Source organism: Zootoca vivipara, chromosome 2 (assembly GCF_963506605.1).
Source record: "Zootoca vivipara chromosome 2, rZooViv1.1, whole genome shotgun sequence".
Lineage (NCBI taxonomy): Eukaryota > Metazoa > Chordata > Lepidosauria > Squamata > Lacertidae > Zootoca > Zootoca vivipara.
The window spans coordinates 71,003,024-71,069,896 of NC_083277.1; the positions used below are offsets into that span (position 1 = coordinate 71,003,024).

Sequence of the window (66,873 nt, forward strand, 5' to 3'; positions counted from 1 at the left end):
TAACTTTCTAAAGCTGAGAGCTAATAAAGCTTTACTGAATAAAACTTTATGAGGCCAACCTTGAAAGAGATTTTCTGCTCCTATTGATACCAGTCACAACTTATGCCACAGTTGTTGGCATATTGCAGCGGTATTTCTAAAATGAGATTATTATGAGCTATACCTACCCGGCCCCATAAAATCTATCTTCTGCTGTGAATATGGGCCACTGGTGTATTTTGTCATGAATGAAACTTGCACTTTAAATTTAAAAAACATTCTGGTTCATTTTTGTAAGGGGAAATGTTTCTCTCCATTTTTCAGGGAACAAATCTCTCCACCATCAGCTTTTAAAAATATGATTGAGGCTGAGGGGAGAGAGTATTAGCATGTACATTTATTTCTTCACTCTTTTACCCTTGTGGGAAAACTGTTAGGCTTTCTGCAATGCATAGTTGCAGGTTTGTTTTTAAACAAACAAACAAACAAACAAACAAACAAACGGTTTAAACTTGGTTGAGACATTATTACCTTAATAATTATCTCAGGAAAGCAGCAGCAAGATTCAATTGGCAGTAGTCCAACAGTAGAAAGAAGAAAGTTCACATATTTCAAAAGTTTCTGAAACTTTAACATGAGAAACCTTCAGTGGGATTCAGGTTTACATATTTTAGCTGGCAATGTTATTTTCATACTGTACAAGCAGGAGCTCTATTCAGCTGTTGATGAATTTTGAAATCTGATTTTGATTTAAAAAACCACACCTTTTTATTTCCTAAATTGATCATTCACAATGATGTTTGTTTGAAGTGAATGTGTGGTTGAGGCTGCAGTCCTGCACTTAACTGGGAGTAAGATCCAGTAACACACACTGATAAGACATAGGTTGGATTACAATGTAAGGCTGAAATCCTATACACACATACTTAGGAGTAATCCCCGCTGGATGTGATGGGACTTACATACACACACGATTGCGCTGTTCTTCCAATTTAGTGCGCAAAGGATTGCAGCCTCACCCCAGGTTTTGTAACAGAACTGAGTCACTCTCCTAGACTTCCAATGGATAGGCTGGGAATTGCTGGGATGGATTTGCATATGTCCACATGGAGCAATGCAAGGAGAGAAGCTAGGGATGGGAAGGCATATTTTATTATTTTTATAAATGGAAGAATCGGAGGGAGGTTTATTTCAAGCCTGTAGTTGTTGAGTGCTAATAGAGGTGTCAATGCAGGAATTTTTTTTTCTAATGACATGGGGAAATGGGGAGAATTTTTCATTCATCTCCTGCTTAGCACATACAGATGTGTTCATAATTATCCCTTGCCTGGGGGCAGCAGGCACAGGTGGGTTCCAAAAGGGCTTGTACGCCTGCCAGATAGCAGAGCCTGAAAGAATGATATGTAGACAATCGGAATGCCATTTAGTGAGCAAAGCACAATAAAACTCCGGAGCTCTCTTCCTGTCTCCGAAACCCATAAATTATGAAAATCGCACCTGCCTCGGGCCACGTAGATATTGTTTTATTAAAGTGGGAGAATAAGAAACTACTGGGGGGGGGGAGAAAGTGGGAAAGAGGGGGCAAAGTGGCCTAGGGCTTCTCCTCCGGCCCCTGTCACAAAGTTGTTGGCTTATATTAATCCCATTTGTCATTCTTCCTGATGAGTTTGGTGTGAGGGCATGGCCTACGGTTTCGATATGGTAACGTGGGGTGGGGGTGTTAGGGAGAAAGTTGGGAAGCTGGGAAGGCTGCAGAGGGGGGTGGGAATCACCTCAGAATATACCCAGACAGTCCAGATGTTTGAGATTTTTGGGTGCCCTGCTTGGTTCCTTCACTACAAGAGAGCATCAGTTGTTCCTGCAAATAAGTTTGAATTTAGTGGATGCCTCTAGCGTTATTAACATTTCTCGTTTAAGACGGCCAATTATAGCATAGCACTGGACGCGGTGGTGTTGAATGCTTTGGTTCCAAGCAGCATTCAGCTGCAAGGCTTGGTAGTTTGCCTTTCTGCTTAACTGGCCTGACTGGGTTGCTTGCTGTGTGAGGCTAACATGCAGTTCAGAGCTCTCTGAGAAAAGTGATTTCTAAAATACTGTAGCATAAGTGTAATGGATAGATTGTTGGACTAGACAGGGGTCAGCAAACGTTTTCAGCAGGGGGCTGGTCCACTGTCCCTCATACCTTGGGGGGGCACTATATATATATTTTGGGGTGACCTTGGTCCAGTCACCATCTCTCAGCCAAACCTACCTCACAGTGTTATTGTGAGGCTGAAATGGAAAGAGGGTGAAACATGTATACCACCATGAGCTCCTTGGATGAATAGTGGAATATAAATGTAATAATAAAAAAGAATTAAAAAGTAACACATCTTGTTCTTCCGGAGTTTGGGTTTTTTGTTTTGTTTTCAAACAGCAAAGATAAACTCATAAGAGTATTTTCCAAAAGGTCTTTTTTCCTGCTGGCTTCTGTAATGTTTCTAATGATTTGTCCTTAGGACTCCTTTCCTCCTGTTCTTTAGCTTCTGACATTTTGTCTTACTATTTTCTCCAGAAAGGATGGTGAGAATTAGATTCGGTTCAAAGGGTACCTGCCCCCTGTGCATACTAGTTATTTTCTCCTCCACCCCATTTGATGTAACCCTGTTGTGCTTGCTTGGAACATTCCTCTTTCGTTCACTTCAGAGGGATGCAAATGGCTCCCAAGGTGATTTCCCAGAAGCTTCTCTCAACATCCAGTAAGGCAGAAAAAACTTGGGCAGGTTTAAATGGAAGAGGATGTCCATCTCAGTTGATTGGAGAGATGTTGAGACCCATTTTAAAAACCTCGTTGGAAATGTTTTACTCACAAAACATCCTGACCACTATCTTCAGGGATCAGTGGACGCGGCCGCTGAGCAGTTACATCAGTCTCTGAGGAAGCCGTTCACAAATATTTAATGCTCTCAAATGGGAAGGTTGCACTAGATTTAGTTTAAATCTTCCACATTCTTTAGTATTTTGGGTGGTGTGTGTAGTAGGGGCAGCATGCAAGAGTAATGTGTTTTGGCTATTAAAACAAGGCCTCATGGGACTATTGACCAACTTCAGTTTACCAGGTGGAAATGGTGGTGGCCATTTTTAAAATAAAAAAGCTGGAGTTTGGAAATTGGTGCCTCAACACGGCCATAAGAGAGAACACGGCCATTCATTTAATTGATCCAGAAAATGAGAGTTATTTCAGAAGGGTTTCTCCATAGCTGTCAAGTTCTCCCTTTTTTTAAAGGGAAATTCCCTTATGCTGAATAGGGTTCCTCGCGAGAAAAGGGAAAACTTGACAGCTATGGGTTTTCTCTGCCTCTCTCCCCACATTCTCAATTATTATTACCTTAAAAAAATTTTTTTGACATGTATTAGAGGGCATAACGAAAGAGTTTTGGAAACATTATTTAGATTACATATACGGGCACATGTACTTTGGGTAAAAAAGCACAGAAGTGATGGTATGCCAAGTCCCACCTCTTACAGGGGAATAATACAGACATCATAATGTTTATTACCAATGCCAACAAACTTGTGAGGTGGCTGATTTTGTTGAAAAGCACTGGCCACAGTACTCAAATTGCAACAGTAGTACAACTACTTTTGCAAAGGAAAGAAACACCTTCCATGGGCCCAAGCAGCTCTTCGAAAAAAGTGTTTTAACCAAATGCAGGGTAGAGTTCAGGTTACCGGTCATTGATTTACTGTAAGCAGCCTCTTCTGATGCAATATACTTGCTTACCTACTCCTTTTTGCATTATAGGGTGGATTCAATTCAATTGTTCCACTAGCAGAAACCAGCACGATGGGTCCCTCTAGCCCAGGCATCCTCAAATTTGGCCCTCCAGATGTTTCCCATCATCCCTGACCACTGGTCCTGTTAGCTAGGAATCATGGGAGTTGTAGGCCAAAACATCTGGAGGGCCGCAGTTTGGGGATGCCTGCTCTAGCCCAATGGAGCTTTCCCTTCTCCCCCCCTGCCCCCCCCAATTTGCTTGGAAGTATCAGGGGGAAAACCCCAGAATCAGCACACAGGTGCGCTGATGTAACAATCTCTTTTGTATGATACTGAATTTCAGCCATCATAATTTATCTCATCTATGTGAATATATACAAATATAGTATGGCTTGTCTGGTAGGGAATGCTGAACTGAAATGTTCAGGGCTACCATGTAGATTAATGGGACATTAATAGAGGCCTTTCTTGACCTATGCCATACACCTGGCTCAATACCAGGCACCCCCAAACTGCGGCCCTCCAGAAGTTTTGGCCTACAACTCCCATGATCCCTAGCTAACAGGACCAGTGGTCGGGGAAGATGGGAATTGTAGTCCAAAACATCTGGAGGGCTGAAGTTTGGGGGTGCCTGCTCAAGACAATGAGATGCTATGAGTCTTATGCTCTCTTCACCCCAAACTAAGCCACTTAACTCAGCCTGTTCTCCCGTAAGATTTCTCTTCTTGCCCACTTCTTGTGCTATTTTATTGTTAGCCTCAGATAACCAGCTCCACAGCAGTTGTACTCCTACTGAGATTGTGCAAATAAGTGGGTGATGTCAGAGCACACCCTTTGGGCTATGCCTTGTTGGGAATTCAAATTGGCGAGTACCCTTCTGCAGAGTTGCTGCTTCTTAGTTTCAAAACAAACTGAGTTTATAAACAAAGAAGTGTTCTACGACATTAGGAATTCCGGTCATAAGTCTCCAGGGAATATCTCTTGCCACCCATGGCCCAATATGTGCCATTTCACCGCTGAGAGTCAAAAACTGCATTTCAAGAAAGAAGCAAGAGGACCTTTGTATATTTAACAATATATATTTTATATATAATTTCTAGATCAGTACATTCAGTTTAACTTGTTTTTTCTTCACAAACAGAAGAACTCTTACAATAGTAGACTTCTAAAATAAATACTATTAAAATAGAGCTTCAAAATAAATATTCTATACAAAGGAAAACGTTTGTGGCAATATTTTTTTTTCAGTTGATGGAAGAAGTAAAGAAGAACCTTGACTGTTTTCTGCAAAACTGAACAAAAATAAACCTAAACATGCACAGTGCTGCAAGACAGACATTTACTAGGGTCAGAAGAGGAAATAGATATTTTACTTTGCTAAAGCAATGAGAAAGAGTTTTCAGGAAGGCAAAACAACAACAAGATCAACAACGCTTGAGTGATGGGGTCATCCCCAGGATCCAGCCTGACCTGCCGGGACAATTAAAAAAAAAGATGGTTCATTTTCTGATAAGTTTTGACCCTTGGGGGTGCAGCCAGTACAGCATTCACTCAATTTCAAATGTATGCAGCCATATTATCCAACCTTTTGAATACTTAGTGTTTTGAACCTGGAGGCAATGTCAAAAGGAGTGTGTGTGTGTGTGTGTACCTTAAAAGTGGAAGGTGGCCTTTAAAAAAAGGAAAAGGAAAAGTGTGTTGGCTTAAGAGGGAGGAATCCTTTGCTACCACAGCAGCCAAGTCCATCTAAAAGGAACAGTGTAATGTTGTCCAGCCTTTTGGGCTGGTCTAATCCAGAAACCTTTCAAAGCTCAGTATGAAACTTGTCAACTTTGTTGCTAGGCCTCGAGGAAAGAGCAGGAGAAACATGCTTGACTGACTGCTACACCAGAGGGGGGCCTGGACCATACAAGGAGCTTCATTCTGCTACATTTGTGTAGGCTTTCCTTTCGCAGCCTTTTAGAGCACATTGATCCACTTACATCAGATTGGCCTTGACAGGTTTAAAATGGGTGGGGGGTGGGGGGAGCCCATGTAGAAATTTCAGTGGTTTAGAGCTATGTACAGTAAAAATTAAAGGTCTGGTTTCAATTTTTTTTAAAAAAAACCCCAACAACAACACAACAACAACAACATTGTATAAGAAATATAGAAATGTTCCAGGTGGGTATGTACATATATAAATTGGCAAAGTGCTGATCCACCAGTTTGCTTACTTGCTATGGGCAGCCAAGCCAGCTGGAATCTGTAGTTGCCTGATCAGGGCTGTCCCACGTTAACAGGAGCATAAGATACAATAAAGCATATAATTAACCGAGAGTGTTGTGTATGAGGCTGGATGCCCAGCTGGCTTATACTCTGTGAGCCTGGTTTACCATCCCTTGAAAAGCTACGGCGATTTATACATTCAACAGTATTTTGGCTAAGTTTCTCTTTCTTTCCCCCCACTCCCCCATTGCATGGTTCCCTCAAGTTTGTGCAAGAATATATATGTACAACATACTGTGCGCAACCCAACAGGAACTTATGAAATACTCTCCATTGAAATGGATGGGAGTGGCACCAAAAAGGCATTCTTGATGTCTCTCCCATTCACTTCTATGGGCAGATGCTCCCAGTGGATGTGCCCAGTGTGTTCTTGGCAAGGCTAAACTATACAAACCAGTATCTTGACAACGTATGTGTAGCATCCCTTTTTCTGTGAAACACTATATACATAGCCGGCATATTATAAATATAAAAAGGAAGATTAAAAATATTTCCCAATCAATAAATATATACAGTTCTCAAAAAATGAAGTCAACCCCCAATCAGTAAAAGCAAAATTGGGGGGGGGGGGCGGTGGTTTGCTACTGTCAGTATAGTGTGTGTGTTTCATTTCAAATGAGAAATCTGATTTGCTTGGAGAATGAGAGCGTGGGCTTTGCCTACTGCTTGCCTAATTAAAACAAGGCAGTTTTCACACAGTCACTCCAGTACAGGAATTCCAAGTTGAAAAATAAAACCAGCAGAGACATAAGTTCAGCTTTTTGCATGCAACAAATACCCACTCAGTTTGATTCATTATATTGGTGAACTGTTTTCTGTTTAGCACCTTGTGGTTGTCGATAGAATGGGATTAATCCACTTTAAGGGAATGCAACATTGGTCTTGAATAGAGGTGCTTCTGTTCTCTTCCCAACAGGAATTCAACAGTCCCTCATGCAATAACCCTAACCTTGAGTGTATAGATGAGGCTGAAAACTGTTGGCTACTGAAAAACATGGGCAGTTTGCAACAAATATTCACCTCTAAGCTTCCACATGCTCCTCTAAAAGTACTTGATGCTAAAATAGACTTATTATTTTCCTTTTAAAAAGAAATTCCTCTGTATTTAATAGATAATGCTATTTTACAGGAGACAAAAGTTGAGCAGCAGCAATAAAAGTGAGAATTTAAATACTGAGCAAATGTCATTTGGCCAAAACCAAATCCACCTTTCATGTGAACTTGGGGTTGCACTGATATTCTGTGTGTGTGTGAACCCATCCCACATATATGCAAAGGCATTGTGCTCAGTTTGCATTGGCCCAGTGAGTGCAAGGTGGAAGAAGGGTAATGTAGGTGATTTCTTAGCTTAGCTTTCACCAACCTGGGGCCCTCCACATGTTGTTGGACCACAACACCCATCAATCCCAGCCAACATCTGGAGGCCACCAGGTTGCCAAAGGCTGGTTTAGGCTCATATGCTGTAAGTACTTATGTGTACCTCAATTAAGCTGAACATAGTTTATTTCAAGGAGAGGAGGGCTGCCACAATTTGACATGGAAGGGTTTATGATATTGGTGCCTTCAAAGCCTTTTTTTGTTTTTGCCTTAGCAAGATTTCGCTGTGTGATACCCTGAGTGTGCCGTTTGATTGGGCAAAGTAATTTATCGATGTTAAATGTGTGCTCAGAACCAAATGCATCTGAAACACGTGGCTGAAAAGGGGCCTCGTCTCTCAAGCACTCCTGTTACTGGAAGCTTTGCTCAGAGAACCGCATTTTAGCTGCAAGGGCTGCCAGCGCACTTTAAGAATCAAAGCCTCAAAGAGTAGCCTTACTGAAGGCAGTGGATTATCTCCATATCGGTGGTTGCAGGTCAGAGATCTTCCTGTTACTGGCAAAATTGTTCCGGTGTGAGGGTGGGGGGGAGGCGCACACACCAATAGCATCCAACAGATGCTAAATGAGGGACAGATCATGTCCCTAGGCAAGATGTATTCTTTGTATACATTCAATGAAGCCAAAGAAAGAGAGAGAGAGAGCAACGAAGAATAAAATGGCCTTAAGAGGAGGAAACTGGTGGGCTTGCCCACTTTTCCATCTGTGCCTCAACTGTAGCGTGATATGCATCAATCTGCTAAGGGCAACATCCTCTCCATGCTGTAAAAAAGTAGCACCTGCTGATTTCTGCCTATCAAGTTCTATCATTTTGGCCCATGGAGGCTGACTTAAAAGGACTTAGGGAATGGATAGAAGGATCTTTTTCAATAACTGCCTTAAGTGTGTGTGTGGAGGGGATATTGAGGGGTTGGGCAGGGTCCCTACTAAAGTGTTGAGAACATTAACTCTTGGTTGCCAATGGTCTACAGGTAATAAATAAAAGGTTGGAGTAGAGTGGGGGAGGGGGCTGAAATGGATATCACCTTCTAGGAATAAGAACCCTGTTACAGCTGTTGATGTACCTGCCAATCCCATCTGTTAATTATTCTTGTGGCATGCAGACTTAGCAACCAGCCAAGACTAAGAAATGAACAGAAGCAGTCTTCAGATTGCCCTATCTAGTAGATTTCTGCCTTTGCCCTGCAAAAATAATCAGAAAGATTCTTCAGATCCCTACTGCATAATAAGTACAGATCACCACTTCCGCAACCCCCTGAATAATCCCAAAGTGCTTCAGTTCCTGGAAAGAGACATTTCCCTTCGTTTGTTGAAAGCAAAAGGCTGACACATGTTACACTCACAACGCAGGTTATGAAACTCCCTTTCCTGTTGTTTTTCGGCACTAATGCCCCCCCCTCTCTCCAGAGATCAAAATGGCTTCTCTGGCCTGCTGCCAACTTTCCCTTCAGGTGATGCTTTGCAAATCACACTGTTTGTGTTTTTGCACCGGCATCCTGGCCGACTCACTTGGTCGTAGCACCGCTGCGACAGCTTCACGCAGCCGGTGGCCGGCAGGTAGCACAGCAAGCAAGGCAGGACCAGAGAGAGGGCGCTCATGAAAGACCAGCGAGCGCAGCAGTTCGAATGCGAGCAGGAGCAGGGGTGGTCTGCGCAAGAGCCCTCGTCGTCCTCGTTGGTACAGTGGTAGAAGACGCCCTTCACCAGACACATGCAGGTGGAATAGTTGACCAGGTTCTGAGCCGAGCATAGGCACTCCTGGTTGCACACCCAGCAGGAGGGCAAAGTCCTCGGCAGGGCGCACTCCTTGCACTTGCATTTCCCACAGGCTTCGCACAGCAAAAAGTGCTTGTCCATCTCCTGAGAAGCAGGCCCCTTCAGGTCCAAGGGCTTGCAATTAATCACCTTAGGCTGTATCCGGACAGCCCTCGGGGAGGACTGGTCTGCTACCGGGGCTGGAACCATGTGATCCAAAAGCCTTTGATCCGAAGATGTGCTACTGCTACTGCTGATGGAACTGGGCCGCCCGCTGAAAGAGATCCATGGATGAGTGATGTCCTGCTCGCATCGTGGGGGGTGGGCAGGCTCGTGGTGGCCCCGGGGATGTTTCTGAGCAGCCACCTGGGCCAGTGTGGGGTTGTCTATGTAGTCGTTCTCCAGGTGCGTGGTCTTCATTTGGTCAATTGGCAGGATGGTCAGAGGATGCTGCAGCCTGCCATAGGGGATGCGGCTGTCCAGGAGAGGCTGGACCGCCACAGTGGAATTGGGAACCCCAGTAATGCTGTGAGGTGTCCGAGGCTCCATTGCTCAGGCTGTCCTTCAGCACCGAGAAACACTGCTTTTAAGTGTCCTGAAAGAGATTGAGGGAAAGGGAGAAAGGAAGGAAGGAAGGAAGGGGGGGGGAGAAAAGAGTTCAGACATTAGCTGTTGCTTGTCACAGTTCCAACGAAGCCTAATTGCTTCAGCTGTTCCTATGCCAGCACTGGTCAAAGAGCCAGTTGCAGTGTAACTCTTTGTGGTGCCATGCCGGTGGAAGGGATGGTAACATAGACCATGTTACATGCATTGTGGTGGCATTCCAAGCCATGCTTGCCACCACAAAGGGCAGGGCCAGGCCTTCCGCTAGAGGCCCCTGCTGCTACTCCACCACCTGCCCAGCAAGGCTCTCTTCCTCCATCACCTCCTACCTCCCTTCAAGAAGGGCCATGGGGGTCCTTCCTCAGATTGAGGCATTCTGGGAGGGATGGCTGCAGTGGCGGAGCTTCATGCTCCGGCACCGGGGGTGGAGAGCAAGCGGGGGCAGAGAGCAGGCACGCGTTCTAGGGGCATGGCGCGCTGTCCATAGGGGACGGCGCGCGTTCTGGGGGCATGCTGCGCCGCCTGTAGGGGCATGGCGCATGTTCTGGGACATGGTGCGCTGCCCGTAGGGTTGTGGCGCGCATTCTGGGGGTAGGGACCGCCGCCTGCGGGGGCGGGGTGCCCAGCGCAGCCAGGGGGCAGCTGCGATGGCGCCCTTGGGATCGTGCTGCCTGGGGCGGAGCGCCCCTATTGTCCCCCCCCCTTCCTACGCCCCTGGAGAGCTCAAGTGACACTCCTGCGGTTTGCTGTCGTGGCAAAAAATTGTTACTGAACTTTGATGCCTATTGTTGCAATCGTTTCATGTAAACAATTTTGTGAGGGCCACCTGAAAAACAGTACAGAAATATATTAAATAAATGAAGACACCTGCTTTTAGATATGTGCTAGCTTATCTTTGTGAAGTCCCCCCCCCCCTACTCAGTCATGCAAACACACCAAGGCAACCAATCCAGCAAAAAGCCTAGTGACCATCCATAAAGAGACCACATGTTCATTCTGAACACTCTTCAGTCTTGCCTATTGCTGGAACTGGGTTTATAAACAGTAGCTTTAAAAAATACAGCATTATCTACTCACTTTCCCCCACTTCAGGGATTGAACTGCCTAACTAGTTAGGGAGAAAGAGGAACACTCAGACCTGTTGGGGATTGTTTTGCACATGCCTAGAACTAGATGGAATCACACTCTTTCCCTTCTTTACCCGGAGAGCCAAATAGTTTCAGACCAACAAATTAAAAGCAGATATTTAAAATATGCACACATACAAAATGGAGGGGACAATTACCTTTAATTTGTGAACTATGAAATAAAACTATTCCCTAAAAGCCTGGTCAGGCTTTGCCACCTTTCATGAAATACACTCATCCTGAACATGAGGGTTAGAAAGGTTGGTTATTAATCCACTCAAGAAAGAAAACTAAGAACACACACACCACCCTAATGCTTACAAGCAGCAGTTTTCAACATTTCTTCTGATATGTGTAAATCACATATGAAGTCACACCCCAAATATTTACTTCAGTATAACTAATGATCAGAAACAATAAGCAATTTTGCAACTCGTTTTTACTTCGGCTCTGGCCCATTTGCTCTTAAGAGTCAGAATGGTGCACAGATTTGGGGCAATTATATAATGGGTACTTACATTCCTCAAGCATCCATTACTTTCAGATTGGTAAATTCTTGACTAGGACATAGCTACATCTTCACGCAATATTGTCCCTCCCTTCCTCCAACACAAACATGAGGAGATTGGAAACTTCCATTTCCATTATAGATTAGCCACAATTTACTGCTACGATGAGCTTTAACTATGCTTTGTTGAAGCAAGTTAGCTTCATAAACAATGGTTTGAAGTTGGCTTGTTTCAACAAGGCGTAGCTGAGATTGCATGAAGCATGAAAGCTAAACTGTGGTTAGTCTAAAATAAGAGCAAAAGCTTCTGGTCTCCTACTTGTTACTGTACTGTGAGGGAGAAGGAGGGAGCGGTGCATAAAGGGAGTGCAGGTTTTGTAAACTGTGATTTAGCATTAAGTTTTTGAACTGCCAACGCTTTCTGCTTTTTCACCTTTCTCTTCCCAGTAATAACAGCAACCAAAATACAAATTTCTTAAAAGCAGATTTCTTAGTTTCAGTTTCTAAAATCATTGTTACTAGTCCTCAACGTGGGGCTAGAAAAGTAACAGAGGGCAAAAGCTAACTTCCGAGAGGATGGATGAAAACAAAGTTTAGTGACCTAGCTGAAAATTGGAGTAGAGGGCACAAAATCCTTTCAAATATTCAGACTATTTTTCATCCAAAAACCAAGCAGCATAGTATTTGGTTTAAATGCTGTTTACTAGCTGACCCATCTATTTGCTAGTCTCTAATTTCATTGGAAGAGTGCAATTTATACTGGAGCCCATCCAGAGATTCAACTGGAGTGCAGGACATGAAACCACAGGAAGCAACTAAACTTAAATCAAAGAGCGGAAATGGCTTGGTTCAAATTTAGAGAGTACACATTGTTTTCTGGTGGAGCTGCCACTTCCTCGCTGTGACCTTTATATTATTTATTAATTATATTTTTAAAAGAACAATTTAAAGAAGCAGCCGACCAAAACCATTCCTAGCTAAGGGTGAGAGGAGAGGCTGTTGAAATCCGTAGAAGGACTGAGAGAGAGAGAGAGAGAGAGAGAGAGAGAGAGAATTAAAGGAGGAAAACTAGAGCTTCAGAAACCCAGAGAAAAATGTGAGGACTGGCACAGTGCACCTCATCATAAGTAATGCACAGAGAAAAAATAACTCAAAAGACCAGATATAGACACAGACACACAGCACATTTAGAGTAACAGTGAAATCCTATATGCAATCTACTCAGAAATAAGCCCCACGGGGTTCAATGGGCCTCACAGGCATCTAGGATTGCAGCCCTATGCTTTTTAAAATCTCATTTATTTTAGATAGGAAAGCATGTACTTAAACACTCTTCCCCATGAAATCAGTGGGACTTGCAGTGCTTTACTTTGGATAGATTTTGGCTCACAGACCATAGAGTTAAACCAGGTTGTCAGCAACCTTTTTCAGCCGTGGGCCGGTCCACTGTCCCTCAGACCTTGTGGGGGGCTCTACTCATGTAAAAACACGCTGATTCCCAGACCATCCGTGGGCCGGATTGAGAAGGCGATTGGGCCGGATCCGGCCTCCGGGCCTTAGGTTGCCTACACCCTGAGTTAAACAAATGAACTTTTAAAAACATAGCTCATCTGTGGAGTCAGCCTTCCTCCCTTGCCCGCTTCTGCATTTCAAAACGCATTGGAGCAGATGTGCTTTTCAGCAATTATAATGCTGATCGCAGTCGTCTGCCTCGCCCCTTCTCCCAAAACCCTCAGCCAGGCTTTCCAGCTATTTTGTTTTTAAATCATAGTAGGATTAATTTATTTAAACATTTATTTGGCCCTCTTTATTTTATAAAAGAAAAAAGTACATTTTAAAAGAGCTCCCCCAAAACAAGGCCCCAAGGTTGGTGGGTTTGTGATGCTGCAAACACTGGCCAATCAGTGCTGAGCATAGTAGGTTTCTCCCACAAACTGGCAGAACCAGTTTCTCCCGAGTTTGATCCTGGATAGGGAATTTTATGCCTCTCTACAGAATGGTGGCCACGCTGTTGCAGTAGCAGCAGCACCAACAAGTACAACTCCTACAAATTTAGGGGCCCTCCAGACTGGTGATTGTGATGCCTCCCCACATTGTTTGCCTTCTGGAGGGGCTACAGTGCAACAAATGTGGAGCAAAAATAAGCCAGAACCTTTGCTGTATAAAGAGTTATGGGATTTCAGCAGGATGCTACAGGGTACGCACTGACTGGAACCACACTGACACTTTTGAAGGTGCATCAGGAGCACAAATCCTCATTAATGTGCAATTAACGGGACATCTGGAGGAGCTCTTTGTGACATACCAGTGTGAATATGAGAAAAAAACCCAAGAATAAAATTAATTTTCACGACCTTCTGCGAGGCACAATAATCCTAAACAACAGCAGCATGACTTGCTCCAGTCTTCCAGACTGCAGGGTTCCTCGACTCTGAGATGGGGCCAGAGCAGAGGTATGAAATGAAACTGAGCTGAGGAACCTCCATCCATGGCCAGGACATATTGTACTTTAATTTTCTGGGTTAGTTCTCAGTATTCTGGAAGCTTGGTAACAGCATGTGCTGTGCAAGCCCAAGAACAAGATAGACGTTATCTCTAGACTTCTGGTAGCATTGACCTTCATGCCAATGCCAGATTTTAACAATATTTTGAGGAAAAGTCAAGCACCTGATATTTATTATTATTATTATTATTATTATTTTCCTTTTTTAAAATAAACACCAACAACAACCCCATTTGTTGTCAATTACGGTAATCTTTTAAAGTTAGGAATTTTTGAAACCTGTAAAAATATGCTAGATCTAAAAACATACACACACAACCAAAACCTGTCCATAAGCATGGATTCAGGGAAATTTGCATTTTCTTTTTGCTTAAAGTCCCAACGTCAGCAGTATTTGCTGAAGGTTAGAATTTATTAGCCATAATAGAGCTTAGGGAGCAATGCTATGCAGCTTAGAAACATGATTTTTTTTTTCATTGAGAAGCTAGTTTTCAGCCTTGATTGTTGATGGTACAAATGCTGACAGAAATACGGTATATAAAAGGAGTGAGGTTGAGCAAGCCCACCAGTTTCCTTTTATGTCGGTGTTGATGGAATCACCAGCCCAGATTTTAAAGGCTGAGTGAATAACTTCAACTGGGACATAAAACATGTATTTTATTTTATAGCTTTTGAAACAAAATGTATAGGTGAACTGCAGACAGAGCTCTGGCTGACAAGATATTGAAATAGTTAGATCTATTCACCACCACCTCAGCACATTGGGTTTTCAGAAGAGTCATCTATAACTAAATTTCAAATATGCGGCAACTATGCGTCATTCTTCATTAGACTACTGTATGTATATCACTTTAGAAGGCAAGTGGGGGAATATGTGTTTGAATGTTTCCCGCTAAAACATTTTTCTGCTTCACTTGGAAAGCTCAGAGTGCATTTGTCCTTGCCTTCTTCCTGACTTGCTAGCTTTCTGCAGGCAGAGATCTTTTCTTGCTTTTTTAAAGCACTGAATGCTCAGACATACAATTCTCCACCAGCACTCTGAAGAACTGAACTTCATGCTTTTTTTTTATTAAAAGAAACTTTATTTCACTCTTCAAAATATTACAAAATTATAAGAAAAGAAAATAATACAAACAAAGAAATACAAAAGAAAATACAAAAACCTTATGATTTACAAAGGAAAAATACAAACAAACAAAAGAAACACAAGATCCTACGCAAAATAATATTTCATAACACATAATGACATAAATCAGAAAAAAGAAAAAAACAAACCATTACAATCAACACAATAAACATACAAATTAAAAATTGACTCCCTACCGCTCATACATCACTTCCCTTTTCTTACTTTCTTCTAATCTTGCTTTGCTTTAATTACCTAATTCTTTCTCTAAAACTTTTCTTCTTATTTACATTAACTCCAATATCTATCTCTCTATTTTCCTTTATCTCCTTTATCTCATTTTCTATGATCCCCTACTCCTCCTTTAGCTTAAAGGAGGAGAACTTCATGCTATTTTTGCACATTTGAAATGACCCTGAACTAAGAAGCATTGCAGACCTATGCACAATGAAAAAAATAGCAAATTACTTCCTACGCAACAAATAAACATCCATTCTCTTAAAATTAAGTCTTTCCATTTGCTCAGTAGATCCTTGAAATTCGTCCACGAGATGTGTCATTTCAACTCAAATTTTAAATGCATTGCATTGTTTTATGAGGCTGCATCTTATTTCCACTCAACTCTCCAAACTGACCTGAGTGGTTTTTGGGGTGAGGGGGTGTCAGTCATGTGTTCTTTTCCCATGCAAGAACATAAGCCGGTCTGCACCAGCTTAGCTTCAAGAGATGCAACTACTGTACATCAGATACTTTCAGGACTTTGAGTGCAATGATCTAGTGTTAAGATGGGCACTAACAGTTCACACCTGATGTTGGGAAACATCAAAGACAGAAAGGGGTGCATAAGGCAGAAGACAAGACATTACAGGTCCTCCTTTAGAGATAATAAAAAAGATAAATAAAATGTTCGTGTAGGCAGAATAAGCTTTTCCAATATAAAGTACAAACTAGACATTTTCAGCACCTGCATGTTTCAGCTCAGCTGGAAGCCCCCAGCATTATCCAGGAATTCTAAATCCTGGCATACTGTAAACTGCATTATTGCTAGCTAAACATTTGTTTGCTGATCTGGTAAGTCAGAGGAAGCAGATTTAACATCGCTTGCAGCTTCTGAGTGTTTTAGGTCACCTTGCAAGGTCTGGCAGAGATCTTGGGCTCTGTGTGTGATGCGGGAGACAAAACCGAGTCCCTGCTAGGCACATAGGTCTCCAACACTGAAACGTATAGAGCACAAGTTGAGAACTAGTGAAATGGTTTAAAAGGGTTTTTCAATAGGGCCATACAGTGCAGGGGCATATAAATATCTATTTGTATACACACATTGCTCAAGCTTAAGGTTACCAGATTTTTTTCAATGAATCCAGGGACACTTTTCAACTTTAATGGCTTTTGTAAGGGGACTGGTTTGTAAATCTGGGGGCTATCCCCTGGGAAACGGGGACGTCTGGTAACCTGTTAAACCTAACTATGGTTTAAAGGTGAGTGTGCAGTATGAAGGTGCATGGGACTAAAATCACAAGCACTTCACTTCTCAACCACTCCTGCAGCTGGCATATTTAGGGATGGCATAGCTATTGCAAGGGACCACATGGCCACCTATTTTTAAATCACTAGCACTTGGATTCCGTGATTCAAACTTGCTTTGGGGCTCATCAATAGATTGTTTGTCAGTGCAATGGGGCAAGAAAGGACAGAGTACACCAGCCACCATCTAAATCATTAGCACCTTGAGTCTTATGCACTTCTCCAGACTTTGCCACTGCTATCTATACTTACTTTTTCACCTCAGGATTTCAATCAAGCACACACTCAGCTTCAACCTGAGCTCGAGCTCAACGCTTGCCCCCTTTTGAAATGCGACCCAAGATTCTAGAAGTGTTTCAGACCACATCTGTCTGCCCTTAAGTATTCCAATTCAAGTCTCACTGATTTAAAATGAAACTAGATTGAAAATGGAATCCTGGTACACCTATAAGAAAGAGAAAGGATCCTGTCCCTAAGAAATCAGTACAAGTAGCACTATACAGTGGAACCTCGGTTTATGAACACCTCGGTTTATGAATTTTCAGTTTATGAACGCCGCAGACCCAACTGGAACGGATTAATTCATTTTCCATTACTTTCAATGGGAAAGTTCGCTTCAGTTTATGAACGCTTCAGTTTATGAACAGACTTCCGCAACCAATTACACCCATGCTTCAGTTTATGAACGCTTCAGTTTAAGTACTCCGCGGACCCATCTGGAACGGATTAATCCACTTTCCATTACTTTCAATGGGAAAGTTCGCTTCAGTTTATGAACGCTTCAGTTTAAGTAACCCGCGGACCATCTGGAACGGATTAATCCACTTTCCATTACTTTCAATGGGAAATTTCGCTTCAGTTTATGAACGCTTCAGTTTATGAACAGACTTCCGGAACCAATTGTGTTCATAAACCGAGGTACCACTGTAAACAGAAGTCCAGAAATGATTCTATTACTTTAACTGTTTTTTGTTTTTGCTTTTAACTGTTTTAATGGCCATGTTTTTTTTTCCAGGCATCCACAAACTGTGGCCCTCCAGATGTTTTGGCCTACAACTCCCATGATCCCTAGCTAACAGGACTAGTGGTCGGGGAAGATGGGAATTGTAGTCCAAAACATCTGGAGGGCCGAAGTTTGGGGATGCCTGTTTTATATCCACTATGACTGGCATGCTTTTTAATTGTTTGTTTCGTTGTATAACTTAATTAAGGATGTTTTAGTGACCCGGTAGAATTATTGTTGTGTACTTTACTTATATATTGATTTCATAGTTGTAAACTGCTTAGTTATACAGTCATACCTTGGTTTTCAAGCAGCTTCGTTCACGAACAACTTGGAACTTGAATGTCGCAAACCCGGAAGTAGGTGTTTCCAGTTTGCGAATTTTGCCTTGGAAGCTGAATGTCCGGCATGACTTCTGTGACTTCTGGTTGGCTGCAGGACACTCCTGCAGCCAATCGGAAGCTGCGCCTTTGTTTCCGAATGTTTCAGAAGTCGAGTGGACTTCTGGAATGCATTCTGTTCGAAAACCAAGGTACGACTGTATAAGTGGTAAATACATTTAATAATACATGTAGTTGCTATTTTTTGAACAGAGCTGCCTGTTTGGATTTCCTTCCGCAAAACCTGTAGCACTTGGAGGAGATGGGAGATCACTTCAAGTAATCTCTTAACTGTTTAAAATCCTTGTTTTCCCATTTTACCCACATCTCTTGTTGAAAAACATGATTTGATGGCCTGAAGATTTACTGTGTCAAAGGAAGGGGGGAAAGCAGGATCTTTTACTATATTAGGTTTGTCAGTCGCAGATGACCTATATCCTCTCCAAATTGCCCCAAAGCCAATAATATATTCTCTAAAGAAAGAGGGATGGGGGAAGATTAGTTGTTTGTATTTTTCCTGTGTTCTATACATCCAATAAAATCCTTGGTTCAGGGGGAGCCAAACAATATATTCTGATTAAAAACACGCAACTCTTCATTAGCCTATAAGGGGTGGCCGGGTGGGGTGAGGGGAAAGGATAGAATCCTTAGTCCTTTTCATTATTTACCCTATACTTCCTTTAGAAAGACTTACCCACCCCCATACAGGCAGGGGTCTAGTTCACACCTCCTTAGCTTCAAGAATGCTAAAGTATTTGGTGCTCCCAGGCCTATGGATACTGGGTGCAATAAGAACAGAAGGCTAATGAGTTCCACCACTACAGTACTGACATTGTCAGGCTCCTCCCTCAATTGTCACTTAGTGGCAGCCATCTGGTCAGGCTACAGGGATGCAGCAAAATTTCAGCACCTCCTCTCCTTGAGCTCTTTCTGTTCCAGCAGGTCATTCCAAGAACTTCACGAAAAAGGACTAGTCCCTAAGTCTGTTTTTTTCCTCCCTCCGAACCCCTTTTCCTTTTGTGACATGCCATTTAAATTGTAAGTCTGACATATTCCATAAGTCACTATGGGTGAGGTTGGGGGTGGGGGATGCTTTAAATTTTAAAAAGTTTAAAACTACAAAGAGAACATTAGCCAAGAGTCAACGTAGTGCCATGAATCTCACGGAGTGACCTTGGGCTACTTGTTACTTCTCAGCTGGATCTACTCCACAAGGCTGCTGTGAGGATAAAATGGGAGAGACTGTGTAGATGCCTTGAGTTCCCTGAAAGAGAGCGAGGAATAAAAAAGCCTCTGCAGATGGCCAGACCTCAAAAGGGGGGGCTGACAATAGGAAAGTTACAAAAATGATGGAACCCACCAGGCACACTGCCCTGGAGTGAGTCTGGATTCATTTCCGTGGGCCTTCTGCATACATGTACTATTGAGACACACTGAGTGTCCAACAGTGGTAGCTAGTAGGCTATGCACTGCTTTGAGATGCCTATTGAAATAGAAAGGACTGTTGTCTTGAAATGCCCAAGGCTACCGATAGCTCTAGTGCAATCCGTTTGTTGTATGTATGGAAATCTGCCTCCATGGCTGGAGGCAGCAATGCTTCTGAAAACCAGTTGCTGGAAACTACAGGAGTGGAGCCTCCTCTTGTGCTCAGGCCCTTGACCCACTGTGAGAACAGGATGCTGGACTAGATCCCTGATCCAGCAGTGTTAATCTTATGTTCCTCACAGAGGGAATACTACACTAGATGATCCTTGGGATCCCTTCCAACTATAGAATTGTATAATTCTAAGTCGTGGCAGAGAGCACCAAAGCCCAGAGATCAAGAGGAAATTCACCCACTCTGCCAGGGGAAGTACAAATGAGAACATCTCAGGCAGATCAGGCTGTGATAATATCTCAGAATGGATGGAGCACTCAATGGTCTGAGATGGATTTTTGAAATAAGAACCTTCCTCCAGGAACTCATCGGTCCACCCACTCCATGCAGTTACCTTCCGTTCAACAGCTCACCAAAATGGGACTCTGAACACCGTAGAATCTGTTGTGGGAATGCCCTGGATTTCTTCTTACCACCTTTTTCTTCCAGTAAGGTCAAAGTACTGAAGTAAGGCTGCACTTCCTTGCACCCATACTTGGGGGTAAATACCGTGAAACAGAATGGGATCCGTTTCCAAGCAGATAGTAGGCGAGCCAATTGGATGGCGGAGGACATTAGATGTATAGTCTAAAATGAGTGTACATTCACATAGAAGATTGATTTCTTTGGAAACCAGCCCTTTGGCCTCCTCTAGAAGCTCAGGAGACATTATTGCATATTCATAATAAAAAGGGGTGGACTGTCTATTATTATTATTATTATTATTATTATTATTATTATTATTATTATTATTTATATCCCACCTTTCCTCCAAGAAGCTCAAGATGGCATGCATGGCTCTTCTCCCCCCACTCTGTTTAGCCTTCACAACAACCCTGTGAGGAAGATTATGCAGAGAGAGTGAGTGATCCAATGTGAAGGACATTGCTGGGTGCAGATTTAAACGTGGGTCTTTCCAGCCCAGTGCTCTAAGCTCTACACCACTCTGGCTCATCATCATATCTACGCTTTTCCATCTTGGTCACCCCATACTGTGAACTGTAGCAAGAAGCGAGCATATTTCTCAGGTTACTAGCCAAGAATTATATTTCGAACAACACATGCAGGCATGATCCAGCTAAGGGCTTCCAAGTCCCGTTGAGTGTGGTTGGATTGTGCCCTCGGAACAGAGTGCACTGTACCTAATGATTACTATGAATGTAAAGCAATGTAAATCGTGGGAAGCTTGGAGAACTTTTAAGTCGTCCCCAAAAAAAGAACAGGTCAAGAAAGAGCAGCAGAAGCCTTCTGAACGGAGCAAACATACAATAGCTGTGGAACTTTTAACTGCTCTTGCTGAATGTCCCAGAGAAGCCTGGCAAGAATCGAGAGGGAATAAGAAAGTATTCATTCCTCTTGAACAAAAGAACTTCTGGAAACGAGCAAGGCAACAGGGAAAGAATCTGAAGAGAAGCTCTTTGCTTTTCTGAGTAAATGCAGGGTGCAAATTGATTGTGCGGTCATGAAAACAGAAGACAGCTTACCTGTCAAGAGGGGTCAAACAATTGTCATGCTGCAGAGAAAAATCAAACTAGAAAGATGCTATGGCGAGTTCATTTTTTAAAAAAATGTGCGCGCACACAACCAAACAAACAGGTGTCACTCCAATAAGCCACAATTCTTGATAGGGTCATGACTGTAGTCTCACTTCTATGCCTGAGCAAGTAAACCACCTGGAAGCAAAGCAGAAGTGCCCAGCTTGAAGGTCAGCTGGATTTCCAAGCACATCCCGTCTCCCTGCATTGCACAGCACTTTGTGTGGTCCTATGAGGAACAGTTGGAGAGCTGGATCTAGTTAGCCTGGGGAAAGAAAAGATTAAGGGGAGACATGATAGCCATTTCTATATCCCTGAAGGGCTGGCATGCGGAAGATGGAGGAGACTCTGCTAACCCAGATGGCAGGACTAGAATGGAAATGGTAATAGAAAGATTTTGGTGAAAGCTTAGGAGAAATGTCCTCTTGCCAAGAGCCGATTGCCTCTGGTAGCGGTGGGCTCTCCTTATCTGGAGGTTTTTAAGGAGGAATCTAGAAGGTCAGCTGTCAGAGATGCTGTAGTTGCAGGCTGCATAGAGCAGGGGGTTAGGCTGGATGACCTTCAAGATCCCTCCCAACTCTGATGAGTTATACTGCTACATGCAATTATTGTTTTTCCAGGTGCCAGGGGAATGCACCTTTAATGAGGAGATGGCCCCTGCTGAATCAGACCAAAAAGTCTACCTGGAACTACACTGTGATGCGTTGTCTGGTTACGCTTCTAGCATTACTAGATCCAACTGTGAGGACAGGAGCTTGAAAGCTGAAACACGACTATAAAAAGGGCAGAAAACTGAAGCACGCAGCAGGAAAACCCTAAAGGGCATCGGAAGGATTTCCCAGCTCACCTTCCAATGGAAGGAAGCAGCAGATTCTCAGGAACCGACCAGGCCAGCAATAGGAAAGGAACCACTGTTAACAAGACTCAAATTACTTGTAAGCACTATGGGATAAGGGGATGGGAGGAAAATACAGCATCCACCTTCACAAAATGTCCCAAAGTGTTAAAAAGACTATAAAGCTACATTAAAGCACTTTCTTGAAAGGTATCAGCAGGTGTGCATTAAAATATTTGCTTCCAACCCCACATATCTTACCAGGCCTAAAGGACACCCTACAGTAAAGCGAACTAGTATCAGATTTCTTCAACCATTTTTGCGCTCTCCAAGCCCTGCTAAATCAAGGGAATTGAGTGGTCCTTGTGCCCAGCAGCCTTGGCTTCTTGGAGAGAAACTAAACAAATAAGCAAGACCAGAAGGATGAGGTCCTTGAGAAAAGGCACCTGAGTGCTCAACGCAAGACATCAAATGGTTGCTGGCAATTGTGAAATCCTGAAGTGACTGAACAACTCTTTTGGAGAATCATGGCCAACTGTGCATTATTTCAGCTCAAACACGGCTAGACCTTTTTTTGGCAGGATATCTAAATCTCTGGGAACTCTTTTTTTTGCCTCTAATATACGCACCAAGCAATACCTGATTTCACATTGGCAAACATCTCTGAGGTTTCGTTTTGTTCACACTTTTAATTATTGAGATGCCAAATTAGAGGAGACTGCGCTAAGTACACAATCCTAAACACGCTTACCGAGCACACTGAACTCAGTGGTTCTTACTTCTGAGTAAGTGTGTTTGGGATCAGACCCCCAGTAGCCTTTTAAGGTTTCCACAACCTCCACACTCCCATCTGTCAAAAGAGAGATGCAAATCTAACAAGAATGCAGGCCTGGTAAGGTAAATGGTGCTCTCAATACCTCTAATGAATTTTATGCTCAATTTGAGCCAGACTTGAGGAAAACTAGATATTGTAATGGAAGAGAAAAGGCTCCTTGCTGCCATTTTATGAAGCCCGATGATAACAGACTTCTGTGATAACATCATCCTGCATAAACAGAGTTAGTCATTACTCAATAGAAACACTTTTGTTTTTTATGCTTTCAAAGATTATCCATAGGTTTGGTTTTTTCTTCCAGGGAAGGAGACATTCCTTTTAAAAGGTGCTTTAATTTAACATGGCAATATCAAACTAGGGCTCCTAGTAGGAACGGGACGCAGCAGGCTGTAGAAAGCAGCGCATTTATCAAATGGAGACATCCTCAGAAGAGTTCCAAGATCATGAGAACTGCCTCTCCCTCACCAGACACCCATTCCTACCATTCATATATATGTGTGAGTGTGTGTGTTTGGAAGACAAGTGGGTTGGTGAAAAGGAAGCCAGTGGTGGAGATCATGGCCTTCAGTGCACAAGCTGACACTACTTTTAAACACATCAAGGAAGCTATGTTAAATATTGAACATGCTGATGAAGGATGAAGGATGGGGGTTGGGGGAGAGGAAGGAGAGCTCTGAAGCTCACTTGGAAATCTCTGCAAACAGCTGGCTTTCCCTTGCGAATTATTTTCTCTGTCGAAATCCTTCGGAGATACTAAAAAGAGGCTCCCTAGCAAAATCACCTTAGAGCGGAAATCAGCTGAGCAAACCGTCCTTTATCCCCCCCCCCACCTCAGTTTAGCAAGAGGAGATTTTGACATTGACATTTCAGGCCCGGTGGGAAGGTTGGGTTGCAGGCGCGTCAGGCTCTCCCTTGCAATGCATTGCATGCTCTCCTCTCAAGGAAAGAAATGAGGGTGGGGAGGGGGAGAAGAGAGGAGAAGAGATTGATTTCCTCCCCTCTCCTCCCTCCCTGTAGCATTCATCCCGGTGATGCCCTTCTGCACGCCCACTGAGAAGCTCTACAATCCCCGGGCCGGCTCGCCCTCCTCGCTGGGCACCCAGGGCTGCTGCCTTCGAGGTCCTGGGTGGCCAGAATCTGCGAGGGGTTCTAGGCCCCTCTCGGTTTGCCAGGCGCTGTGACGCCACGGCTGCTTCCAGCACAAACGCCAGCCTCGCCTATAGATCTGTACTACGCCATAGGTGGAGAAGGCCCTGTACAAGTGAGCCAGGCGCTATTTCATTTCTTCATACGCCTTTTCTCCCCTCCACATACACACACACACTCCGGGTTCGCTGCGCACAGGTCCAGGAGAGAACCCCTTGGCGCACCCAACCTCCGCAGTTTTATTCCAGATCTGATCCCCTGTTTCTCTCCAAGTTCAACATCACAAGATGGACAGAAAGGTGAAGTGAGGCTTTAAAATAGAAAAAATAATAATCGGGGGGAGTGGGGTGGCGTAGTCGTCGATGCAGGGCTGTTGCATGAAATAAAACGCGAGGGAGCAAAGGTCAGGCAGCCAGGAGCCGACACTCCAGCGGCTCGCCTTTCTAAAGTGCCCTATTATGGAGAGAGAGAGAGAGAAAGAGCAGGCTCCGGAGCCACTGCGCAGCCCGGCGAGGCAGAGGCGCAGGAGGAAGGAGGCGAAGAGCGCTCAGGGGCAGCTGCGTTTGTCAAGCCGGGGGCGCGTGGGCTCCGCCAGCCTTGCACAGCGAAAGGTTCCCTCGCCACCACTCTGGCACACACAAGCAAGCGACAAACTCCCCCTCAACTGGGAAAGCGGGGGCGGTTAAGAGATTTTTATTCTTATTTAACAAGAAGAGAATTCTAAGACGGATCCCAACGTCCACTCATACCTTATCTAAATGCCCAAATGCAGATGGCAACGGGAAGAGCAGGCGATGGCCAAGCCAAATTGTACAATCATCATCATCAGATCACAGATCTCATTCGTATACATATATATAAAATACTTGGCTTTATTTGAGAGAGAGCGGGAGAGAGAGAGAGAGAGAGAGACGTGGGTCGATTTTGGCTGAGCGACACACGCCTTCCTCGCAGAAGGTCAGGAAAAGTCAACCAGGAAAGGGAGCAAAATGTTTCCTCTACGGGGCGTTATTCTTTCCCCCCTCTTTCACCCTGTGCATTTAAATCCACAAAGATGAAATTCCTTACTTACTTGAAATAATCCAGCTAAGATCATCTCTCAACAGGCGAGTTAATCCTAAATCCGAGACAGTTCGCGAGCTGTGCGGGCAAGGGGGGCAGTTTGGCACGGAGCACCCCTGCTTCTCCGGGAGCGACTTACAAGTGCTGCGCTGTCAGCACCAGCACAAGCAGCAGCCGCCGCTTCCCCCTTCGCTTCGCCTCGCTATTGCAACAACTGCTGCCTGGGAAAATGGCTATTTTATGAATGGGAGGGAAAGGCCCTCGTCTGCGCATGCCCGTCCTCTCAATTCTATGAATGGGTGGGCATTGCAGGGCCAAAGCGCATGCTCCGCTCTCATTCATGAATGGGGGGCCGGAAGGGAACTAGTTGCAAGTTAAGGATGGATGGTAGGCTGGGGCTGCCTTTTTTTAATGAATGAAAGGAGGCAGCTGCAGCCAGCTGCGCATGCACCACACCCCCGCCCCAGCCTTGGGCTTCAAGGTAAAGCAGAACTGCAGCAGAAAGAGGGTGGGAGGTGGAGTGGATGTACAGTAACAGAGGAAAAGAAAGGGAAGCTCGGGCGTGCGGGAAGGACGTGATTTCTCTCTTGGCTGCAGCCGGAGGCTCCCTGGCGCGCCTCCCGCCCCGATGGCCAGCAGTGGAGCGGCTGCTGGTGATGCGTAAAAGCGCCAGGCTCCGTGCGCTTGAAGGCTGCTCTATCCGAGCCCATGCCGGCTGCTTCTGGCAGCTGCTAGGCGGGTGTGCCTCCCTTGCCAGGCTCGCTAGCCCCGGAGTTTGGGGGTTGTTATAAAGGGCAACCTGCTGCCGGCCGGGGACAACCAAGGGCGACCTCTGAGCCCCTGCGCCGGGGATGCCGCCTGAGTCCGCCCGCTCAAATGCAGCATTGCTGGTTGTTGGTTCGAAGCCCTCTCTTGGAAGGAAAGCGGGGAGAAGACGGCCCGTTCCGCTGGGGTCCTCATCCTGGCCCTGTTTATTTCCCCATGGTCGCTGAAGTGACTGGGGTGCAGAGGGAGAACGAATTAGAATTCCCTTTGTTTTGTTTCATGGCTTTTTCCTGTCAGGTGCGTGTTCCGAACGTTTTTCAGCCTAAGCATCCAGCGCAGTGGCTTTTCTGCATACAGTATAGGCAAAAGCCAACTGTTCGGACATTGTATTAAACACACACACACCAAGGCTAAAATACCATAGTTGAAAATCCATCTCGCCATAATCAGCCTGGAAGAATTTCAGGCAGCAAAGCATTCAGAGGTGTGTGTGAGAGTGAGTGAGTGAGTGAGATTTACAGGAGGGCAGATTCGTAATAACTGCTCCCTGGTTGTAGCAAACAAGGAAGAAAGTGGATCTCTGAATTTGGATTGCCTCTATGCCAATTGGGCTGAACTCTCCTATAGCGTTAAACCGTGGGTGGGTGAGTGGGTATATACCCTTGTTAACTACAGTCATACCTCGGTTTAACTATGCTTTGGTTTGAGTACTTTCAATTTAAGTACTCTGTGGACCTGTCTGGAACGGATTAATCCACTTTCCATTACTTTCAATGGGAAAGTTCGCTTCAGGTTAAGTATGCTTCAGGTTAAGTACGGACTTCCAGAACCAATTACACTCATACTTCGGGTTAAGTACGCTTCAGGTTGAGTACTCCGCGGACCCATCTGGAACGGATTAATCCACTTTCCATTACTTTCAATGGGAAAGTTCGCTTCAGGTTAAGTACGCTTCAGGTTAAGTACAGACTTCCGGAACCAATTGTGTACTTAAACCGAGGTACCACTGTTATTTCATTGACAACTTACATTGCCCAAATGGACAGTTCCATGTAGACCAGATATAACAAGTAGACCATACCTGAATGAAGACCATACCTGAATGAAACCTAGTGATGTAGTTGCTTCTCTTTTGCCCCTATGAAGAACACCAGCCTTCTCTGGGGAGATCTGGCTTCTGTTCTGTGTCTGCTCTGGTGCCACTAATGGAAGCAGGACTTTCCCATAGCTGTTAGGAAAGGAAATACTGTTTTTACTGAGAAGCGTGTGGGATAAGGGGTGTCACAAATCTGTTTCTTTTTTTTTAGAAAACCAAAACTTAAAAAGCAGTTTGAGGTTTACAGCCCAATCCTATGCATGTCTGCAATGAAATTGAGTCTGACTGTGTCAAATGATGGCTACACCTAGGAAAGTATGCACAGGATAGCAGCCTTAATACATTTACGGCTAATGGAGTGGGGTGTAATGTTCTGCAATTTTAAAAAAGCTGTTTTTATAATCTTTTAATTATATTTTAGGCTGTCTTTGTTATATTTTGTACATTGTCTTGGGACGTATGTGGTGGGCAATGATGTTGATAATCATGATGATGATGATGAATCACTCAGAAAGGGTATATGATAGACATAGCTGTCAACTTTCGGATTTGAAAATAAGGGATCAGCAGCCACACCTGTCCCAGGGACAGTCTACGGCACGGGTGTCAAACACAAGGCCCGGGGGCCTAATCCGGCCCGCCAGACCTCGTCATGTGGCCCGCGTAGCCGCCGCCGACAAAGACCGCTGACAGTAGTTCTGGAGCCTGCGATTGGCCGAGGGTCAAAACCGGGGGCGGGGCTGCAGGCGGAGGCCGGGGCGCTGGAGCCGTGCTGACGGCCTTGGCCAGGGAATTTCAATTTCGAATGAGGCTGAGGGAGGCGGCGGCACAGCGGCCAGACGGGGAAGTGAGATGCAGGACGAGGAGGAGGAAGCCCGCCGAGGAGGTAGAAAAGCCCTACAGGCACCACCGGCAAAGTTGGTGCCGGGACGGAGCAGCGCTGGATTTTTTTTTGGCGGGCTTTGCTGTTGTCTCCGAGAGTGAGTGAGGCGGCACTGGGGAGCCGCCGCCCGCCGCTTCCCTTCCTCTCCTCGGCTGCATCCGGGAGGTGGGCGAGCGAGTGGGCGAAAGGGACGCGGAGTGAGCCTGAGGGGGAAGTAGGCGAAGTGCAACAGCCGCTCTCTTGATGGAGCCGGGTTTCTCTTCCCTCTTCCCCCGTTTTCTCCTCATAGACACTCGGGAGGGTGCCTGGCTTTTGCTCTGCCCCCCCACCCCTGAGCCGCCCTTTGGCTTCTCAGTTCCTGCGGAGCTGCTCCCTGGGGGGCGGCCGGGAGGGAGGCGGCGACAACGGCACGGGTTCCTGCTCTTCCCACTCTGCTGCCGCCTCCTCTCAGCCCCTCATGATGTAGGGCTCCAGATGGAGTCGCCTCGCGGTTTGAGTAGGTGGGAGGGGAATTTTTTTTGGGGGGGTTTCAAGCCTCCTCTGCCTGCAGTCCTGGTAGGGAGAGGCGGCGGCGAAGACGACAACAGCGCGGGTGGGGGGAAGAGCAGCTCTGAGGCGAAGATGCACGTCCGCTGGGGCTGCCGCTGCCTTCCTCCTCGGGAAATCCGCTGCCCTCCCTCAGCGCGAGGGGAAGGGACTCTGGCGCCGAGGAGGGAGGATGCAAAAGCAAAGCAGGGAGGTGGCACTGCACCGCATGTTCCTGCCCCTCTCCAAAGCATGGGGTGGGTTGCAGCGTGTGGCATCCTGCCTAGCGGGGTTTGGGTGTGTGCAGGGCGGGAGAGGGAAGCCCTCTTTCCATCTGCAGGTTTTTAATCCCAGCAGTGGCTTTCTCCTTCCTGCCGAAGGTTTAGTTGAGCGCCCCCCCCCCCGGAAGCCGTCAATCCCCACCTTTTGTTCAAATTTCCCTCGTTTACATCCCCTCCCACACACGCGCCACGACGCAGGAATGTGATCCGCGTGGGGGCGGGAATGAGCTTACATTATTACAAAAAAACAGTAATAATTGAATGCAATGACAATAATTTATTATAATAAAGAGTGGACACATAGTCCTACAGACACAACCGGCCCTTTGAGGGTGACCAAACTGCTGATGCGGCCCCCAATGAATTTGAGTTTGACACCCCTGGTCTACGGTATATCTAACAATCCATGATAGCAGCGGGAAATGGTGTTGGAATAAGGGAATTTCCAGCAAAAAAAGGGAAAGTTGACAGCTGTGGCTTGGAATAAGGGAGTTTCCCGCAAAAAAGGGAGGGTTGACAGCTATGATGATAGATTCCATCCCAAGAATACTGACCTTCTGGAAGTGCCCAGAGATCTCCAGCAAACTGTGGTTGTTGTTGTGGCAGACTGAACCACAGGACTTTGTGTCCGATTCAGTTTCACAATTCAATGAGAGAAAGCCTATTGGCACACACCTTCTTCCCACTCACAGCAGCTCTTTCTGTCATTGCCAGTTGCTGGAAAACACCGGAGGGGAGAGGGTTCTTGTGCTCAAATCCTGCTTGCAGGTTTCCTACAGGGATCTGGTTGGCTCCTGTAATGCGTGACTGTAGATGGGCTACTGGCTTGATCCAGTAGGCTCTTCTTATGTCCTTACCAAATAGATTCTGTTGTAAGTCAAGGTAACATATGAATTGGGAAATTCTGGATCGTGGCAGCACAGTAGTAACCCCTGTGACCTTTGAGCCTGGAAATGTACCTCTGATATGGTGCAGTATTGTCTGAACAGCAAAGCAGAGAGCTTCCTCTTCTCTATCATAATGTGTGGACCAAGCCTCGAGGGTCTCCTGGGAGGTCACACTGTTTCAGTTTCCCACATTTATCTTAAGACAAGTTGCTATTTGTTTCCACTCATGTGCGTAGATGAAACTTGTGGGTTTTTCCTCCTGCCTCACTTAAACACCTGGTCTTTGTATCCTCCATGTATTACTCATGTCTGATACCTTTTTTTTGCATAACCAACATCAGCTGTGTGCTTAATTTCCTTCCTTCCCTTGGCACTTCTTTTCTTGGACTTTGCCTAGAGATAAAAATGTGCTCAGTACGTTTTCCTTTATCTCATAACTCTTCATCAGAAGTTGGAATGTGAGCCTTGCTGTGCCAAAATAACTCCCGGAATTGGGAAACAGACTCTGTCCACCCACCATCATGGGTTACTGGCAAGATGAACTGCATCAGATTTTCACTATCTGCCCCATTTGCTCTCCCTCCTTCCAGAATTCCTCTCTGGCCTCTGATCCTCTCTGCAAATTGTCTTCCCCATCCTTCTGCCAAACAACACTCTGATGGGAGGAATTGCTCAACTGCTGGTTTGGCCAAGCTTTGCGAGCGTTTCTCTAGCAGTAAATGTCTAAGTATTGCTGTTATATAATGGAGCGGAGGCATCTTTAGAGGGATTGTAGGGATAGGGAGCCTAGTACCCTCCAGATCTTGTCGGACTCAAACTCCCATCAGCCCCAGCCCCAGAGGCCAGCGATGATGGAAGCTGTAGTCCAGCAACATCTGAAGGGACGCCGGTTCTCTATCCCTGATCTTATTGTGCAGACTTTCCACCATCCTGTTTTGATGGCAGCTTTGTACTGTACAGGTTTAGAGTGATGGCTGGTACAGTTAGTCAGAGCATGGTGCTGATGATGCCAAGGCTGCAGGTTTGATGATCCCCATATGGGATCCCTATATTCCTGTATTGCTGGGGTGTAATGGACGGTGGCTCCTCCTTGGCCCTCCCAGCCAATCTCCTGACTTGGGCAGCTGGTGGGAAACACACCACTCGGCACGTCTCCTGTGAACCTTAGTCAAAACAATCATCAGTAGTTCACTACCACCACCCTTTCTTACTCACACCTGGCCAGAGAGTCTAAAAGGGACAGCTCTCCGCCTTGTTACTAGGTTGCAAGCCTCGGCTACTCCTTATAAAGCAGGCAGAAATTCAACTGGTTCGGTTTCTGTACTCAAACCCAGGCCCACTCACTTGTGCAGCCTAACCCTCAGTATGCGACCAAATGGTTAAGGAACTGGACTAGTTGCCCCACCCTGAACAGTACTCAAGGTCCAAACCAAAATATACCTTTTCATGGCTTTATTAAAAAGTGTAAAACATACAACTTAAGAATAGCAGTGCACATTTCTTGTGAGGTTACAGATATAGCAAATAATAAACATAAGCATACAATTTGCTCTAACTAAAAATACATACAGATACGGCAGTTGTTGCAAAGCTTGTTGCAAAGCTTTCAGAAGGCGATCTTGGGAGTTGTAGGCCAAAACTTCTGGAGGGCCGCAGTTTGGGGATGCCTGCTGTAGGTCCTTGAGAAATACTGCATTTCCCCTCGAGCCAGCTGCCATTTGATTTGAAAATGTAAGCCACGGTAAAGTTGAGGTGTGTACTTAAGACATCTGGTGCGCATGTGAGGATGCCAGCTTCGTGCAATAGAAATGGTGGGTGGGTGGGTGGGTGACAGCTGTGGGAAAACAAACTGGGCAATGTGCATTGGGTTAAAAACACTTACCGGTATGCCCTCTCTCTGTTGTGAACAGCAACATAAAAATGCAACTTGAAAAGCTGGAGGGGGAAACAGCCTCACTGTAGGATGTAGGAAGACCAATCTATAAAGTGCAATGGGATAAATTGTGGAGATCGACAATGAGATTTACAGCGTGTTCAGGAATTAAAGAAAATATGATGAAGCTCGTATATAGATGGCACCTGACGCCAGAAAGGCTAGCTAAAATCTATAAGACAGAAACAAAAGAATGCTGGAAGTGCCAGGAAAAAACTGGTACGTATTTTCACTGTTGGTGGGAATGTAAGAAAATATATAAATTCTGGAGTGAGATATATGAAAAAATGAAGAAAATGATAAAAATTACGTTTGAAAAGAAACCTGAATATTTTCTATTAAGTTTAATCCCAGAAAGTATACCTAAAGATAGAATTAATATTTTCTTATATGCGTGTGCCGCGGCGAGATTAGTACTAGCTCAGAAATGGAAAGGAACAGAAACGCCAACAATCCAAGAGTGGCAAATTAAAGTAGTAGAGTTTATGAACTTAGCAAGAATGACGGCGGCAATTAGGAATATACCAAAACAGAGAATAATAACAGAATGGAGATACGTAGAAGAGTTTTTCAAAAAAGAAAATATCAAAACAGAGCTAGTGATTTGTCTGGAATAGAGAAAACATGTAGGAAAAACTTAGTTGGATTTAACAAGAGGGAAAGCAAACTAAAAAGGGAAATAATAGCAAGAGAAGCGATATGTTGGCGATTGGAAGCCAATTTTAATTTAAAATGAATGGATTTGATGGAGATAGGCCCATGTGTTAAGATCTAAGCTGGGGCTAATTTTCCTTCTTTTTTTTTTTTCTTTCTTTTTTCTTTTTTCCTTTTCCTTTTTTTTTCTTTCCCTTTTCGTTATGTTATGTTATGTTATATTATTATGTTATGTTATGTTATGTTATGTTATGTTATGTTATGCTATGTTATGTTATGTTATATTATGATAGGTTTGCCTAAGTTGATTTTGTATATTATTTGTAGTCTGATGGATTTAATTTATTTAGACCAACCTTGATTTGTTTACTTATGTTGATTAAGTTACGTTGGGTGGCTTAAATATGTAGTTATGTTATTTATATTACTTGATATACTATAGTATTTAAGTTGCCAAGTTATTTTATGTTATTAAGTTACTTTAAATTTTTTTTTTTTTTTTGGTGTCTGTACATCTTTTAAAATTTTCTAATAAAGTCTATTTTAAAATTTAAAAAAAAAAAAAAAAAAAAAACAGTGTTTCCAAGGCACGGGCTTCCTAATTTCTCTTTTGGTGTCATGAAACTGGAAACAGGCAGTCCTGGTGGTGGTGGTATTAATTTAATTAACAAATTAATATGCCACTTTATACAAAAACGGGCTCAACAGGAAAATTCAGACAAATGCATGTCGCACAATCACAACATTTTAAATGAATTAACACAATCCCAGTGAGAACTATTTTGTTAGCCGAACAATGATAAATGTTTGATAGGCAATCTAATGCCTTATGATGTATGTATTTTCATACCAATATGCAGTGCTTTTTTGTTGTTAAAAATGAGGTGCTGGTACCCGTATTTTGATAAAAGCAGAAAACAGCAGACTTGGGCAGCAAAAAAAGAGGTGCTGTACCAGCACTTGGTACTGGTGTGAGTACTGTCAGGCACTGCCAGTATGTCTCATGTCTCCATCTCAATAATAATAATAATAATAATAATAATAATAATAATAATAATGTCCTTCCTTGGAGTACAGCTGAGACTAATATCTAGTGGACTGAGTTTGTTTGTTAGAATCCACACACACAAACACACACACTGATTTGCAGACACAATTTTGTTAGATCAGACCTTTGTGCAGAGATGGAAATTCCATGGGCTCGATTCCACAATGCAATTACTCTGATGTATTTCCTCTGCATCTAATGAGAAAGGAAGGCAGTGCAGTGCTGACTGAGGAATTTGTTGATAGCAATCTAAACAATGTAGTAGTTGTTTTCTGTGTAGATAGCAGTACCACCAGTTCAGCCTCCCAAATCAGTAATTTTTACTTATGACTCCTCCTGAGTCATCTTGGGCCACTGTTATCTTAATGGAGGCACCCTTACTTTGAATGAGTGGCCTTCGACATAATAAATCCAGCTGGTAAAATGACCCAGATGAGATAGTGGCTCCTTCACGTCTGACTTGCACTTGGCAATTATACTCAACGCTCCTGGGCCGTTATGAGATGGGAAAGGGTCCCATCCATTACAACCCTTCAGCAAGAATTTGTGTCTCTGAGAACTATCCAGTGGGAAAGCCCATCCTTTTATATTTGCTTATCTAGTTCCCACAACATATCGTGCTACCTGTTCTATTTAGCATTCTCTTCTACTGAATTGCAGGCCTCAAAGCAAAATACTTGGGGAGTAATTTTTGCCGCCATTATCCATAAACCTCTTGAGCTGGTAAATTTGGAAGCATTGGCTTGAGGAGCATCCACATGACATACATGATGGGGATGAAAAGTGTTCATGTAGTCCGTCCAGCAAGACATTTATATGCACTGGGACTTCTCTTTGAGCCAGTCCTATTGTCACATCTCTGAAAGGAGTGATTGCAAGATCAACTTGCACACTTCTCATTGGCATCTGTGGGAACGGGTTGCTGGACTAGATAGATCATTGGCCTGATCCAGCCAGTCCCTTCTTTTGTTCTCAAATGTGGGGCAGCGCAAACTGCTGTTGCCATGGGGTCTTACCATCCAAGACACATACTTTGTCGAGGGACATTTCTGGTGCTTTGGACTATCATTGCCAGATAGGAGCAAGGGCATCTCCCTGGCAGACAAACCTCTGGATACAATCCTACTACCTTGGTTCTCAAACGCCTTGGTAGTCAAACAACTTGGAACCCAAGCACTGCAAACCTGGAAGTTTGTGAACTTTTTTTGGAAGCCGAACGTGCTCCGTTTTGAGTGCCACACTTCCGTTTTAAGTGTTACACTGAGGTCTGTCTGTTTTTGCTATTTTGTGGCATTTTTTTCTTGTTTTTGTGACTGTGTGGAACCCAGTTCAGCTACTGATTGATTGATTGTGTGACCGCAGTACATTGTTTATTGCTTTCATTTTATGGCTCAATGGTCTCGTTAGATAGTAAAATTCATGTTAAATTGCTGTTTTAGGTTGTTTTTAAAAGTTTGGAACGGATTAATCCATTTTGCATTACTTTCTATGGGAAAGTGCACCTTGGTTTTGGAACGCTTTGGTTTTGGAATGACTTCCGGAATGGATTAAGTCTCAGAACCAAGGTACCACTGTATACACATTGGTCTGGGAGTAAGTTTTATTGAACTCAATGGGACTTACATTCCGAGTACACGTGTGTAGGATCGCACGAAGTCTTAATGGCCACAACGTGTAAAAACAAAACTGATTTTAAATCGCCTTGAGCAATTTGAGTGGTGCACAAGCCACACAATGTGTGGGTTTTATAGGATGGGGAGTAGGGAACCTCAATCCCCACTGCAGAATGTGGTCCTCCAAGCCTCTTAATCTGGCCCTTAGGACTCTGGTCCAAGCCACACCCCTTTCCCTAGGTCCACACCCCTTAGCAGCCCTGCTCCATCTCAACCTTAAGTGCTTTTGCTGAGCTGGAAAGTGTCCTTGATCTGTGATGATGCTTCTAGTTTGCCTGAAAGGAGTTGTATACGTGTAGGAACCTCTGTACAAATGAGTTACAACCATTGTTCCTCTAACATTGGCCTATAGCTCTATCTACCACTGGTATGTGGCCCACAAAATGTTACCCCCACAAGAATGTAACCCTTGGACAAAAGAGCTTCCCTTCCCTCACGTAGGGTGTAAATTCGTAGGACCAGGGTCCTGTTATATTACATGTAAAGATACCACTCTTTTTCCGTAGAACAGAACTCAACACCTGGAACAAGTCGACTGTTTCTAATGAGTTCTTAAGATTCCTGTGAGAGACAATTATCTCTTTTCACTGGAGTTTTCAGGAGCTTGTATAAAACAATGAAAAGGCAGGGAAAAGCTACTATAAGTTTCAGTCAATTATCATTCCTTAGTAAACACTTAAATACAATTGAGGAAGTGGAATCTTTTGCATGTGTAAGTAAGGCGGGGGTAAAGCTTCTGGAAAGCAACAATCAATATTGCTACCGTACTAGTAAAGAGGGCCAGCATGATTTACATAGCCACATCTAGCTGGCCTCTGGGCATTGGATAAGCCAATCACATGGATTTCTGGGCAAGTAGACATTATTTTGTCCATGGAGTTTTCTTGGCAGGGATACTGGAGTGGCTTGCCAGTTCCTTCTCCAGGTGGATCACGTTTAGTCAAAACTCTCCACTATGACCTGTCCATCTTGGGTGGCCCTGCATGGCATAGCTCATAGCTTCTCTGAGTTATTCAAGCCCCTTCGCCACGACAAGGCATTGATCCATGAATCAGTTGGACAGTTGGACAGTGTTCTCGAAGCTACGAACATGAGTTTGACCAAACTGCAGGAGGCAGTGCAAGACAGGAGTGCCTGGCGTGCTATGGTCCATGGGGTCACGAAGAGTCGGACACGACTAAACGACTAAACAACAACAACAACAACAACAGACATTATTTTGAATACTTTCCCCTTTTCTGCCATTGATTTTTGAACTAAGGCTGCGAAACCAGAAACTGGGAGTAAACTGGTGAATCTGTCCCTAATGTCCGTCACCCACTACCAGAAATACCCTTGGTTTGGGAGGATATTTTTTCATCTCCAAGGAATGGGTCCCTTCTAAGGGATCGTTTCCCTTTTCTTCAAAGTGATCCGTTCCTTCCCTGAAATCCTAATTTTCCATGACATGGAGTTGTCACCCTGGGAGCGAGACATCCCTATCACATCTATGAAGACTTCATCCCCCTACCCTGACTCACCCTGCTTCTCTGGGTCAGCTCCTTTGGCCTCAAGAGCAATTACCCATTTTTTTTGTTAGCTGCTCTTACAAAAAAAAAAAAAGTTCAATTCTCCCTTGGTTATAAATGTAATAGGCTCTTTGGATCCCAGCCATTGATAATCTCTTTCGCAGATATTAGAGATCACTCAGCTTTTCATGATGTCTAAAATATTCCCCAAAGGGCGGACTTTTATTTTTTGGAGGTGCCAACCTGGCTTAACCAGGGCCATTAAGAATCTGCACGACTAAGTGATAGAAATATAGTAGGCTTGAAACTTACATGGGGGTTACATTCCAGAGATCCATGTGCAAAGGCAATATCACGTAAAGTCAGGAAGATCCCTGGAACCGCTCCCCAAGACCCTTACCTGATTGAATGAGATCTTGGGAGTCTCACATGACCTTCCTAAAGACTGCTAAGCAAGGCGTAGGACTTAAAAAGCTCTTTCTGCACCAGGTTTTCAAGCTGCAGAGCTTTTTAAATCCCTTTGCCTTTCTTACCAGAATAAGTACCTCACTTTCTCTACCCTGAATCTACCACCAGTCAATTTCATTGGGTGAACTCTTAGTATGATGAGGCAAGGAGGAAAAAGTTCAGCCTAAGGGTAACATTTCAACTTGGGACTTGTATTCTTTAATTTTACTATTGCATTTTGCTTTTTTTTCACTTGCATGTTACCACTGAGTCCTTTAGGTTGGAAAACACAGAAGCAGAAGGGAACAGATTTAACTACAAAGCAACTACTTATAGTACATTTGATGCTGACTTTATAATTCGGCCATTTTATTGGAAATACTTGTCTGTGATTTGCAGTTAGCCAAGTGGGTATGCAGATGTAAAAAGGCCCTTTAAAAAAGTACTGTTTAACAAAAATATGATGAAGAAATTCGATATAGTGCAGTCTGAATCCATTGCAGCTAACAGAGTTTCCCCCCTTCGAGTTGTAAAACTCTGCTGGATTTTTCCAACATTTTAAAAATAGATTAAGGCTGAGAGTAAGAATGGAAAACAAGGGATATTGTATTCCAAAATAAATGTGGTTAGGATTGGGCAGTAAAGTTGCTATCCAGAGAACACTCACTTGGTAGTAAATTCCACAAAATCAATGAGGTCTTCTTTCAAGTAACTATGCTTAGGATGAAGGTTAATCAGGAGGATAATATATAATTCAGCCTGACCTTAGGCAACCTGGAAAATAAGTTTGCCTGACTGGAGGTTTTTTTTTAAAAAAAGATGGGTGCTGTTTGCACAGGATTATAGCAGTATTTGAGGATTGATTTGGGTTAACTGGAAGATAATGCTTCATTTGAAACGAGGATTCATGTTAAAGGTGGGAATAATCCAATATTTAGCCATGTTTACTCCAGATTAAGGTCCACTGAGTTCTACAGAATTTACCTGCATTCAACAATGCAGAGTGACTAGGGATAAAACCCCACTGATCAAAATGAATATATTTGTACGCAAAGCAGACACATAGAGTCAGGATGTTAAAAATACAAAGGTAGCCAGTTTGGCCCATAGGGGGGAAAACTGGGTTGGGGGGGTGGTGGTACCCGCCAAAGCTTGGCAATGCATTTATCAGGACAATCCAAAAAGCCACAAAAACGAGCTTTTGAATACTCCAGAACTTTTCCTCAAGCTACATGTTGCACGAGTTAAGGGGGTGGTTGGATCCAGATGAAAGATGATAGTATCCTGATCCATTTCTGGTGGTACTAAACCTGCATAGGACCAGCCTGGGGAACTACTAGCCAGAGGCGAGAAGGAAACTGCTCTGTTCTCTCCCCACATTCTGCAGTCCTGCTTTGTTTAATAAAGAGATTCCACTGGGGTCTCCTGAGCTCTCGCTCTCTCTCTCTCTCTCTCCCCCCCCCCCCGCTCTGCAGCCCTATGCAGCTTTAACTGCGGCCTTACTTCCTGGGTAAATATCCTGGGGGCTCCTCATCTCCATAACCAAGCAGAGCGCTAATCCCCCTAATGGCATGCTTCCTCTAGAGTAGTCTGGAGGGAACATCCTCTCTTGTTGTTGTTTAGTCGTTTAGTCGTGTCCGACTCTTCGTGACCCCATGGACCATAGCACGCCAAGCACACCACATCCTCTCTAGCAAGCATCTTTAGGGCTGCAAGCGAAAGATCCCTGGGCCCAGCGCACTCGGGGAGACCTTTCCACGACTCCCGACTTGATCAGGCCCTATAGGCGCGCGTCCAGGGAGGCGGAGGTTTCCAAGGGGTCCCCCTGGGCGGGGCGAGCAACGGGGGACTTGGCTGCCCCAACGCCCCGCTCCCCGCGTCCTCTGCTGGCCACCGGGCAGGCAGGTGTGCCGGAGGAGGGAAGGAAGCCCGCGATCGAAGAGAGATTTCTGTGTTATTCTGCAGCGCCCAAGGCGGGCCGGTGCTTTGGCTGCCGCCGCTGCGATTGCTTTAAGGGAGCGAGGCCATCCGTCTGGCAGACGCCTTTGAGCCTCACAAAAGAACAGGATGTTGTTGATTTGTAACCAAACCACAGAGAGGAAATGATTGTAAATTTCCTCTAAACATCCCCACTGTCTGCCTCTCTCGCTTCCGCCTCCTCCTCTTCCACCCCCGCAGCAAAGGAGCTGCTGAAGTTTCCATAAGGGAAAGGGGGAATCTCTCCTGCGCAAATGGCTTCCCACCTCGGATTCTCTTTCTTCCTTCTCCTTTTTCACCCATTCATTTCAGCAGCACGATTTCTTTCTTCCACCACCACCCCTTTCCCCCATCCGCCTTTTGTCTTTTCAATTTAAGCATAGTTTACTTAGCAGTCCTCAGCTCCCGCTTGCTTGGCCGGGTGAGAATTGGTTTACAGCTGTAACACCTACCCTGCAAACCCAGAACAACCCGTCCCGGGCTGGGGGGGGGGCTGGGAGGAAGGGACAGAGGAGGGGGAAAGGCGCGCTATGAGTTCATTGTGTAACTTTCTCTCCCCTTCGCGAATGAGTTGCATTATTTACCCGTCATATTTGCTCATCCTTAATCCGTTTGCGAGCCGGCAAGACTGCAGGAAATCGCACGGGAGCCCAACTCCAAACCAACCCCCTCCGCTCCGAATCCTTTAAAAAACAGGTCTGACCATATAGAGTTCTTCTTATTAGAGACCTCTCTCTGTGCTTAATTGCAGCTTTCTAAACGGCACACCGGGGTTGCCTGCCAGATGTTCCTATAAAGGGGTTGTGCTCTTAGTTTTTCGTTGCCACGGGTTATGGCTTTCTCCGTGACAAATGAGATACAGCACGCAACTATGCCCCTGGAATATGGATGGATTGATATAGGTTGAAATATTCCCTAATTCACATCTGGATGTGGTCTGTACTCTGTAAGGACGTTATATACAGCCTGATCCAGTTAAGTTGGGAGTATGAGGATTCAAGCTCCTCGGAGTCTCTCTCTCTCTCTCTCTCTCTCTCTCTCTCTCTCTCTCTCTCTCTCTCTCTCTCTCTCTCACACACACACTCACACACACACACACACACACACACACACACACACACAGGCTTGCCAACGATTGTAGGTTTAACTTTAGGAGTAAGCCCAGCTAATACCACTACAACTGATTTCCATAGAAGTGTGTTTAAACCACAGCCTTGCTGAAGAATCCCCTGCAAATCAGAATGAAGTCTACCCTGTTTCTCATATTTTAAGACATACCCATAAAATAAGCCATAGCAGGATTTTTAAGCATTCAAGGAATATAAGCCATACCCCGTAAATAAGACATAGTGATAGGCGCAGCAGCAATGCCGGCCGCGGCAGGAGGAGGAGGAAAAAAATAAGGCATCCCTTGAAAATAAGCCATAGTGTGTTTTTTTGAGGAAAAAATAAATATAAGACATGTCTTATAATATGAGAAACACGGTATACTTCGTTCATGTGGTCCCCTGTGCGTCTGTAAAAATACAACTAAAAATCATACAGCATCTAGCACAGCACAGGACAATCGTGACAACAGGCAGAAAAATCATTAAGTGGTTCCCAAGACCCTCGCCAATTTTCAAGTGGGCCACGGGGAAATTTTTTTGGTAGCCACTGTTTGTTGTTGGCATCTGTTTATTGAGAGAGAGAGAGAGAGAGAGAGAGAGAGACAATGGGTTGCGCCTCCAGGGGTGAAGTCAAACCTCTGCATTAGTTAGCACCAAAGTAACCTTTCCAGGGTGCAAGCCTGGTAAGTGTGTATGGAGGTCCTGGGATACAAGATTTTTGTCACGGTATAAGACCAATGGTAAAAATGGCCTGCCTAGCTAACCTACAAAGGGATATTTTGCTTTATTTTAACACGGCTAATACATGTACTTTTTGAATCAATAATATGAAACGCTCACTATAGTGTGAAAATTGTCAAATGGGAGGGTGGGGGAGAAATGAGAAGGAGGAAAAGGATATAAATCATATGCCTACTTTGTCTTTAAAAAACCAACCAAACACACACGAAACACAGTGTTATTTTCAGCATGAATTGAAATGTCCCATTTGCAGAACAGGAAATATTCCTGAAAGCTTCTTCTTGTCCCCATTAAAAATAGTTGCAAACAGTTAAATCAACATGGGCGATGCTGGCATCAAACTTCCCAAAGCAGAATACTGTATGAGAAAGAGGAAATCCCTGCACTGGACAGGAAATGAGAAATGATGAGCTATATCTGCTCTGCGGACCAATTTGGAGAAGACGTGATCTCTGGTGTATTGTCAAGCCCATTGCCTGTGCTGTCACAGGACTCCTTTCTTTATTGCTAACTAAGCCCAGGGGCTGCTCTGATTACAGATACTGTATACTGTAAGCAGCTGCTTAAGACGATAGCTATGGGAGAAGACAATGTCGATGAATCTTTAGGGGAACCGCTGCCGAGCAGTGAGATTCGCTCACCTTGGGAAGGTTTGTGCATCATCTTTAGCTACGATAAGGTCTGTAGTCATAGACTTGAAACCCCAAGGTTGAAAGGCCCCCCTTGATGGCTATGTATCCCAATGTCTCCCTGTTGAATAATGCTGCACACTCATAATTTGCTGTGGACGAAAGAAAAACGCTTACAATGTCTATTGCCTGATTTGTAGCCAGAGGAGAGGTTTTGGGATTACATTCAGTGGTTCTGTTAGGGCTAGATTTCAGAGTCCGGATCCAGGAGCCCACCAAATGAGCAGCAACAGATGATGGGGCCAATAGCGGCAGGAAACAGGTGTGGTGTCCTCTTCCTAGCATCACACAAGCCATGTGGGGTCCAGAGACACTCTGGGGATATGAAAGTGGCAGGCACTAGGCAATTCATTGCACAACCCACCAAATCTGTTTGCCTTTCTTTTTTTAAGTGAATGCTTCCCCCCACCTGGCAAAGTGGGCAGGGTGAGGGCAGCAGAGCAACCAGGGGAGAGGAGAAAGCAGAGCAGCCAGTGAGTAATAGGCAGGAGGCTCCTCCCTGCCATCTTACTAAGAGTTTTGCCTAACTTGCCAGGGCCAGTGATGGAATATGTCAACATCACTTGAAATAAAGAAAGAAAAGCTTATCTTTCTTAAATGGTTACAATGGTGGAGTCGTCTGGGGACAGTGAGTGAAAGCGTTTTGTGCCTTTTCATAAAACATTTTTCTTTTGAATCTTCTTTATAAGGGCATTGAAGTGGCTGTATAGCTATGCAGATACTCTACAGCACGGGTGTCAAACACAAGGCCCGGGGGCCTAATCCGGCCCGCCAGACCTCGTCATGTGGCCCGCGTAGCCGCCGCCGACAAAGACCGCTGACAGTAGTTCTGGAGCCTGCGATTGGCCGAGGGTCAAAACCGGGGGCGGGGCTGCAGGCGGAGGCCGGGGCGCTGGAGCCGTGCTGACGGCCTTGGCCAGGGAATTTCAATTTCGAATGAGGCTGAGGGAGGCGGCGGCACAGCGGCCAGACGGGGAAGTGAGATGCAGGACGAGGAGGAGGAAGCCCGCCGAGGAGGTAGAAAAGCCCTACAGGCACCACCGGCAAAGTTGGTGCCGGGACGGAGCAGCGCTGGATTTTTTTTTGGCGGGCTTTGCTGTTGTCTCCGAGAGTGAGTGAGGCGGCACTGGGGAGCCGCCGCCCGCCGCTTCCCTTCCTCTCCTCGGCTGCATCCGGGAGGTGGGCGAGCGAGTGGGCGAAAGGGACGCGGAGTGAGCCTGAGGGGGAAGTAGGCGAAGTGCAACAGCCGCTCTCTTGATGGAGCCGGGTTTCTCTTCCCTCTTCCCCCGTTTTCTCCTCATAGACACTCGGGAGGGTGCCTGGCTTTTGCTCTGCCCCCCCACCCCTGAGCCGCCCTTTGGCTTCTCAGTTCCTGCGGAGCTGCTCCCTGGGGGGCGGCCGGGAGGGAGGCGGCGACAACGGCACGGGTTCCTGCTCTTCCCACTCTGCTGCCGCCTCCTCTCAGCCCCTCATGATGTAGGGCTCCAGATGGAGTCGCCTCGCGGTTTGAGTAGGTGGGAGGGGAATTTTTTTTGGGGGGGTTTCAAGCCTCCTCTGCCTGCAGTCCTGGTAGGGAGAGGCGGCGGCGAAGACGACAACAGCGCGGGTGGGGGGAAGAGCAGCTCTGAGGCGAAGATGCACGTCCGCTGGGGCTGCCGCTGCCTTCCTCCTCGGGAAATCCGCTGCCCTCCCTCAGCGCGAGGGGAAGGGACTCTGGCGCCGAGGAGGGAGGATGCAAAAGCAAAGCAGGGAGGTGGCACTGCACCGCATGTTCCTGCCCCTCTCCAAAGCATGGGGTGGGTTGCAGCGTGTGGCATCCTGCCTAGCGGGGTTTGGGTGTGTGCAGGGCGGGAGAGGGAAGCCCTCTTTCCATCTGCAGGTTTTTAATCCCAGCAGTGGCTTTCTCCTTCCTGCCGAAGGTTTAGTTGAGCGCCCCCCCCCCCGGAAGCCGTCAATCCCCACCTTTTGTTCAAATTTCCCTCGTTTACATCCCCTCCCACACACGCGCCACGACGCAGGAATGTGATCCGCGTGGGGGCGGGAATGAGCTTACATTATTACAAAAAAACAGTAATAATTGAATGCAATGACAATAATTTATTATAATAAAGAGTGGACACATAGTCCTACAGACACAACCGGCCCTTTGAGGGTGACCAAACTGCTGATGCGGCCCCCAATGAATTTGAGTTTGACACCCCTGCTCTACAGAGACAATACAGGCAAGCAGCTGCAGTCAGGGTCCCCTCCATTTTTGCACATTTGCAGAGGTCAGACAATAGATTGCCTTCCTAGAACTGTGCTGTTTGCAAAAGATTTGATCCAGTAGGATTTACTGATGGTTAACTTAGTAAATGGGTCAATGGAACTGGTAAAATCGCCCTGCCTGAAAGCTTCCTGAGGGAATGTGGTGCTTGCAGGTGGCATGAAAGTGCAAACGCTTTCCTCACTTTTCCAACAGCCCAGTTGGGTGTGAAAAATAGGCCAGAAGCGCTCTGTGCACCTAATTATAATGTTGTTGATTGATGGTGTTGGGGTGAGGATGGAGCAATAGAGCACCTGTTTTCCACAGGCCTTTAAGTTGCTTTTATTTATCCTCTATTGGTGCTTTATCATCTGTAGGGCATGTAGTTCTCCCAGCCCGCCACACGTACAATTTAGTCTGCCTCTGCACAGACCAAGATAAAGCGCACGCCTATGCCTGTCTGTTCAGAAGTAAGCCTACAGAGTTCAATGGCACTTACTATTGGGATGCATGGTTTAACATTGCCATCCAAGGCTGCATACACACCATATGTTTAAAGCACATCATTTCCCCCAAATAATCCTGAGAACCATATTGTACCTTCACAGAGCTACAGTTCCCAGTACCCTTCACAAACTGCAGTTCCCAGGATTCTGTGGGGAAAAGAATGTGCTTTCAATGTATGGTGTATATATTTATGAAGCTCGAGCCAAGAGGCCTCCTTTACCTGCAGGGCCGGCCCTATGGCAAGGCTGGGTGGCGCGGCGCTGCACGCTGCACCCGCCAGACAGCCGCGCTGGGAAACGGGGTGGGGTGGGGCGCCGGAGGGATCTGGGCGCCAGATATGCTTAAGACGGCCCTGTTTACCTGGCTCTGAAACGGTGTGCTCAGATTTCTTTTTAAAAAGACCCTCCAGTGATATACAATATGCGAATGTAAACTTGACGTGTTACATGTGCCCTATGGGTGATAGGTGGGAACAGTGGCAGAGTTTCATGCTCTGGCACCAGAGGGTGGAGAGCAGGTGGGGGCGTGGCTGGCGCGTGTCCCGGGGTGTGTGGTGCGTGTCCTGGGGGCGTGGCCCACGGCCCGCAGGGGCATGGCGCACATTCTGGGGGCGTGATGTGCCACCTGTGGAGCATGGCGCCCAGCATGGGGGGGTGTGTGGCAGCTGCGATGGCACCCCACCAGGATCGTGGTGCCAGGGTCAGTGCACTATCCCCGCCCCCTCTTCCTCCGCCAGTGTGTGGGAGCCTCTGCATTGAGAGCACTGATGAAACTACAGAGGTGTGGACCTTGCAATCACCTTTTGTTGTTTAGTCGTGTCCGACTCTTCGTGACCCCATGGACCAGAGCACGCCAGGCACTCCTGTCTTGCACTGCCTCCCGCAGTTTGGTCAAACTCATGTTCGTAGCTTCGAGAACACTGTCCAACCATCTTGTCCTCTGTCGTCCCCTTCTCCTAGTGCCCTCAATCTTTCCCAACATCAGGGTCTTTTCCAGGGAGTCTTCTCTTCTCATGAGGTGGCCAAAGTATTGGAGCCTCAGCTTCAGGATCTGTCCTTCCAGTGAGCACTCAGGGCTGATTTCCTTAAGAATGGATAGGTTTGATCTTCTTGCAGTCCATGGGACTCTCAAGAGTCTCCTCCAGCACCATAATTCAAAAGCATCAATTCTTCGGTGATCAGCCTTCTTTATGGTCCAGCTCTCACTTCCATACATCACCACTGGGAAAACCATAGCTTTAACTATACGGACCTTTGTCAGCAAGGTGATGTCTCTGCTTTTTAAGATGCCGTCTAGGTTTGTCCTTGCTTTTCTCCCAAGAAGCAGGCGTCTTTTAATTTCGTGACTGCTGTCACCATCTGCTGTGATCAAGAAGCCCAGGAAAGTAAAATCTCTCACTGCCTCCATTTGACTCCATGGACAAAGACAACAGGCAATCACCTTTTACAATGCTTTTAATATCAAATTTACAAAATTGCAGGTGGCAGCTACTGGTACCTCTTAGAAAAGCCATGCCCCTTTCTCTCACATGAAGAAATGCCTCCCCCTGCCCTCAGCCGCAAATACTGTAATGTCATGTGCCCATATTATTTGAAAGCAAAGTGTGCTTTTCCCCAAAGAGAGCATTCTCAATTAACATAAAAGCATATGCAGACTGAGTAATCAAGGTTTCTTTCATGGCAGCCCTAATAAGAAACTTATAAGTAAAATTAAACCCAAATCTCCTGAGCTGCAGAATTCAGATGCAAGCATATTTTTAAGAATCTAGACTCCAAAGTCACTGTAAAGTTGTTTCTACCTTGAGTAAGACTGTTCATTTATTGCTGTGCTGTAGTCCCTAGGAAATCGCAGCCCTTATCTTCAGGGCTACAGATACTACTACATAGCAAAAGTTATTAGCTTGTGTACATTTACCTGAGAGTAAGTCTCATTGAACTAAGTGGGACTTACTTCATAGGACTGTGCTGTAATTCCAGGGGATTGAACTAGGGCCGAATCAGCACTAAGCAACGAAGCTGCATTTCTGAGTTGCTCAAAAAAGACTGAGCCAGCCAAAGAGTCTCCTGCATCTCCCTGGTACTCCTAGGTGACCTCACAGCTGATTCGGAGCCAAGGAAAATAATGAGGGATTGAAACAAATTGCACAGAACAGTGACATAGGAAATTGCCTCCTTAAGGCAAATGAACAATATAGGATATGTAGAAATAAAATAACACAGGTGACACTCTAGGTTTTTTCAGGTACGGTGTATGAATATTTGGTTTCTGTTTATTTTTTCAAAGTGGCACAACTCACTCCTCCTCCTCCTCCTCCTCCTCCTCCTCCTCCTCCTCCTCCTCCTCCTCCTCCTCCTCCTCCTCCTCCTCCTCCTCCTCTTCTTCTTCTTCTTCTTCTTCTTCTTCTTCTTCTTCTTCTTCTTCTTCTTCTTCTTCTTCTTCTTCTTCTTCTTCTTCTATAATTCAGTTTATTTTCCCTTTCTTGCAAATTAATGTAGACATTTTCAAGTACTGTACTACACGTTTAATCTAAAAGCTATACACTAATCAGTTCCTGGTGTAATTTTCTAGGTAGAAACAGCAGGATGTTGAAAAAGAAAACCGGGCAAATTTTAGGTAAGCAGTTTTGCACCTTTGATTGCCTTAGGAACGCCTGGAATTTTCCCAGGCACTTACAATTTTTCACATTAGTTATAATACAGCTATTCCACAAAATTGCTGGTTGCAATCCGGCCATGGAATGCACAGAATAGCTGTTGCCCTGCCCTCAGCCAAGTCCTATCTAGGTAAATAACAGCACCGCCAGTGTTATTTTATTTTATTAATTTATATACTGCCTTATACCTGGAGGTCTCAGGGCAGTTCACAGTGTTAGGAGGGCAGTCTATGGATCACCTTCCCCATGAGCTGCCACTGTTTGGATGCTCTGCCATGGGACTGCCACACAATGAACTACCTGAGAGATAATGTATATGGACAATGCTCGCTGAGGAATATATGCCTCTGTACACATACTGACATACCGTAGGTGGCATGGCAGATGCACAGGTCAATATCTAGCAGGTGGGCTAGTCTCCATGTTCTCAATAGCACCTTCACGATTACAGTACAGTATTTACAAAAAACTTTCGAGTGTAGGAATAAAATCCTGACAACAATTTTTGTGATCATGCTGCCCTATTGTGCTTCTAGGATGTAGGTGGATGTCGAGGATGAGCAACATTTCCCATTCTGGTGTGGGTGTGGGTGGGTATGGGTGTCCATCCAGGGGTTCTAGTATGATCTAAGTTATTGAGTGACAACATAGGAGTCCCATGTAGGCTGTTGCATTCAACAGGGATGAATGAGAGTGTACAGCTGAGATCCTCTTCTTGCCTCAACTGGAAAAGGAAGACCTTGCATTTTATCACTTTATCACAGCTGTTTCTATCAGTCAACAGTAGGCAAAGAAACTGCCTTAGGCAGTGGGTGTTAATTGGCAATCTGCGTCCTTCCTGTCATGAAGTGTTACTTTGAGGTATTACCAGCTTCTGCTAACACTTGAGTCCTTGAATAAAGGAAGCAAATATGCAAGAGGGGGGGTGTGGCAATTGCTTGACTCAACTGAGTTGTGTGTGTGTTTTCAATATAAGTAGTCGCCTCTGTTGTGCTTGGGGTTAGGGAGGCTTGTTGTGCCTGACCACAAACTGCAATTGCTAGTAACTGTGCTGCTTTCTATCAAAGGTGCTGCACTAAGATTGTCAGAAGGACCTTTAAAAATATTTGATCGTGCACCTGCAGCAGCCTAAAGCAGCCTCCCCCAATCTGGTTCCTTTAGAGGTTTTATAACGGTGGGCTAGGGACAAAGGTGAGAGCTGTTTCCAGGGCTGTCTTAAGCACATCCGGCACCGTGGTGCAAAGATCCCTCCGGCACCCCCTCCCTTCCCCAGAATTTAGAACTCGGGGCCCAACTTGTGGACCACCTTGTAGCCCTGGGAGCCGCTGCCCACAGAAGACGCCGCTGATATGGTGGCCGCGGCGCAGCTGGCCAGACTGCTCGCTTGCGAGGCTCCAGGGCACTCCTCCTCTTCCTCCTCCACTGCCGGACAACGACAGCCCGCTGCCGGTGCTCTTGCTGCTGCCCAGTGGCCTGAGGAGCAGGAGGCGGTTGGTGGTGGGGCGGCAGGCACCGGTGATGCAGAGGAGGCCCCTCAGGAGCCGCTCCCGCCACCGCCGCTCCCTCAGATGACAGCGGCTTGGCAGGCAGCAGCTGAGGGGATTCCCACGGCCGAGGGAGAGGAGGCGGCGGTGACGGAGGAGCCATAGTGCTTAGTGGCTCGTTGTCCCCCCACCAACCATCTGGCGACATGCAGGGAAAGGGGAGGCCGCCGGCAAAGCTGCACAGCTCCCCCACTCGCTGGGGCGCCCCTGAGAGGCTGGCATGCTGGCCAACGAGCCACTAAGCCCTATGAGAAAGATGACTCTGGCAGTTTCCTACTGTGTTTCTCCGAAAATAAGTCACTAGCTTACGGTATATTCACCATATTTTTTCGCTCCATAGGACGCACCTAGTTTTTTAGAGGAGGAAAACAAGAAAATTTTTTTTTGCTTTCTTGAAGTGTCCTAGGCATAGCAGCCAACTCCTAGAGGCCTAGGTGCCTTTGCTGCCCCGCCCTCCAATTAAATATTTGAGGAAGCTTCTTTTGCAAAGGGGGGAAGCTCCATTTTTTAGGATCAGCTCAAAGTTGCTGAGTTTCCTTGAAAGGGAAAAAAATTCCTGTTTTTATGGGGTTCAACTCACAGTTCTGCAGCTTCTAGGAAAGGAAAGGGACCCATTTCTACAGTTTCCAGACAGATAATCTAATCAGCCAGTCACATGTCTCCCTCTGCAGACAACAATTGAGGCCTAGGCAAGGGGCTGGGAGGGGCCAGGAAGGGAGCTGGCTCTCTTATCTCGCTCCCCAATCTCTTGCAATCAGCTGCTGAGCAGGTTCCTTTCTCTTTTGCTCTTGTTAGCCTTTAGCTCTTTCTTAAAAAAAAAAAAGCACAATCTGCCTTTAGCCCCTGGGCAATTCGGCTCCAGGGACCACGCATTTGCTCCATAAGACACACAGAATTTCCTCTCACTTTTTAGGAGGAAAAAAAAGTGGAATGGTATTTTTCTTTTTAAAAAACCCACACGGTGGCTTATTTTCAGGGGATGCTTATCCGGTGCTCGGCTGATTGGCTGTTGCCATCGCCGCGCCCACTCTGCGTCTACCCCTCGGTAAAGGCGCGCGCGTTAGCCGGTCGCCGGTTCTGGCCATGTTGGCGCTGCAGCAGCAGCAGCAGCAGCAGCACCTATTTCACATTTCAAAAACTCCAAATGACTACATCTTATCTCCTCCTCCTCCTGCCGCGGCCATTGGAGTAGCTGGGTCCCGCTGGCTCTGGCCCTCGGCTCTCCGTGCGGCACTGCTGTGTGCTTTGTCGGCACTGCTGCAGCAGTCGCTGCTTCCGGGTACTGACCCTACCTGGTAAGCCTCCTCCTCCTCCTGTGGCCGGCGTGCTGGGTCCTTCTGGCTGACTGGGGCGCTTGGTGGTCTCACTCCGCACAGCGCGTAGGTATGGCTTATTTTTGGAGTATGTCTTATATTTCATAAATGCTTTAAAATCCTGCTATGGCTTATTTTATGACTACGTCTTAAAATAGGGGAAACACGGTAGTTCTGCTGAATCTCTCAGCAGCTTTTGATACCATCGACCATAACAACCTTCTGGACCCTCTAGAGGGGCTGGGAGCTAGGGGCACTGTTATACAGTGGTTCCGCTCCTGGGCTGTGTTCAGAAAGTGGTGGTGGGGGATGAGTGTTCAGACCCCTGGGCTCTCATTTGTGGGGTGCCTCAGGGTTCTGTCCTCTCCCCCATGCTTTTCAATATCTACATGCAGCTGCTGGGAAAGATCATCAGGGGGTTTGGGCTGGGTGTTCATCAATATGCAGGTGATACCCAGCTCTACCTCTCTTTTAAATCAGAATCAGTGAAGGCGGTGAAGGTCCTGTGTGAGTGTCTGGAGGTGGTTGGAGGATGAATGGCGGCTAACAGATTGAGGTTGAATCCTGACGAGATGGAAGTACTGTTTCTGGGAGACAGAAGGTGGGCAAGTGTGGGACTCCCTGTACCTGAATGGGGTAACTGTGCCCCTGAAGGACCAGGTGCGCAGCCTGGGAGTCATTTTGGACTCATGGGTTTTTAAAAAAAAATCCAGGAAGAGGATAAAACTATAGATGTGGTGACCATTTGGAACAAATTTTGAACCCAGTGAGGATTGCTAGTTTTGGTCCTGTCCAGGGTCTGCTTATGAATGGAATGCCTGTCTGAGCACGAGGGGAAGGGGGTTCTTTAAAGCAACCTCTCTGAAACTACTCAAAAGCCATTTTTGAACTGGATTAAGATTTTTAATGAATGATTCAAGGTTTACTCTCTGCAGGGAGCATCCAAGAGTACAAAAGGGTTCTTTGGTGGTTTACTGTTTCTTTATATAGGATTTTTTCCGGGGCTACCTTTTCTTCCTTTTCAAAAAATATGACCACAAATTACATAAAACATGGATTATGGAGTCAACGAGTTACATGACTTTTCATTTTCTTCTTTCTAAAGTATAATCTTGGGAGGTTACATACGTATGACCTACCTAGTCTGGATTCATGCCCACACTGGTAGGGAAGAGAAACCAGCATTCCTACAGCAATAAGTCATAAGATAGTCTTCATGCATCAAATAACATCCAGCCCCTAGAATTTGGAGAATAGATTGACAGACCACGAGTCATTCATGTTTCCTACCCTTCCTTAAAATCCTTACTTTTAGCTTTCTTTGGCAAATGTATTGATATCCAATCCACCTTTGACTCTCACTACATCCTTGGCTTTGCTTGCATCCTGTGGCAGTGAGGCCGCAGTCCAAATATCTGCGGTGTAATAAACATTTGTGCCGAGCACAAATTAATGCTATTGATCTTGGAGAGTGCTGGAGCTTGCTTCTGGTCTTTTCTCACTCTGGGACCTCTTGTTCTTCCTTCAGTTTTCAATTAAATTCCTCTTGTGTGGCTCTTGACCCCGCATAATCCGGAGTCCTCGGTTCTTGCCTGGATGTGGCTACAGTTGCCCGACCCAAGAGTCCTCTATCCAAGGAACATATGCTATTTCTACAAAGCACATTCACCACTGAATTAGCATAGCTAATATGCAGAGGTTGCAGCAGGTGCTGTAGTTCTGTCTTAGGTGCTGGAGGCAGTTTGGAATAGAATAGAATAGAAGAGAATACAGGTAATTTATTGGCCAAGTATCAACCATACTTGGAATTTTGCTTTGATTACATTGCAATGTAAAGAAAAAACGTACCTCATACAACCACTATTCCCCTCACAATACAACAGCACAGTGAAAAGACCCCATACCACCAACTGGCCTCCCTTCCGCCCACAGATTCAACAATTTGATGGCACAAGGGAAAAAAGCTCTATCACTATCAAAGAGGAGACTTTTCCCACCAGGCTTACCTCTCTTCTCTTGGAGCACAGTAATTTATGCAAGAAATTAATGATAATGACTGCATGCTGGACTCTATGCTCCAGACAACCAGCGTGCTCTGAACGTGTTGTCGGAAATATACATGTTTACTTGGAAGTAAACAACAACCTTGCTCTGAATTTCTACATTCATAGAACCGTAGCGTTGCAGGGGGGCTTTGTAGATCTCCAGAACTGAGCGGTAAAGTCTTTTACCTTTAACATTGTTAAGTCTTATTCTTTCCTTCCTTCCTTCTTTCTATTTGCACGCAAATTCCTTGGGAAGAGGGATTGATTGATTGTACCCCTGTGAGGAGAAGTGGGGTCTCCTGGCAACTCTCAGCATCCTTAAACTACAGTTCCCATGATTCTTGGAGGGAAGCCATGATTGTTCAATGTGGGATGATTGTGCTTTAAACATATAGTGCACATGGGGCACCACAAAGTGACTTTTCCTCCTAACATGGGTCTACCTAGTAAAGTTGATCCTTGGTATATCTTAAACTTGATGTTTTGTCCATAGTTTGCCCTGTTGCTGTAATTATTGATATTTACCATGCAGTGGTGCATTCAGAAGAAAACATCACTGTGTGAGGAAAAACTCGGAAGTGGCTGCTCTGTAAACCTGATTACATTTGACTTATGTGGCTCCACAGGTGGAAAAGTCCGAGAAGTTCAAGGGCTGTGCAGTAATAATTGTAATCACATGAATGGCATGGAAGTCTGATTCCAACCTAAGCAGAATCTGAAACCTGATCCACTGTTCTGGCATGAGCTGGTCCATGGCTAATAGCAAAGCATTAATGGAAAAGCTTTAATACAACATTTTAGAAGTGGGCATGATTGCAGAGGGCAACTATTTTGTCACGATGAAGGGGTTTGTTTTTCGTTCATTCCAGGAGCGCCTCACAATGTTTTAATACTATAATTGCCAGTTGTCTCCTTTTCCACCTGCTAACAATGGAACAGTCCATTGTTAGGGAAGCCTTTGTTCTCCAGCATTAAGTCTGTTCTCTGCTGAAAATTAGAGGGCAAATGGTGAACTGGTGTGGAACGCTGTGATACTTTTAAAAGGTGCTTATTACAAGGAATTACTCGGTATTGATAAGCATATTCTGTCACCGTTTGGGTACCTGATGGTTGCATTCAAAGGATCACCTGAAAAGAGCTGGTTTCTCCCCCTACACACACAAAAGAGAGAGAGAATTATCCATACTCAGAATTAATTCTCACGGGAGCTTGGTGAGATCCCTTTTGAATGGCTTGACATAAATGAAAGTGTAAACGAAAAGCATTTTATTCAGTTTTCGAGGCAGTCTTTTGGGAGTCAGTGTGCCACGTGGTCTGGAACCAAATGTTATGGATAGCAGATCAGAACAAGGAGCACTGTGAATGCTGAACAAAAAAGGAAAGGAAAGGGAAAGAATGGCCCAGCCTAAGCTGGAACAGCTGAAAAGCAAGGAAACAACGAGTCTTCTCATGAAAAGCAAATAGCCAGGGAGAAACCACCTTCAAAAACAATGTTGCCTGAGCTGCACATAACTCTCTTTTTCTTTGATTACACATTTTACTCATCTAGTCCTCTTGCTTTTTGATCTTGATGGCAAGGCCTTCATTTTTACCCACCTGTTTTCTGCATATTTTAAAATAATTTAACTTAGCTGATGTGATGAAGGCGGGGGGGGGGGCGGGTGATGTGTTCCTCTCAGGCTGCTGCCTGTTTGGTTGTCTGCCAAGAGAGCGCAGTGGGGCTTGCTTCAGTAGCATTTCGTTTCAAGCGGAGAAAAGTTTCCTTTGCTCTCAGACAAAGCAGAAGGGAATCCGTAAAAGGACTGCGCATAGGCAAGGGATACGAGACGGAGAGGGAGATTTCTTCTTCAGCTGCTTATTTAATTTGACACTGTCCTCGGACATAAGGTCGTTTTATTGCCGGCCTGATGCCTGCCAAACTGAGGAAGTCACCTTTTAAGGAAAGAGCTGGACCGTACTGTCTAGTTGTAAGTGTTATATTGAATGAAAGCCATAGCTTGGAATATCTAGAGAGTAGTTCTTTGTGCCACAGTTTTCACTCTGCCAAAGCACTTTCCATAATCAGACCTAAGGCATGTTTACATTCCTGTTGTCTTTGGTACCAGGCACATTCTCTCCCTCTATGCTCCCTCTCTGTGCAGTACACATCCATCTTTCAAACATGCATATCTGTGGTGCTCAGGCTAACTCTCTGTCTAATAATAATAATAATAATAATAATAATAATAATAATAATAATAATTAATAATAATAATTTATTTGTACCCCGTCCATCTGACTGGGTTGCCCCAGCCACTTTGGGTGGCTTCCAACCTATATAAAAACATAATAAAACATTAAACTTTTTTTTTTAAAAAACAAAACCTTTCCCTATACAGGGCTGCCTTCACATATCTTCTAAAGGTTGGTATAGTTACATATCTCATTGACATCTGATAGGGGGGCAACTTTGCCTGGGCCAACTAAAGGCCCATCAGAAGAGGTGGACGTCACCATTTCTACAGTGGTCCTTGGTGGCCCTGTGTTCTACTTGACAGTGGACAGTGCTCTATTTTGAGGGCTGTCAGGGGACTGCTGTTATTGAAGGGCTGTCTGGTTGAAGGCTAGTTTAAGAAGAAAGAACCCCAAGGGGGGGGCAGCAGGAGTTGGCCGTCGGTTGCTTTCACCTGAGGAGAAGACTGAGCAGGCACATTGGTCACAGTTCCCCCCGCAACAGTGAGATAGAGTCAACATTGCGCTCTTCCACTCGTTCCATCTATGCAAGCATTCCAGCTCGCCAGAAGGAAAGATTTTCCCCACTCCTCTCCCTGCCCCATGCACTGTTCCAGGGTTCTCCTGACCCTGAGCCAATGGAGTTTGCATAAATGTGTGCATTAGTCAAAACTGCATTCAGAAATATGCTTATTGGGATAAATTCACACTAAAATGCTGAAGAATTTTAACGAGGTTTTTTTCAGATTCACAAATTGCTGCAGGAATATTGAGAACTGAATTTAAGACAGGAAAAAGTGAGAAACTAAGAAGGCTGAAATCGACGGAGCCTTCCACCCCTGGTGGGGATTGTAATTGTATTTAGAACTGTACCCTTGAAGAAGAATATTCTTTGACGCGTGATCAGACTTTTATTTCAGTAGAATATTTCAGTCTTTGGTGCTTTCCATATAAGATGCTGCAGTAAGTGCTCAAGTTCACAAAAGAAGAGAGAGTATTCAAGGTTTATGTGATATCAGACATAAGCTAATGAGATAATTTGTCTGGGAAATGCTCAGGAGCCTTGTAGAAATTTCCAAATATTTGGTCACAGCAGCCTTGTGTGAGGGGAACAATATCTCACAAGAAGCATCAAGGTTCTTGGTCCCTCTTCTGTCAGTTTATTTGCTTCATTCATCTAGGAAATGTTCTGGTATTACATTGTTAATATCGGTCTTGATAAAAAAAACCCGTTGTGTAAAAGACAAGTGGGCCCCATTAGACAGGGGGAGAGTAATACTTTCCCCCCTCAGGTCCGTGTGCTGGTACTGGGTGGGGCCACATCCAAACATGAGTGGAGCAAGGAGAAGGGTGGAAGTCATCCCACACTCCTTCTTATTCACACACAATCCAATATATAGTTATTCACACACACACACACCAGTCACCCATTCATTCTCTCTTTCTCACATACCTTTCACCTTCCTTGTTTCATTCACACACAGCATTCCATCACTATCTACCCACCTCTCCCCTCCGCCCCCCCCCAAAAGACATACATATACTTTTTAAAGTTTAGGCTAGTGTCCTGTTTCTAACAACAGCCACTTCAACCCTTTCAGGGCTATTTGCATAGCAGGAATTCATTTGTTGATGATGATGATGTGGAAGAAGGTCCACTATTCTGCATGTTCCTTTTTATTTGGTGCATTAAACACACACACACACACACACAGCGGAGACATATTTGTGGAGTCCTGGATTTCTCCATGTCATGATTCCTCTCTATAGCTTAGTTTATTAGAGTTCTTAAACTCCTATTTCTCAAAGCGACTCAAGGCAGCTTACAGCAGATTAAAAGTTACAACAAGGCAGCGGTACAAAACAGTATCAACAACGTCTTAGTATCACAACCAGACAAAACAACAGAGATAATCTGTGCTCAAAAAAGGCATGAAAGCAGCCATCTGATCCCCCCAAAAAACGCCTGGGAGTAGAGGAACGTCTTGACCTAGTGCTGAAAAGATGTCTGAGGTTGTTGTTTACGTGGATAAGAATTTAGGATGATCCCTGCTGGATCAGAACAAAAGTTTATCTAGTCCAGCATTCTGTTCCCACAGCTGCCAGCCAGATGTCCGTGGGAAACCTGCAAGCAAGAACTGAGCGCAACTCTGCTCTTCCCAATTGCAGTCTACAGCAACTGGTATTCAGAGCCATACTGCCTTGGGCAATGGACGGCATGGCTAGTAATGATAGCCTTATCCTCCATGGGTTTTTCTAATCTTCTTTTAAAGCTATCCATGTTGGTGGCCAACACTACCTCTTGTGGGAGTAAATTCCATAGTTTAACTATGTGCTGTGTGAAGTTTTTTCTTTTGTCTGGCCTGAATCCTTCTTCTTCACTGGATGGCCCTGAGTATTATGAGAGAGAGAAAGAAAAATGCCTCCTTCGCCACTTTCTCCAAACCTTGCATAATTTTAGACACCTCATCTCCACCCACCCCCCAAATACCTTTTATTTAAACATCCCTTCACTGAGGCTGAGACACGGGTGGCGCTGTGGGTTAAACCACTGAGCCTAGGGCTTGCCGATCAGAAGGTTGGCAGTTTGAATCCCTGCGACAGGGTGAGCTCCTGTTGCTCGGTCCCAGCTCCTGCCCACCTAGCAGTTTGAAAGCACATCAAAGTGCAAGTAGATAAATAGGTACCACTCCGGCGGGAAGGTAAATGGCGTTTCTGTGTGCTGCTCTGGTTTCGCCAGAAGTGGCTTAGTCATGCTGGCCACATGACCCAGAAGCTGTACGCCAGCTCCCTTGGCCAGTAAAGCGAGATGGGCGCTGCAAGCCCAGAGTCATCAGCGACTGGACCTAGTGGTCAGGGGTCCCTTTACCTCACTGAGACTATCTCCCCAAACCCCAGCCCTATGGGTGATTTCTTGGAAACATGTCAGTGTGATCAGTGAGGCTTCCTGCCACATGAGGGCCAAGCTACACGATGCAAGAGCATTTTTTGGGGGGTCATCTAGTCCAACCCCCTACAATGAAGGAGTCTCAACTAAAACATCCATGACAGATGGCCATCCAACCTTCGCTTAAAAACCTCTAACAAGGGAGAGTCCGCAACCTCCCGAGGGAGTCCATTCCATTGTCAAACAGCTCTAACTGTCAGAAAGTTCTTCCTGGTGTTTTGTTGGAATCTCCTTGTAACTTGAATTCATTGATACAAGTCCTGCTCTCCAGAGCAGCAGAAAACAAACTTGCTCCATCTTCCATGTGACAGCCCTTTAGATACTGGAAGATGGCTATCATATCTCTTCCTAGTCTCCTCTTTACCCATGTACCCAACTCTCTCAGCCGTTTCTCACATGGTTTGGTTTCCAGACCCTCGATCATCTTGGTTGCCCTCCTCTGCACACGTTCCAGCTTGTCAATATCCTTATTAAACTGTGGTGCCCAGAACGGGATACAGCACACCAGGTGTGGTCTAACCAAGGCAGAATAGAGCAGTACTTCCCTTGATCTATAATTATAATTATGTGATGCAGCCTAGAATCGCATTAGTTTTTTTTTTTTCCTTTGGTGCAGAGTAATTGAGAGTAGAGAAGCTACAAGCAGGAAGGGTTTAGCATCCCCTCCCCAAGCTGATATCTTAATTCCAAACTCTACCCCTGCCAAACAGCAAGCCTTTTGGTAATATATGGGTATATATTACCATGTGCATTTTTGGCCCTAGTGTACATCGGAGTTCAGCCGTGGTGCAGAGGTTGCCTTTGAGTTAATCAATCTCTGCCGGCATCCTTCTCCTGCCTGCGAAAGAGCACTGGGTGCTGTTTCTTTAAAACACTACTGATTACATCTGACCCTTGAAGCAGCGCTGACACAGTTTTCTCAAGGTTTTGTACACAGAGCTACAGGAGTGTTGTTTCAGGCTGACAGATATATGTATTTTTACTCGCAGCTCTTTGCTCCAGGAGTCCCAGATGTTTGTGCCACTTTTAACTTGACCTAAGGTCCTTTTGTGGCGCGCTCGCCTTCTGAAGACTAACCCAGATCCCAGCTTGGCCCATATGGCCGCATTTGTACAGCTGACAGACTCCAGAGCGGTTTTCAACTGCACCTGGCTATCGTCGCTATGGACGATGGGTGCGGGGAGGTGGAGCAGGGAGGGGGGAGCGAAGCAAAAGCAGGATGACTAATTCTCAGGGTGTTAAATGAAACAGCTGCACAAAGTGCAAAAGGGAAGGGGGGGGGGCAGGAATCAGGAATTTAAGTGGGCTTTAAATTCCAAAGAGCAACTTGCTTTGCTTTCCTGTCCACCATGTGGATTTTCCCTGTTCATGCTGTGTGCTCAGCAGTGTGCTGGGGCAAGAGGCTTCCAATAAATTCAGCCTTACCAAATGTCAGAGTTTGATCCAGGCAGTTTGAGCTGGTGCCATTTTTCTCACTAGCAAAGAAAAAAACGGGCTGGAGACTGGATTAAGGGCACCGGGCTAGTGACAAACTGGCAACTCAAAGAGAAATGTCTAAGGCCTTGCATCTGTACAGACAGGCAGGGAAGCTTGCAGTAGTTTGAGGCTGGCTGGATTAGTGCTGTGAGAAATCATGGTGGAAAAGTAGCAGCTGGACCAGCAGCACTGAAAACTTTTGCCGGGCTTGCAACCAAGGAAATCCATCCTATAATTATAAAGTTCCTGGTACTATTTTCAGCTATGTAGAATTGGATTACCCTTTCGCTTGCTGTGTGTGTTGAACATCGACTCTTGTTGGTACATTCTGTTCAATATAGGGGTTGTCAGATTTATTTATTTATTTATTTTAAAGAGGGAATTCAAACTACTAATTTTAAAGATGGACATAGTTGTTTTGCCAAAGCATGAGTGAAGTGACATTCTTTCTGGAATCAAAGTTTTGTGGTGTTTTTGGCCTTGATCCTTACTTGAGGATCATCATTGATATTTATTTCTTCAGTAATAAGCATTTATTTCCTTTAGCTCATTTTGAGGGAAGCCTGCTTTTGTTTCTGGCTGCATGGAGTTTTTGTTTCTTGGCAAGGAGTTCCACAGGGCAAGGTCTGCCACACTAAAGGCCAGCCGAGCTCAAATGCCCGATCAGAAAATCTCAGTGATCTTTGTGAAGACTACAGCTCAGGAGGGAAGAATGACTCCTGCCCTTCACTGCAATCTCCATGAAGATCAACCGCCACCCTGCCCAGGCCTGCAATTAGATTTGAGAGAAGCTCCAGTGATTATTTTTCAAATCCGATAGCTTTGTGTTTGTGTGTGTACACACACACACACACACACACACACACACACACACACGTATGGAGACGTATGTGTGTATGACAGCATGAGTGGCCTCGCCCCTTTTTTATTTAGCTCAGTTGGATGAGGGACTGGGGACCTCATCCTGCAAAATGTCCCTTGTCCTTGACTTAGAGCATTATGAACCCTTGTAAAACTGGTTTGACCAAAGCTGGTGGTGGGACCCAAAAAATGTGAATGAGGATCCTGCTGGTGACGACAGCCCTGCAGTATGGCTTCCTGTTCTTTTTGAGAATGAAAAAAAATGGAAGGTTGGTTTTTTTTTTAAAGGCAAGTTGCCTATTTTTAAAATGGGCCACAGTCACTGACTTGACCTAATTGCATCAGCACATTCTTGAGGCTGACTCTCTCCGCTCTGTGAAGTGCTTGCATCCAGTTCCTCCACGGAATGCTAAACTTGCTAGACTAATTTCCTTGGGCAATTCTGGCCTTCATACCAGTGGAGGCCATGACCAAGATGACAATTTCCTCAATGTGTTCTTCGTCTTTCCCTGTGTCTACTTCCTAGTCATTATGCTTGCAAATAATAATTAAAAAACAACATTCAGGCTGCAGTTCAAGAGATTTCAGAGCACATTCTCTCAACCCCCCCCCCCTTTCTACATGGAGATTGATATTTTGGTAGGAAATCATAATGACGGAAGTGGCTCCAAGGCAGGTTATTATTTTGTAAAATAACTTCAGTGTTATGCTATGAGAAATGTTCAGTCTGGGCAAGCTTATCACCTTGCCGAACGGAAATATCCCCCCTCCCCCCCCATGTACTGTTCCTGATGCCACCCAGAGCCAATTTTGGGAGATACAGGAAGAGCACAGTGTGAGGAGTTGAAGAGGGAGGAGCCTCATTCTTGTCATCAGTAGCTTTTTTAAAATTTTGGTGAGAGCCTTATTTACTTTTGCACATTTCACTGATGAAGCAGTGAGATTTTGGAAGTTTTGCCACTGGATTTCTTCCATTGTTATTATTTTTGAAAAGTGGACTACCCATTGGTAGATTTGGTGGTGTAAAATGTACATGTCGTCATGACTCTGAGATACAGTGTTGTGGGAGCATTTTGTGTTTCCAAGCCGTACTCCTATGTGGATTGGGACGGGGAGCTTGTAGTGAGTGCACAAGAGCCAGAGTGCAAGAACCTGTGAGGTAGGAACTTCCCAATTCCTCTCCACCAATCCATGAAGGAGAAAGACTGGGGGATGATGTTGAGCTCCCATCCTGCTGGGGACCTGGCAAGGGAATCTTCTGGCTTTTTCCAAGGCCCTGTCTTGAAGGTTTATGGAAGATAGTTCTACTTCTCTACTGTGGGCTCTGCTGGCTGAGACTCTCCTTGTTCCAAATGGCTTTTCATACTGGGCAGGGGATAAAAAACCTTTCCAGTAAGCCTTTAGCAAACACCAATGATGCACCATTTTGTCCATTCAGACACCTGCTTCTTGGCCACGATGAAAATGTACCAGGAGAATTTGAAGGGATAGGTTGCAGTGAGCTTGCATATCTCTGGAGAGCACAGAGTGAATAAAATTAAATTACGTGGGCGTGTTATAAGAGTTAAAAGGGGTCCTTCTCCGGGAGGGGCGCCCCGGTGTTACTGACGTTGATTTAAGGAAGAAAGTATGAATTGTGCATTCCTTACACTTCACAGTCTTATCATTCCTTCATTGGATGGGCTTCAAAGCTGGGCTTAGAGTTTTAATGGATAGATTTGTATTCCCGCCCCCCTCTCTCAAGAAAATGAAGGAAGGCTCTTAAATAAAGCCTTGTCTTGTTCCATGTTTGGCAGCCAGGCACATTCGCAGTCGTAACAGCCGGGGGTGGGGGTGGGTGGGATGAGATGGGAGAGTAACCAAACCCCCATCTACTGATCGCAGGAACTGGCTAGCTGATCCTTTGATATCAGGCTACAAGAGGACAAAACAGTGTGACATGGGACACTTCCTGTCCCGAATGGGGGCTGTGATACTGGACACCTGAAACAACAAGAACACAAAAGGTTCATAGTCTTGGTCCAGGAATGTCCTATCTGGGCTGAAGTTGTTTCTCCCGGAACCTGCATCAAGGAATCAAGTGGGAGAGAGGAATTTTTTCCCTAAGCAAAATGAATTGAGGGGGGACCTGACTGGAATTTTTGCATCACAATCAGAAGAGTGCTGAAGGCAAGGGTAGGGAGGCCAGGTTCTTGGCTTGTAGGAGCAGAGCGACATTTTTGTCTTTCAAAAATTGTACAGAATAATGGAAGGAAAACCGGATAAACGATCAGAGTTTTGACTTCTTGTATCTGATATATAATAGAACAGATAATAGAATTATAGAATTGGAAGAGACTTTTAAGTAACTGCTGGCTTGTTTCAAGAAGTTTGTCACTTTTGGTTGAATTAAAAAAATGCATTGAAAAACACCAACATTAATTTTTGCCCTTATTTGTAGATGTAGATATGCTGATAGCTTCTCCAAAATGAGGGCCTTGAAATTTTGCTGAGAAATGTAAGAGTGTAACCCTAAGCACACTTGCTCTAGAGTAGTCCTACTGAAATTAAGTGGACAGTTCTGCATAAACCTGGATAAATATGGGGTGCACAAGTAATTCATGAAAGTATACATTCCTAATTATTTTACTTGTTTATGAATGTTTATAACCTGCTTTCCATTTGACATCTTCAAAGTGGTTTGCAACAGTGGACAGTGGAGTGAGCAGGCACACACAGTGTACCTAGTCACAGGTTGGAACTAGACACCTCAAAGAAGCATTTCAGTTAAACTCATTTTAAACTTTGTATGATAAATCGGGTTAGCAAAAATGGAACTCCACAGCGCCATCTGGTGTCACAGTGTTATAATGCATAAACAACACATATAAAGCGCTTTTTCTTTGCCAATGTAGCTGAGTCCACAGTGCTGCATTACTATTTCAGTCGATCATGTCCTCCCTCAAAGAGGGCACGTGTTGCGGTGTGACCTGGCAACCAAACCCTGTGTTGTGGATGGGTACGATTAGATAGCCATAACACCCTATTGGTAGGTCCCTTGATGAATCAGGCCAATGGGACGCTAGCCAAACCAAGCAAGGGACCTATGCATGTGACCCAGGGCTTCCTCTTTTGGTCAGTGCATCGGAACACCTGCCCATCTCTCCCTACTTTTAGGGCTTGCGCGCTTGACCTTGCTATGCCATCGTGTGTCGTCTGTCGTTGGGACAGGGGCACGACAGGAATTTTCCCCACTTGGCTGATTGGCTGGTGCCACTTGGGTTTTGTCTGCTGCGTAGCAAATCGTCAAAACTTGTAAGGTTGCGGATAGGCTCTGGTTTAGGTGATAGGGATGGGGGAACACTCTTGCCATCCCTATGTGAAGGGTATTCTGTTAAAGGAATCCAGGGACTCAATGGTTTGGTCAACTCTGAGAGGGGTTGTGCCCATGTCTGAGTCCAGGGGGACATCTGAGTGGTGGACATAGCATGTCCCCAGCTTTCCACCTATCTGGGTGTTCACCCTTGGCTGACCTATGCTGGTGCCCTGGGTCAGCACTACCTGCAATGGTTCAGGGAGCTAGTCGAACCAGAGCCTATGCAACCACTCACCTGATGTAACCAATAAAGTTGTGGCCTAAATTCTGCCAAAAACCAAACCAAAATTTGAGTCTCGTCTGAATTTATTTAAGGGGGGAGGTTTAAAGGTCTAAACACGCAATGACTATTTCTAAATTTCCATTGATACAGTCAGGGAAGAACTCAACACCATGCTCTTCTGACCATTCCATCAGCGCAAGCATTTCTGCTTACCAGAGGGGAAAGTTCTTATGCTGGCTTCCTCTAGAGTGCCAGTGAGTTGGATCCAGGCCATAAATTGGCCTATGTGAATTTTATACAGATCTAGGCTCTTTGTGTGTGTGTGTGTGTGTGTGTGTGTGTGTGTGTGTGTGTGTTGTGTGTAAGTGATCACCCTAGCAAATCTACCTAGGAGCAGCCTGCAGATCCTATAAAGGAATAGTGGCAACTCTAGTTTTTCAGTAGCTGGAAGAACATAAACAAGAGACAAAAATCTTTTAACCTCTAGGAGTGGGATGATTAACTCTCCCTCTTCCTCTCTCCATGGATTTGTTCTCCCTTGAACTGCAGTGACTTCAAGAAATACAATAGGATGGGGATAGGAGAAGAAGATGGTATGCTGGGTTTTTTCCCCTGTTGACATCCAAAGGCATCTGAGGAGCATGAGTTCTTTCCTGTTTCTAAGAAAACAGTTTCCCAGGAGGACACCTGAAACAACAACCGCCTTCTTCTCTTCTCTCTGTATCTTTGGTGAGAGTCACAAATCACCTCCCCCTCCTTTTATATCCCTCTCATTTATCAAGTCAGTTTTGTGTTTTGCTTTGTTTTCATTCCTCTGTGCCAGAACAAATCTCTGTGAGAGGCAGGTGCCAGGAAGTGCAGTAATCAGAGGAATGTGTTTCTAACTTTAGTTCTTTCAACTGCAGTGACAATTACCGTGTTATTTTATTTAAATAAACAGAAGTCTTTTACTGGAAATGTGAATTAGCTTCTGTATCAGGAGCTGCGCGGTGGAAAGAGGTGTGCCGTAGACACTTGCTGCTGAATGGTAGAACTGTGGCAGAGAATACCGTATCAGCGCTCCCCTTCAATTCTGGATGGCCCAAATGCTAAAAGGAGAAGATCGCACCATTGTTCTCTTGTCAATGACATTGGGGACACAATAAGTTCTCCTGGGTGAGCCCCATTGGGTCAAATACAGTTGTGGCTATGGAGGAGCAATTAAGCAATTTTAAATAAATGGACAACTAGAATTCAGCAATTCTGTATATGTAATCATAGTTTTTATTAACAAGTTTCATTTCCTTAACAGGAAGGAATGGGGGGGGGGGAGAGACCAATAAAATGATGTGGATTATGTGCTTGGTGAGATAATTAGCATACTTCGGTGCAAATATTCAAGGCCCATGTCTTAAGAATTCCTGTAGCGTAGAGTCCCTTCTCCAAGTCCTTCATTCAGCAAAGGTATGTCATGCATTCAAAAGGGAAAGGGACTTTTCTGTGATGGTGCATCCAACTTTGGAATGTCCTCACTAGAGAGAGACATATGTAGCACCAACATTACAGAGCCAGGTGAAGAGCCAGACATTTTAGATTATTTGTGCAGCTGGAATTGCCTTACTACCGTATTTAGTTTTAAATCTTTTTTTTAGTCTGTCTCTTATCTTGATGTATGTTTTATGTTTGTTGCTGGTGTTTGCTTGTTGGTGTACATGGTTTTTATATGGTGTTGTGAATAACTTTATTCACACTTTTGCACACTATCCTGGAATCTTTAGATGAAGGGTAGGTATTAAATATTTTGATTTTGATTTCTCATTCTGCCTGGTCAAGAAGTTCAGAAGCACCCTTTGATATTCAGTAGAAGCACCCATGTTCAACAGTGGTTGCCTCACTTAACCAGGGCTGAACCAAGACATTTTGCTACTTTTGACGACATGCAGAAGGTACCCGGCCATACTGGCAGCTGCATCAGCACTGGGACAGCATCCTCCGCCACACTTGAGGGCAGCAGGCTAATTTAAGGGGCCGTGTGACACACAGAGAGCTCTGTCCTCTATCAACTTGTCACCGCTCCACTTGGGGCCTGCTCAGTATCTGCTTAAACAAACACCACTGTGTAGTGGTGGCAGCACCAGCATGCATTGGGTGAGCAGAGAAACACATTCACAAGGAAGATGGCTGCTGGAGTGTGAGGTCCAGACTGACCTCTTTGCCTGTTCAATGAGTCTTTCCCAGTGGCACCATAAGTGACGTGTTGGAAGAAGACAGTCAGGAGGGACAATCAGACAGCCAAGACCAGCAAGCGAGCTTACTGGCCTGGGTGCTGATTCCCTCAGCATCTGCAGTGATAACCTTGGTACTTGAATGGCTTGGCTCTCGAACAAATCAACTCCTGAACACCGCAAACCTGGAAGTGAGTGTTTGCGAACGTTTTTTGGAAGCCGAACGCCTGACGCGGCTTCTGCGGCTTCCGATTGAGTACAGGAAGCTCCTGCAGCCAATCGGAAGCCACGCCTTTTGTTTTTGAACCGTTTTAGGTGTCGAACAGACTCCCAGAATGGATTAAGTTCGAGAACCAACGTACCACTGTACTGGCTCCTTCTGCCTAGTGGTAAGGCTGGCCTTGGATTGCTAGTTGATTATGAAATTGTTTCCTTTCCCTGCCCTGTCAGCCGCATGATGACAGGTAGAAATCCAGCCTTTCTCGGTAGGAAGATGAAGTGCTTGTACTGGGGAAGTGCTTCTGTTAATTTCTGGCTGTTGTAAGAGGTTAAAGGCACAGGCTCTTTGCCAAAAGAGAACAGCAAACGCTATTTGGAAATGTTGTCTAATTAGACCCTTGTGTGTCATGGGAAGACTGCCCTATCTGGAGCATCAGACAGGAAGCATGATTAGATGGGAGTGTGAGCCTGTACTGCTATTGACTTCATCACTGTGGTGTTTAGGATTGCAATTTTTCTTTCTTTCTTTCTTTTTTAAAAAAGAATTCTGGCAGGGTTCCTGTGCCATTTAACAGCTGCATAACCATCAGAGATTCAGCAGCTGAATGAAGCTTTTCCTGACTTGGGGATGCAGTCATGGGAAAAGCGTTGGCTGCTGAATTTATACTTGCCGTGCAGCTGTTAAAGGTACAGGAGCCTTGCCAGAAATAAAAGTGGCAACTTTAATTGCATTTGGTCTTTATAAAATATGGAGGGAGGTCTGCAATTAGTAGTGCGTGGTCACACATTTCACTTAAGCATTATGGGCTGCTTTTATGCACATCACATAATATAGAGACCCAAGTCCTTCAGGCTGCAAGTTTCTTTTCAATCTCTATGCACACATATTTGTAAAACTTGCTGAACTCTGTGGACTTGCTTCTGAGTAAACAAGCGTAGGACTGGACTCCATAAATGAAGATGGTCAATGACTTTAATGGAAAAGTCATTGGAAACCCAGCCAAATTCTTCTTATTATTAATGGTTCTAACCAAGAACAGGATTACCTGTTCTTCCCTGATCAGATGGCATGGTTAACTTTGTGACAGGCCTAACATTTGGGCCAGACACAATGGGGATGGTTTCGTGCCCACGCTACCCAGGTATGTTTCACCCAGGACATTCATAATGCTAGTCGACCCCACCAGCATTCTGCATCTTTTTCAGTTGCTAGGAAACGAGACAATGTGAAATGCTCAGTCATTACAGATGGGGAAGCTTTCCTGTAATTATTATATCATTTCCCACCTGGCTACTGCATCCTTTTCACCAAGCATGCTGTTGCCACTTCCTCCTCATGATTATTTTATCTTTTACTTCTATTGCACCTTTTATTGTGCTTGGCAACCAAGGAGGGAAGTTAAAATGTTTGGGGGAAGAAGCCCCACTGTGAGATGCTTTCAATCTCAATTAGACTGACAGTAGTACGCTGAAAGCCATCGCTCAATGACAGATGGGGAGGTGGGTGGATTTGGGAAGACACGGACAGAAAACAATGCAAAAGGGATGTTGGTCTCAGTTAAGCTTGGTTTAGACTCTGAAAAGCAGTTCGTGTTTCACAGTAACTAAAAAGGAAACAGACTCACCGTAAGCGGAAAAGGAATTGTAAGTTGCTAGGAAGAAATTAAAAGTTTCCTTGTTCTCAGATAAAAGTAAGGGCTCCCAATTAATGCTCTCCGCTTTGTTAAACTAGATTTATGAGCCGTGTCAGAGTATGAAATGATGGTACATTTTTTGTTTTACACTGTAACCTGCCTTGATAACATTAGCCTGTTTAAGCAGTATGTGCAGTGTGTGTGCAGGTGTGTGCATATTCATATTCAAGATTTATATGCAGACCTTCAGTGGAGTTTCAAG

General features: G+C 45.2%; 1 protein-coding gene across 2 annotated transcripts; it reads right to left on the reverse strand.

Annotated features, from left to right (window-relative positions):
* Positions 1 to 466: 466 nt before the first annotated feature.
* Positions 467 to 25,270, reverse strand: SPRY4 (sprouty RTK signaling antagonist 4). Of its 2 annotated transcripts, XM_035105364.2 has the most exons (3): positions 24,969 to 25,270; positions 8,890 to 9,730; positions 467 to 5,206 (listed from the first exon to the last, which is right to left on the reverse strand). In XM_035105364.2, the coding sequence occupies exons 2-3, from the start codon at positions 9,682 to 9,684 to the stop codon at positions 5,114 to 5,116; spliced, it is 888 nt and encodes a 295-aa protein (XP_034961255.1). In that variant the 5' UTR covers positions 9,685 to 9,730; positions 24,969 to 25,270; the 3' UTR covers positions 467 to 5,113. The 2 variants fall into 2 exon arrangements, with proteins under 2 accessions (XP_034961255.1, XP_034961254.1); XM_035105363.2 differs by having other exon boundaries at positions 467 to 9,730; positions 24,969 to 25,265.
* Between the last annotated feature and the right edge of the window lie 41,603 nt (positions 25,271 to 66,873).

Coding starts and splice junctions, on each gene's coding strand:
- SPRY4 (XM_035105363.2), bottom strand. CDS start 9,684: ATGGAGCCTCGGACACCTCACAGCATTACTGGGGTTCCCAATTCCACT.